This window comes from Monodelphis domestica, chromosome 4 (assembly GCF_027887165.1).
Source record: "Monodelphis domestica isolate mMonDom1 chromosome 4, mMonDom1.pri, whole genome shotgun sequence".
Taxonomy (NCBI): Eukaryota; Metazoa; Chordata; class Mammalia; order Didelphimorphia; family Didelphidae; genus Monodelphis; species Monodelphis domestica.
In genome coordinates, this window is record NC_077230.1 from 102,515,710 (window position 1) to 102,576,657 (window position 60,948).

The 60,948-nt window shown below is 38.9% G+C and overlaps 1 protein-coding gene across 1 annotated transcript; it reads right to left on the reverse strand.

Moving 5' to 3' along the window:
- Positions 1 to 15,356: 15,356 nt before the first annotated feature.
- Positions 15,357 to 60,615, reverse strand: RBP1 (retinol binding protein 1). The gene is made up of 4 exons (XM_001365637.5): positions 60,163 to 60,615; positions 59,343 to 59,521; positions 16,279 to 16,380; positions 15,357 to 15,631 (listed from the first exon to the last, which is right to left on the reverse strand). Exons 1-4 carry the CDS (start codon positions 60,233 to 60,235, stop codon positions 15,578 to 15,580), a joined length of 408 nt encoding a protein of 135 aa, XP_001365674.1. The 5' UTR covers positions 60,236 to 60,615; the 3' UTR covers positions 15,357 to 15,577.
- Between the last annotated feature and the right edge of the window lie 333 nt (positions 60,616 to 60,948).

The window sequence follows — 60,948 nt, forward strand, 5'->3', positions numbered from 1 at the left end:
ACATTTTCCACAGGTCCTTCAGAAAGTAATTGCTCCAGGAAACAGTGGGCAGAAATTCTTTTGATGGATTATTTAGATGAGTTAAAGGAATTCGCTACTTGCTCTACAATTTCTGTTTTAGGACTGGTTGTAAATGTATAAATAAGCATTCTTTCTCTCATCAAAAAGAAAGATATTGTTTGGATATAGGAGCACCCAAGTTCAAGATTCTTAATCCCAAAGCCTAGTTATAGAATGTGACACTAAGCTATAATGGAGAGATCTGAATTCAAATGTGACTTCAGATATTAACTAACTGAGTGTTTCTGAGCAAGTCACTTAACCCTGCTTGCCTCAGTTTCCTCATCTTTAAAATGATCTGGAGAAGAAAATGGCTTTGCCAAGAATACCCCAAGAGGGAACATAAAGGGTCAGACATGACCCAAAACAACTAAACAACAAAATACATTTATTCTAGAGCTGGAAAAAGATTTCAGAAGCCAACCAGTCCCACCCTCTCATTTTACAGATAAGGAAACTAAGGCCCCCCAAAGTTAAGTGACTTGCCCAAGACCACACGGGTAGGTACTAACCTTAAGAGATAAGATTTGATAGATCCAGGTTTGTTTCCACTACAGCAGGTTGCCTCTGTACATATCAATGCAGATATATATTTAGACCCCTTCCACCCATCTTTCAGCCAATCAATATAGCAGTGTTAATTGAGAGTCAAGAGACCTTGAATTGTTTTCTTTACTCTCTCACCAATTAGCTGTGTAACTTGAGGGAATCTCTTTGGGTCTTAGTTGCTTCATTTATAAATGAAATGTTTGGACCACATGAATTTTAAGATCCTTGCCATTGCTGAGATTCTATGGCTTTACATCCTTAGAGGGGAAAAGCCACTTCCAACACTATGGAGCCATTTTTGTCTTCCAGTAAGAAATCCTAGAATTTGGTTCACTGGTGACCCCAGCTGGTTTCTAGTACCTGCCACCTCTTACTGGGCTAGGTACCTTCTTAGCTTGTAGAGGAAGTCAGAGACTCTTTCCCTCCCCTTATTCTCCAATAAAAGCTTACAACTCTAAGACTTTTGAAGATTTTACCACTGTGGGGGATAGCTAGCTTACATAGTAGATAGAGTACCAGGCCTGGAGTCATGAAAATCACAGTTCAAATCCAGTCTTAAACACTTCCTAGCTAAGTGATTCTGGACAAGACATTTAATTAACTTCACCCTCTATACCTCAGTTTCCCCATATGTAAAATGACCTGGAGGATGAAATGGCAAACCCTCCAGTATCTCTGCAAGAAAATTCCTTTTACAAGGAATCAGAAAGAGTTACACAGCTGAAAACAATTAAACAACAACAACAAAACCACTAAGTTTTGCCAAGAGGGTTCATATGGGACCTAAAATAATGAATCAAAGGGGAAAGTTACAATGGCACAAAGGTAAATGGTACAAATGAGTAAATCCTGGTCCTTTATGTCTACACTAGTACAAGGAAGTTGGCCTTGGTCCTAGTTCCTCCAAATTGACTGATGCCTTCTTCTTTTAGAGCTACCCCCCCCCCCAAATTCTTGTCTTCTCCTAGCTACCCTGCTTCTTCTAGGATGGTAAAGATTATAGCTTTTGAACTAGAAGGGAATTTAGATTTCATCTATTCCAGCTCAGTGGCTTCATGAGGGAAGAATCTAAGTCCCACAGAGAAATGAAATGACTTGCCCCAAATCAAATTATTTAATATTAATATAATAAAATAATAATTAAAAATAAAATTTAAAAAATTGAACTAGGGTCTTGTGATTCTGATGTCATTGCTCTGATAAAGGCACAGATCAGCACTTGTACACAATTTATAGTCTTAGTTGTCTGGTGGATTCTGAGAGTTTAAATGAGTTGACCATGACTATAGTGATAGAGGCAAGATTTGAATACAATGCTTCCTGGCTCCAAGGCCAGCTCACTCGTCACAATACCATGCCACCTTCTAGAGATTAAATTAGCTCTCAAATTCTAGCCAGTGGATTTAGACTGGCAAAAGCATATGTATCTCAATCCTTCTCAAGCCCAATTTCTCATCCTTTCCATTAGCCTACAGTGGAAGGAATCCTGATTTAAGATAAAGGAATCCTGCCTCTGTCATTTGCTTCTGCAACCTTGGGCACATCACCTCCCCTCTCTGGGCTTTAGTTTCATTAGTTCTTTAAATTGATGGAGTTTAACTAGATAACCTCTGAGGTTCCTTCCAGTTCTCAAGATATGATCCTAAAATATTGAATTTTAGCCTTAAAAGTTGATTATCCTATTTGATTTGGAGCAATTCCTTTGATGTTATCCCATGGCTAACACTGACCACATTTGTAGATGATTTCTCTATTCCATGCCCTAAAATGAAGTCCAGTTCTCTTGATGCTGAGTCTTTGCTACTCTGATTCTCTGAGAAACCTAGCTTCTCCACACTTTCTAATCCAATTTCCCTTACAGATTAAGCTTCTACATCCTATTGGAAATCTATATCTCTACACTGTAAATCCCTTTCAGGACCTCCCTTACTCCCAGCTCATTCATGTGGAAAAGAAAATAGTCACATCCTGGGACTAGTAAAAATTGTGGACATCTTTTCCTGATTTTTTCTTTTGTTCTATTTACTTTGAAGCCTCTGGGAGATGAGTCATGACTCATCTGAGACCCCCCTCCCTTTATCTTTCTGTCTGTCTGTCTGTCTGTCTGTCTCTCTCTCTCTCTGTCTCAATTTCTTGCGTACACACACATATTACTTAATCAATAAATAATTTCAACCAATTCTCATCTACCAACAATCAGAGCAGTCATGGCCCTACATGACTCATTATAATAACAGAGTCTCTGAAATATTATTTTATTTAGCACTTTATTAATATGCCCATTGAACTCCAAAGCCAGAACGAACTGGAGAGGAAATTATAGAATTTTAGTCAGAAGCTAAAAGAAAAGATAGAAGACATTTGGTGAATAAAGGGTTATGAGTCATCAAGCTCTGAAAAAAAAAACAATTTATTCTTTTTTTCTTCCCCTAATGTCTGAGTGAATGTGCTGCATTTACAAGAATTATGCAAAGTTTAATTGCAGTGCAAGTCCCCTCAACCGTTTTCTGCTTAAATTTGTACCTGAGAGGAATAATAGTGGTGTCCTGATGACTTGAAATTTGGGTTACAGAGTTCTGAAGACTGGTCCTTGATGCTCATCATATTATATTTCCTAGGCTAGAGATTTTGGAGATTTCATTTATAAGAGTCATACTGAGTGAAAGGGAATGGGTCAGCAATACATCCTATTGTTGGGAACATTTGCCAAGAAAAAGAAATATTGTGGGGATTTGGGGTTATGAAATATTTTGTCCCTTAATTTCCTCAAGTCCTCTGGCAAAAATGGAACAAGATGTATTTGGTAACTACCAAGATCTAGATTCAAATCCCAATTGTGACACTCTTAGGTGACCCTGAGAAATTTATTTCTTTGGACCTTAGTTTCCTAATCTGTAAAATTAAGCTCCCTTTAATCACCAAATCTATGATCCTATGATGCTCTGATCTCATAAATGTATTACATCTTGCCTGGTTGTTTGCTTTATTTCCAGACACACAGGAGGCTTAAGAGGACATGTCTAGACCCATTGCTATAAGTTAAATTCAGTTTATTTTCTGTTAGTAACTGCTGTTTAACCAGTTCTACATCCACCTCCCACAAAATTATAGCAAGCGTAAGATTCTCCACTTACTCTGGCACAGAAGGAGAAAGGAAGGAGGGGATTGTGTGCGTGCATATATGGGTGTACAGATACACATATGTGCATGCATATACATGTTTCACATAGTAATTATGTAATGGATATATTATATAGACAGATTATGCAGATTAAATGAGATAATATTTATAGTTATACTTGTGTGTGTGTGTCACAAAGGGTCTAATCTGTCTTCCCTATAACTGAATCCAAGACATTAGCAATGAAAGAAATACTTGTTCTCACACATAATTGAAGGGGAAAAGGGAAAGTCCTAAATGTTATAGAACCAAATTCCATGGAAGAATCAATCCAAATAGTTAAGTCCTCTGACCTTTAGAGTTTGGAAATATAGTTTCTAAACTATCTTCCAGAATAAAACCAGTTTCTTCAAAATGAAGACAGAGGGCATCAAACATTTCTTCTAAATGTAATTAAGATATTGTTTCTGGATTTAAAAGGCAACTTCCCTTTTTAGTTGTTCTCAGTTAATCTTCTGTTGCTATCCCAAGATTGTCCTCAAAACGTGAAAATCCAACTGGATGTCATAATTTTACTAAGGGCAGGGTAGGATGAGGGAGATGTCCTAATAGAAAGAAGTGCTAGTTTATGACTCTTAGGGTCTACTTTTATCTCTATTCCTATGTGACCTTGAATTAGTCTCTCATTCAGTCTTTCCAGTTACATCTGACTCACTGTGACCCAGTTTAGGGTTTTCCTGGCAAAGGCATTGGAGTGGTTCATCACTTCCTTTATCAGCTCATTTTACATATGAGGAAACTGAGGCAGACAGGGGTAAATGATTTACCCAAATTCACACAGTTAGTAAGTTTCTGAGACTGAATTTGAATTTCTGAAGGTAAGTCTTCCTGATTCCAGGCTCTGCATTCTGTCTACTGCACCACTTCCCCTTCTTAAGTCTAGACAATCTATAAAACAATAAATCAAGCCCAGATTTATAGCATTTACCTATTTATGAGTCATGTAAGCTCAAATTGAAAATTGAACAGTCAATACTAGTGAGTCAGCTCTAATTATCCCTGAGTTCTTCTTTCCTTTTCTCTGTCAAATTCTTCAACCTTTTGCCCTCCTTGCAAAAATTTGGATTCTACTTTGCCACTTCATTTTCTTTTTCATCTTTGTTTTCACATAAAAACTCTTCTTCCATTTCCTTGATAACTGAGAGAGTAGGAAAGCCTTCCTTGAGCCCTTAACCTTCTCTTGTAGGAAGAAGACTAGCCTAGGCTTTGAGAATAATTAGCAGTTACTTGGCTCATACACAGAGCAGCCCATATTTTTCATATTTTTTGGAAGTGAGATTGTCAATCATTTGTCAGTTTTCTAGCAGATCTAGGGGAAATTTGCCCCTTTACTTATCTTACTTGCCTCTTACCTTGTATCATCAACTGATTTTCTTCTTTATTTTATATATAAACAAATATATATGTATAATGATATATAAATTATATATATTTGTAAGATTAAATATTAATATCCCATTACTTCAAGTATCATATTTTTTAAAGAATTTATTAATAATAACTTGAAGAAAAAGGAAAATGATAGCCTTAGCAAAGAGTTGCCCAGATTCCCAACCTTGAAAGAGTTCCAGCTTGGGACCTCAGCCTGCTCTTCTATTTTCCCTTAGAACTACCACGTGGGTGAGTGTAAAAGGCTGACTGCCTTTCCTGGCTATTTTGGAGGTACTGGCCTCCAGAGAGGCCCCTTGTCTTGGAGGAGGCCTTGTGGCTAGAACCTTTGTTTAATTTACTTCTGGGCCCCCTTTGCTGGAGCCTCTGAAGACCTGCCTGATTCAGACCCAGCCAGATTATACATCTACTCTTTCATTTCCTTACTTTCGTTTTCCCCCTATTTTATAAATAAATTACTATAAAGTTATTCTGACTTGAGTAATAATTTCTGGTGATCACATTTTATATATTTGGTCTAAACTTTTAATTTTTAACCCTTATATATCATATATGTGTGTGTGTGTGTGTGTATAAATATGTAATCATATTATTTGTTTTTTAAAACAAGTTCCTCCTCATTTCTTCTGCTTACATTCTATTCCAATTTTCCTTCTCTGGGATTTTGCTTCAACTCGTGTCCTTCCCTTGCTACTTCCTCTGATTCCTTCTTTTTGATTCCTATTCCTCAATCTCTTTGTCCTTCAACAGAAATCTTAAACTCTCAGTTTGAGTCCTCCTTCAATTCTCCTTAACTAGAGTTCCACTCTTGCTTCTCCTTAGAATTGTGTTTTTATTGTTGTTCAGTCATTTCAGTTTTGTCTGACTCTTCATGTCTTCCATTGGAGTTTTCTTGGCAAAGATCCTGGAGTGGTTTGCCATTTCCTTATCCAGCTCATTTTACAAGTGAAGAAACTGAGGAAAACAAGGGTAAGTGACCTGCCCAGGGTCATACAGCTAGTAAGTGTATGAGGCTGGAAATCACGAGAGATATAAATATTTTGTCCAAGGTCAAAAAGTGACTTGCTTATCCAGGACTCGAACCCATATTCTCTGAGTCTAAATCCAATATACTTTCTACTATATTCCCTTGATTCCCATGATTGAGCCATAAATGGGTGTTAAAAGATTTTATTCCTTTTCCTATGAGGAGTTTATACCTTGTGGAGACATTCAAAATAGATTTCTGAAACAGTAACCATAATTTAGAGTTGGAGGCTTTAGAGATCATTTACTCTACTATCATTTATAGCTAAGAAAATTGAGGTGTGGAGAAGTTATACAACTTTACCAAGAACTTAGAATTTACTATTATCACAACTACTTAAAAGCAATGACTTTCTTTTTAAATTCTTGCAAATAGTAAAGCTTTTTCGAGTGACGTTCATGTTACTATCCTGTTCCAAAGGCTATAAAAATTTCTCAAAGAAAATGACACTGGAGATTTCTTGATTAGAATTCTAATTCAAGGTTACAAAGTGACTGGGCCTTTATTTGAACTCCTGTCTTCTGGCTCCATATCTGACATTCTTTGAATTGAAATGCAAGTCCTTCCAAGTTTTTCCTTCTTGAAATCATTTTCTGGCTTTCACAATACCTAAATTTTCCTCCTTTCACCATTCCTTCTCTTCCTCCTCCTCTTCCTCTTCCTCTTCCTCTTCCACCTTTGCTTTGTACTTCAGTCCAAATTCTTCGTCTGTCCCTTTTCCCATACAGCCAGAGTAGATAGAGTATTTTAAAATATAAGAATAAATTGGCTTCAGTTTAGAACAGTGGATGGGAATAAGATCAGAGGAGGAATTTAATGAGGAAGTATTCTTAAAACTACACCTTCACCTGGAGAGACCTCACCCTTTTGGTCTCCACCCTAAGAACTTCCCACCTAAATGCCTTCCAACCTACTTTTACCCCAAAGCGTCTTATGCTCAGAAACAATGATCAATTGTCTTCCTGAAACAGGATTTTGATTTTTGTTGATGACTGTTTCAGAAAGCTATTTTGAGTGACTCCACAGGTTATGAACTTTTCCTGGAAGAAGGAATTGAGCCTTCTTGGAATCATTTATTGCTCAATCATGGGAGTCAGGGGAATAGAGTGGGAAGGGTATTGGAGTTAGAGTTTGAGAGTGTGGATTTACAATAAACAAGCTATTTTTTGAGTTTGGACTAGTTAGTCAACTTTTCTGGGCCTCAGTTTTTTCATCTGTAAAAATAATGAACATGAGCTGCATAACTTTTAAGCTTCTCTCTAGCTCTAAATCTATGATTCTATATAGTGCACTGCTTTGTTATATCTCTTGAATTATTATCTAACTTTCCACGTGTTTACACCAAACTGTTTTCCATTCCTATTAAATCCAACTATTCTCTACAATTAGGCCATGACTCTTTCATCTCTGGTAAGAATGTCCTGTTAATTGTTTTCTTAATAAATCTGTGATTTCATTATTTTGAGAACTCCTATCCTACCAATGGCTTGAGAACCAAGAAATTAACTCAAGGGATACAAGTTTAGAAAAGGAAAAGGATAGTTGGACCCTAGGGACTGAGGAGCATAGAATGATATATTTCAGACTGCAATGTATCTTAAAAATTATCTGGATTAATGCCACCCCTACTCTTATCACCTCAGTTTTAGCCATCAAGGAAGCTAAAGTCTATATTGGTAAAGTTATTTGTTCAAAATCACACGGGTAGCAAGTAACAAAGCTGATATCTGAATCTGTGTCCTCTCTCTCCAAATCCAATGCTTTCTTTCCCCCACCATCCTACATTGTCTGTAGCAGTGTACTTTAACTGGAAAGGCTTTTGGAGATGGTTGGCTTAGGGAGAGAGGTTATAGAAGCTTAAGTTAAATGGTCCTGGGGCCAAATAGCTTTCTGGAAGGAAAGGGTCCATGTGGTTAAATAATACAGACATGAATCTCATAAATTAAGGTAGAACTAATCTTGTATTTGGCTAGTGAATTTATCTCATACAAGCCAGTTAGGACAGGGAGAATTGGGAAAATTAAGAAAAAGAGTGAGAGAAAATGTTTCAAAGTCTGGAACTAATGAAATCACCAATAGAGAAATGAAGCCTTCCAGAGATCAGTGTAATAAAATTAAAACCTATGGGAGGGAGAAGGGAGGGACTTCTAAATCATAGAGATAGAAGAAATCAAAAAGGACACTTTGTCCAACTTCATTATTTTATATATGAGGAAATTGAGACTTGCAGAAGTTAATCTTTAGAGCTCAGCTAAAAAAATTAATAATCTTTTTCATCTATAGAGTCAGAGGTCTTTGGTGCAACATTTCCACAGAGTTTTGATTGGGGAGGGGAGGGTGTTATCTATTAGTGGTACAATTTTATGCAAGTATTTCCATCTCTCTAGACTTCAGTTCTTTCTCCTGATGGAGAGACTTGGACTAGATGGTATGTAGGGTCCCTTCCAGTTCAAAGTCCTATGACCCTATGGTAGAAGAAGTGACTTCAAGTTCTTTGCCAGACCAGAAATCCACAGCAACTTGTAAGGCCATCAGAATAAGATGCCTCCCATCATCTGTGGTTCCCAATACCCAGAATTAAAGTCAAGGAAGTAGGTCTAAGAGGGGCTGCAAAGGAAAACAACCTGAATAACTGACAACTACATTAGATAAAAACTTAGAGATCAATCTATATATAATTCAACCCAGATAAGATTGTGGATTGAACTTGAACCCAAAGACAAGATGAGGCAGGCCTGTAGGAACTGAGGAATATCAAGGCCTAGATCCTTGTACATTAATACATAAAAGTAGGAAGTAGAAGTAGAAGTACTTTACATAAGTTGAAAATTTTCCTCATAATAAATTATTATAACATCCTTGTTTCTTCATAATATTTAGGAAAGAAATCCTCTAAAAAATATTCAGAGAGTGTATTCTATTTTTCAAGAAATGAGACAAGGAACTTCTGGGCTAAGATGGCCACAGAGTAGAAGCAAGGATCTTCTTCTCACCACCAACTGATATAAAGTGCCTCAAAAGGACAAAAATCAAAATCAGATGAGTGAAGGGACTCTACCAGAGGGCGCAGCCTTGAAGGTAGGCAGGGTTTGGGCATTTCCACGCTATAAGGGGGTAATATTACTCCTTCCAAAGTACAAGCTGATCACCCCTCCCCTACTCCACAGAGTCAGAGTGAATACAGGGCAATCTCCAGCTTCTCAGGAGGGCTGGCTGAGGACACCACAGACTTACCCCTGAGAGCAGTGAGACTTGAGACCCCAATCTTCTAGACTTGGGAAGAGGCTAAGGAACATGGAGCTTGGGTGCAGAGATAGAGCAGAGAGGCTGCCCACAGCAGATGCAACAGAGACTGAAAAATAGACTCAGAGCAAAAATTGCTCTCTTGCTCTAATAGAGAGATCTGCCTACCCTCCTCACTCAGACTTGTGGCTGGAAAGGTAACAAAAAAGTAACACAGCAATGGCCACCAACACCCAAGAACTACAATAGAAAGAAAGAAAGGAAAGAAAGAGAAAAAGACTCTGACCCAGGATAACTTCTAAGGTAAAAAACAGCAGATTACAGAGGAGACAGCAGGATATCAAAAGATTATAGCTAAAAACCAGTCTTTAAAAACTAGAATCTCAGAAGACAGCAAGAATTAATAAAGCAAAGTCAAAAGAATGGCAAAATAGAAGGAAATATGAAATATGAAAATAGGTCCAGAAGAGACAATTTGAGAATCACAAGAAATGGGATAAGGAAGAAAGGGAAAAGCTTGCCTCTCTTCTTCCAAAGATTAAGTTAATGTGGTAGAGAAGCCAGGTTTAGAAAGAAGTGCTGTCAGAAAGAAGCCAGAAGAAGACCCAAAAAGTCAAGGATTTGGATTTGCTGGTACAAAAATACTATGATCACAGAGTTCAGTAGGTCTATGATGCCTCTCTCAGAAAATCCTGGATACTTTTTTATCCTTTTTTCCAACTTTCTTAGTAAGCCTTTGGCAAGACAGATCATAAGATCCTAAATTGAGGTAGAAGGAAACTTCCTGGTCATTTAGCTCAATGCCCTCATTTTACAGTTGAGAAAACTTAAGCAGAGAGCAATTTGCCCAAAGTCATAAGGCAGTAAGTGGCACTCACAATTTGAACACAGGTCCCTTAAACTTCAAATCCAGAACTCAGATATCATAATTCACTTTTGAATACTGCTTTATAAAGCATTTTACCCAGAATGACCTTGTGAGATAAGTATTTTAAGGGGTGGTTGTTACCCTCATAGTTAATTTTGCTATCTATGGTAAAGTGAGCTTCTCTACTTCATTGCCCTAGCCATCTGTGCCCACTTCTCCTTGAATGCTACATGGCTTAGGTTGCCATATTTCTTCCCATGAGTTTTGGGTCCCTGTACTCTCTTATGGTAAAGGTTCTTTTGGAGGTACTTCCTCTGTCAGAAACAAACAGAACAAAAACCTTTTCCTGACCCAACTTAAACCCATTGATAGAGCTCTCCTGACTTAGTTTATATTCTCTGCTCACTGGCAAAGCTGAGATGAGATACACCTTGGGGCCAATGAATATCCAACATAATTCCCTGGCTTTGTTGCCTATTATATTGGATTCAAGAAGAGTAATGAAGATTCATGTATCCAGGGGAGTAATTTCTTAATATTCAGACTTGTGATAGAAAAAAAAAAAGCAGAATTATATGGTATGTCAGAGTTGGAAGGAACCTTAGAGATTATCTGATTGATTAGTTCTCAAAGTATGGTACAGGAAGCTCTGAGGTGTCCTTGAGACTCTTCCAGGGAGTCCATGAGGTCATACCTATTTTCATAATACTGTCAACATTTAAATTTCAAATACTGCAAATTTAGCTAGGTATTACATAAACAAAAGATATTCAGGGTTTATTCCTCACTATTATTATTCCTCAACAACTTTTTAAGAGTTTGAAAAGGTCCTTCTATTCCACTCCTATTTTATTTTATTATCATGCAAACCACGCTTCCATTGTTGTAAGAACACACTCATACATTACCAAAACCACAAATAACACCATTGTGAAAGATAGTATGCTTTGTTTTGCATCCATCAGACTCCAACAGTTTTTTCTTTGGAGGTGGTTAGCATTCCCCATCATAAGTCTTTCAGGATTGTTCCAGATCATTACATTGCTGAGAGTAGCCAAGTTTTCTCAGTTGATCACACAATATTGCTATTAGATTATACAATGTTCTCCTGGTTCTGCTTATTTCCCTCGGTATCAATTCATGCAGATCTTTCCAGCTTTTTCCAAAATCCTCTTGCTTATCATTTCTTATAGTACAGTAGTATTCCACCACTAATATGTACCACAGTTTGTTCAGCCATTCCCCAAGTGATGAACATCCCTTCAATTTCCAATTCTTTATCACTACAAAAAGAGCTGCTATAAATATTTTTGTACCAGAAGGAAAAGACCTCTTTTTATTATCTCTTTGGGATGTAGACTTAGTACTCATCCCTATTTTATAGAAAACTGAGGCCCTATGCCTTATCTCTAACTATTGTGCCTTTGTCCATGCTGTCCTCTGTGACTAAAAATCACTCCTTAAGCATCTCCACCTATGTATATCTTTCTTTTCCTTGAAGATGTTTCCTTCAACTTAAGTGCCTTAAACTTAGGTGCCCACCTGCCCATGAAGTCTACCTTAATCTCTCCAGATGAAAGATTTCTCTCCTCAACTTTTCCTAGAACATCTTGGATTTCTCCCAGAATCCAGAACTGAAAGGACCTGAAAATCCATTCAGTTTAATCCTTTTTCTTTTACAGATGAGGAAATTAAGTCTCAGAAAGCTAGTAAGTGAAAGATATAGTTCCTCCGATCCCATTTACAATGTTCTTCCTGACCACACTTTACTTTGTAGTATATTTATTTGTTCTCACTTTAACTCCACTCACTCTAAGCTCCTTAAGGGTAGATACTAGGTTGTTTTTCATCTTTGCGTTTAGTACCTGCACATAATTGAAACTTAATAAAGTATCCAAAATTGTTGGATTAAATATTTGGAAATAATAGCTCATTCCTCTTCCCTATACTAGCTCTGCCCTTCTCCATGGCCCCACTAAGGAGAGAAACTTTCTGAGGGTAAGAGTCACATTTAACTCATTAGATCCTATACTTCTTTTGTTTCCTAAGGTCTTGAATTATATTAGTGAAATAAGGAGCGTTTTTTAGAAGGGTCACAGACTACATTGTTTAAGAGGCTTCTTCCAGTAGTAGTGAATGAGGTGAGACAATTCATTCCATATCATCCAGAAGGGAAGCGGTGCCTTATAATTATGAAAATTCCAGAAATAGAGGTTAGGGTTGCAAAGTAAGAGGACTACCCATAGAACCTATGCTACTGTGGCATAGATGTGAAAAACATCAACTCAGAAGTTGTGGCCATTTGAATTTCTTCCAGTTAATCAATGTGAATTGTGATAGCTATCATGGAACTTCTTCCTTAGTCCCATAACTACTATGCTTTCCATTTCCATGACCTCTAGATCATTAATTCTGTAATTGATCAACTTCATCCTTGTCACCTTGAACCTTTCCTTTCTGTTCCTGTTCTTCCTTTCATGGTTGTCTTCTGCTTCCTTCTCCTTTGGGTACCACAATGCACTTACAACTTCTTTCTTCTCCCAATCACCCCTCTTACCTTCCACCATCAAAACCTGATCTTGGAGAAGGATCATAAGTCTAAACTTCTAGGTCTAGAGATCTCAGAGATGATCTAGTCTATCCTTAAGCCTCCTTCTTGCCCCTACCAATCCCCACCCCCATTTTATAGTTGAGGAAATCAAACCTGGGGAGGTTAAGTGCTTTGCCCAAGTTCTCCCAGAGACCAAGCATCTGATACAATATTTGAACCCAGGTCCTCTGCCTCTCGAATGAGTGTTTATTTCACTGTTTGATGCTTCCTAAGATTTGCTATCACTCACGGATGTATTTAAGTCACTCTAGTACCTCTCCCATTGGGATTTAACAATTTAAGCAGAATTCAGGGCTGTGAGTACTCATTAAAATAATTTCAGGCATCAGGGCAAGGAAGCATTGTTTTTGATTTCAGGTTTTTTGGAGGAAGAAAAAGGAAACATTCTTGGTGTTGTTGAAAGTAAACCACACAGAAACAACTTTGAGGTTTTGCCTTACACCCCTCAAATTGTCAAACATGATGAACAGAAACAGCCAATGTTGAAGGAAATTGTGGAAGTCAGGCACTAATACACCGTTGGTGGAGCTGTAAATTGGTTCAGTGGTTCTGAAAAACAATTTGGAATCAGGCAATAAAAATCACTGAAGTGTTTATACTTTTTGATGCAGGCATATATCCCAAAAAGATAATGACAGAAAACTCTCATATATAACAAAAGTATTCATAGTAGCATCCACTGGAACAAGATGGGTGCCCTCAGTTTGAGGAATGATTAAGTAAATTGTGGCAAATGAATTCATTGGAATATAACTATAGCTTAAGAGAAGAGAGTACATAGGAAATTCAAAGAAACATGGAAAGAATGTCAAAAGCTGAGCCCAAAGAACAGTGTATGTGACTGCAATAACAACTGAAAACAACTCAAAGAGATAGTTGAATTCTGATTAATTGCAATAAACTATCTTGATTTGATAAAATAGAGGATAAGACATTCCTACTTTTAGTAGAGGTATGAAATGTTGCCTGTATTATGTGAGTATATGAGAGAATTAGATGATTTATTAGTTAGTTCTGCTTATCTGTCTTCCTTTGTGATAAGAGAAGGGATAGTGTGGGGTGAGTACATGGAGAAATGACTATAATGTAATATACAACAAAAAGCAGCAATAAAAATGGGGGAGGGGGGATCATGTAGGTAGCTGCTTATTTTTACTTTGCACCAAGCTAATCTTGCTTGAAATTTGTTTAGAATTTTCTTAAGAAACAATTGGGGTACAGGAGGTGTTCAGGGAGGACCAGAACCTCTAATGAGGGCTTGCTGAGCATTTCCAGGGCTCCTCTTCCACCTTGGGCTCCAAGAAGCTTTAGCATGTGCAGAGGCCATGTCCTAAAAAAAACATCTCCATAGAAGGACTAAACCAGACTGACAGATCTCAAGTCCATCAGTGAGTTAGAAAAACGTCCACCCCAGGCATGTGAAGACTTCCCTCACCACCAGGGGTAGATTAGAACGATTTGTTCCAATGATCACGAAGGTGACAGAAGCAGGTAGTGTGGAGCACATAGAGTTTGGTCAGACGTCAAAGAAGTCAAGATCATCCAATGCATCCTGGGTCATCACCAGTCTTGTCACTGGATTTTTATGACTCTGGATGAGAGAATGAGGCTTAAAATTTTGTGCAGTTCTGCATTGTTTGAATCCAATCTATATGCAAGCCAAAAGACATCACTCAGTGATGCCCTCTTGATCCTCTTCCAATGTGAAGGACAAAAGCCAACCAAACAATGATAAATGTCCTCTTCATACATACAATGTAAGGCAAGGTCTTATCACCTACTTCTGGATTATTGCAATAAGAACCTGCTGGTGGTCTTCCTCTCCCAGGACTCTCCCCATTCCAGTTCATCTGCCCTACCAGCAATCACAAGTCTGACCCGGTCACCCCCTCTTCAATGAATTCCAGTGGTCTCCTGTTACCTCTAGGAACAAATATGAAATCCTGAGATTTTAAAGCTTTTCATGACCCTGTCCCTTCCTTCCTTTCTAAGTTATTGATACTTTGAGTCCCTCTATGTCCACTATGATCTAGCAACATTAGCCATAATGCTGTTTTTTGAATGTGACACTCTATCTCCCAACTCTGCCTTAGCATGTATGTCCCATGTCAGGAATGCTGTCCCTCCTCACCTGTGCTTCTGGGCTTTCTTGGCTTCTTTCAAGACTCCACTCAAATCTTCCTTCTGCTGGGGGCCTTTCACAAGTCCCTTCACTGATGAAATTTTATAGTTTCTTCTGCATATATCTTACATATAGGTAGTGGTTTTCATATTGTAACACCCATTAAATTGTGAGCTTTTCATTTGCAGGGTTTTGCCCTTGTATTCTTACAACTTAGCTCAGTATGGCATTTAATAGGCAATCAATAAAATGATTATTGACTGACATCCATAGAAAAGCAAAGAAAAAGATGTATATACAATAGGGTTCATTTTTTCATATAAATGTCTGACAGTGATCATGTTTATTTGTAATGATTTCTTTTTTAATAAAGAAAATATGAAAAAGCAAAGGATGGATTTGGATGACATGTGCACTGGGATGGGAGGCTCTCTAATTGGTCAGGCATTATTTCTGGCCCTCTAACAGCAGGAAGTGATGGGGGTCAGACAGACATTTCAACTCTGCCCTTCTTCTTGATGTCAAGTTCACTGTACCTTCTTGAAGACTTGCTTGCATATGACACCTTGCACCCTCATTTCCTGGAAAGCAAATGTGATACATAAATATCATTATTATTATCATTCCCATTTTACACATGTGGAAACGAAGGCTCGAAAAAACAAAGTAATCTTCTCACAGTCTCATGGTTAGGAAGCCATTAAACAGAGACTTCTAACTCCAACTCTTTCCCTTATACGAGATTTTCTTTCAAAAAAAGAATTCAGAGCTTTGTGGATCTTGTGTTGTATGCCCATTTAGGTGGTCCCCAAAAGATCAGGAGAAAGAAATCTTTTTCTCCACGTGATGCAGTGTCACCTCTTTGCCCTCTGAAGCTCAAGTTTCTGCTAAATTTTAGTTTGCATTACTAGATAATTACTAATATGGCAGCTAGGGAACCATATCACCTGACCTCTGACACTGATCACACTCGGATTAACTAAAATTCCATCCCAGAACAAAACTTAATTTTCCAGAATACATTTAAGTGGAACATAATGAAATTGAAAACAGAGTTAATGCAATTTATTTGCAGTCTGCCTGAGTTCATACTTTAGAGGCAAAATGAATGCCCTGGCAATGCTTGGGTTCTCACCATTCAGTCCAGAACACATACCACATCACAACTGCTACTGTGGGATCAAACAAAACAAAAGGAAGATACTTAATCTGAGGGTCAGGAACATACCAGATGCAGCTCATCACCTTCAATCCATTGGGTCCAACCTCGGCCTTCCTTCTCACCTTTCTGTACACATTGGAGTTTGTCACCTTCCCAGCTCACCTTGGTCTGCCAAACAAGCACAGTGCGTGAGTGGGAGGTGACCGGAGAAGGGAGCAGTAGTGGGGCTCAAGTGCCCCTTTTATCTACTGTGCGAAAGTCAGTTTCATTAAAGGGAATCTCTAGCAAGAACACACACTGGCTATTCTAATCACCCCTCCTAATTAAAAAGTCTAAATCATTAAAAAATAAAATCTGTTATAAAGCACTCCAGAAATTGCATTTTAAAAGAACATTTCCTTTTAGAAAACAAAGCGCTGATGCTAGAGGTTGACCACCTGATGGCATGCAAAAGCTTGGGAAATGGGAGTCCAATTGGAATGAAAGAAGAATTTCAGAACTTTAGCATTAGCATTAGCAGCATGGTGGTGGTTGAATAAATAGGCAATTAGTGTTAAGTCTATTTGTGTTTATCCTCCATGGTTAACAAGGGTCATATGTCTCAGAAGTAGCCAGTGTCCATCTTTAATTCCTTTATTGGTTTGTTTGTTTAACATTCCTGTAGTACCTACCCTAGGTGAGATAACATATTGGGCACCAAAGAGGATGAGATTTCAAAGACAAGTAAGGTTGCTTCCAGTCAAAAAACAGAGATAATACACATGCATGAATGCTTTTAAGGAAACAGCACATTTCATAACTGGCATAAGGGAAAGCGCCAAAGGAAGTCAGAGAAAACAAAGATTACTTCCAGGTCAAAGAATGGGAAAGACTGCATGAAGGAGGTGGCATTGGAACTGAGTCTCAAAGGATAGATGGGATTTCAATAAGTGAATGAGAGAGGAATGAGTATTCCAGCAAGAAAGAACAATACAAGTCAAGGAGAAGTAGCAACAAAGTAGAAAGCACAATCATGGAATGGTGAGAAATCCAATTTGATTAGAGAAGGTATAAAGGAAGTGAGGGACAACTAGGTGGCTCAGTTGATAGAGTGTGGAGACTAGAATCAGGAAGACTCATCTTCATGAGTTCAAATCTGGCCTCAGATACTTACTAAGGAGGTTGCCCTGGACAAGTCACTTAACTCTGTTTTGCCTCAGTTTCCTTATCTGTAAAATGAATTGGAAAAGGAAATGGCAAACCATTCCAGTACCTTTGCTAGGAATACCTCGAACAGCAGATGGAAAAGTCTGGAACTCCTAATGGTTCATCAGAGGGTTCTTGGCTAGGCCCAGGGGTCCTTTGGCTACAACAGTCGATGTGACTTACTGTATTTCCAGAGAATGACAATGGGATCAGTACTTGGTCCTATGTTATTTATCATTTGTATCATTAGCTTGGATAGAAGCATAAGATGGCATGCTCAACAAATTCACAGATAACACGAAGTTAGGAGGGATAGCGAATATGCTGAAAGATAGATCAATCAATTAACATTTATTAAGCATGGGCTATGTGCCAGGCATTGTGCTAAGTCCTGAAGACACAAAAAGAGGCAAAAGAAACTTTTAAGGAACTTGCAATCTAATGGATCAGTGACAGTATCTAAACTGATGTTGACAGATTAGAGCACTGGGCTAAATCTAATCTAATTAGATGAAATTTCAAAGGGATAGATATAAAACCTTATATTTAAGTCCCAGAGATCAACTTTGCAAGGATAGGATAAGAGGGGGCATACTTAGACAGCACACTGGGAAAGATCTGAGAGTTTTAGTGGACTATAAGCTGAATTTACTGGTGTGATGTGCCAGTCAACAAAACTAATGCATTAAGAAAGGAATTCCTATCTCAGTAACAGGAGGTGATAGTCCATACATACTCTGTTCTGGTCAGACTACTTCCAAAGAACTGTACTCAGTTCTAAGGATGGAAGTTTAGGAAGGAAGGTCATTGCTAAATGAAGAGCATATAGAGGATACAACTGGAATGGATAAGGGCCTTGAGTCCATATCTGAAGATCTGATGGAGAAGTTAAGAATGTTTGGTCTGGAGATATAAAGATGTAAAGGAGATATGATAGCCTTCTTCAACCATCTGAAGGGCTTTCATATGGAGGACTGGACTAGTTCTATCTGGCTTAGGAAAAGAAGAATAGAAGCAATTCCTAGAAGTTTCCAAGAAATAAATGTAGGTTTGATTTCAGGAAAAACTAACTAAGAAAGAGAGACAGACAGACAGACAGAGACAGAGAGAGACAGAGAGACAAAGATAGAGAAGAGAGACAGAGCGAGAAAGGAAGAAAAGAAAGAAAAGAAAAGAAAAGGAAGGGAAGGGAAGGGAAGGAAAAGAAAGAAAAAGAAATGGACTGTTGTAGAAAAAGGTGGATTCCTCTTTAAGTAGTGGTAGGATGGCTGGTTGTCAACTGCAGTATAGAATAAAATCCTTTTGGGTATATATTGGACTAAATGGTTGGAGAAGTCCTTTCCAATTCTGAAATACTATAATTGGTATTTTCAGACATGACCAATGTGAGAATTTTATTTTGCTTAACTATGCATATTTAATGCAAAGGTATTCCTTTGCTTTAATCTGATTGGATAGGATGGAGATAGGGATAAGAATAAGATTCTTCCCCTCCTCCGAAAGAAAATCAGGGTTTATTAAAGCAGTTTTAAAAGCACAGACCAGAACAAAAGTTTAAAAGTAATCATAGACAAGCAAGACAGCTTTGAATTTATTATATACTTAAAAGGGAAAGCAAGCTGTACATAATAGATTTCTAGTTCATGATAATCCTCTTTTTGTGTTCTGTTGTCTATATGGGAATACTAATCTTATGTTGTATTTAAGTTCAAAACAAGAAAATATTAAAAAAAATTAATTCTGTTTTTCTGTTTCCTAGTTTCCAACTCTGGTCAAAACTGTGAAGGAAGTCAAAATACTACTCTGTTTCTTCTAGTTAATCAGCAGTTAATTAAAAGGGAAGCTAAACTGCACAGTGGATAGAATACTGGTCCTAGAGTCAGAAAGCCGCATCTTTCTGAGTTCAAAACTGACTTCAGACACTTAGCTGTGTGACTCTGGGCATCACTTAAAATGACTTAACTCAGTTTCCTCATCTGTAAAATGAGCTGAAGAAGAAAATGGCAAAGCACTCTTTACCCTTGCCAAGAAAACCCCAGTGGGGTCACCATGAAGAGTCAGACATGACACAAGAAACATTTGAACATCAACAATTTATGGGAGCTCATGGAAACCAAACTCCTTAGGATATCTACTGACAAATAGTGACTGATGTGCCATATCAGTCAAACTACCAAATAATTAATTTCTAGAACTAGAAAAAATGAAAACAAAATTCATCTGGGAGAACAAAAGGTCAAGAATATTAAGAGAATTAATGACAAATGGTGACTAAGAGGCCCTAGTGGGGGTAAACAGAAAAGAATATTTATGATCTAAAACACTGAAGCATTCAGCCATTCGTGAGGTTTTAAAAATCTTACAGCAAAAATGAAACCAGTCATATTCCCCAAATCAATCAGGTTTCCATTCTCTGACTTTGAAAATAATCTACTGAGAGCCCACTATTCTCAGGTTGAGAAGTTCTAAGGTGAACCTTTTTGAGGTGAAGCTTTACTGTGCCTGGGTCTAGGTCCCCAAGAAGGCAGCTAGATGGTGCAGTGGGTGAACCTGGAGGCAGGAAAATCTGAGTTCAAATGACCACAGACACTTACCAGTTGGCAGGTCACTTTACCCTGTTTGCCTCAGTTTCCTCATCTGTAAAATGAGCTGGAGAAGGAAATGGCAAACTACTCCAGTATCTTTGTCAAGAAATCTCCAAGTGGAGTCACAAAGAGACACAATTGAAAAATGACTGAACAAAAACAAGGACTCCACACTACCTTCCTAGGTAGATCTATTCTAGATCCATTCTATACCTTCTCTACTCAGATCATCACCTTTATCTCCTCCCAACCAGACAATTGGACTCTTCTTGGGACCCCCAGCTCAGAGAAGGGAACTTCCCTTTATCTTGCCAGAGGCTCAGGGCTCCATATCACTTTTCAGACTGCTTTCGATTCATATCATGCCACTTTTTCCCCCTCATCCCTCCCCCTTCATAGCTACCCTTTATGTGTTGTTTCCCTTCTAGAATGTAAACTTCCTGTTAGTATGTAAGCATACTTGTTGCCTGTCTTGCTTGTCTGTACTCATATCAGGGGATATAGGCAATAAGAAAGCAACAAGGCAGCACAATGGTTAGAGCATTGGACCTAGAGTCAGGAAGACCTGGGTTTGAATTCAGTTCAGATATCTGCAGCTATGAAACCTTGGGGAAGTCAATAGACTTCCAAGTGACAATCTCGTTCTCAATTTTCTCAACTGTAAAATGGGGATAATAATTATACCTACTTCCTAGGGTTATTGCAAGGATTAAATGAGATAAGTTTTTAAAGCACTTAGCACAGTGCCTGGCACATGGTAATGCAAGTTATTATTAAGTGATTAATAAATCCTTTATCTAGTCCTCAATACCAATCAGATTACTAAATTCATCAATATTCTAGCTTTTTGAAAGTTATTAAGAGATAGCCATGCTCGCTCTTTGTGGTGGCCAAAAACTGGAAAATGAGGGGATGCCCTTCAATTGGAGAATGGCTGAAAAAATTGTGGTATATGTTGGTGATGGAATACTATTGTGCTAAAAGGAATAATAAAGTGGAGGAATTCCATGGAGACTGGAACAACCTCCAGGAAGTGATGCAGAGCAAAAGGAGCAGAACCAGGAAAACATTGTACACAGAGACTGATACATTGTGGTACAATCGAAGGTGATGGACTTCTCCATTAGTATCAATGCAATTTCCCTGAACAATCTGCAGGGATCTAAAAAAAATACTACCCACAAGCAGAAGATAAACTGTGGGAGTAAAAACACTGATGAAAAGCAACTGCTTGACTACAGGGTTGGAGGAGATAAGACCGAGGAGAGACTCTAAATGAACACTATAATGCAAATTCCAACAACAGGGAAATGGGTTCGAGTCAAGAACACATGTGATAACCAGTGGAATTATGCGTCGGCTATGGGAGAAGGAAAGGGGGGGGGAGGGGAGGAAGAGAAAATGATCTTTGTTTCCAGTGAATAATGTATGAAAACGACCAAATAAAATAATGTTTAAAAAAAAATACTCAAATGGAAAAAAAAAGATAGCCATGCTGTAAAGAAGCAGATTAGTTAGATAATTAGACCCAGATAGAACTTGGTGTTATCAAATAAAATTTACAAAAGAGTTAATCCACCAAGATTACAATAATGTGCATAAGGAAATCTTATATAAGGAGCCATGGTAATTGGGCATGTGTGGAGCTTTAAAAATGGCCTTAATTCTGATGACTTTTGTACCCTCAATCCAAGCAAGTTAGAGGGTCACAGGCAGAGGTTTAAGGGTCCTAAAAAGCCATGGTGTTCAGCTCTCCCATTTTACAGAGGCAGAAACTGAAGCAGAGAAGTTATCTGACTTTCCCAGGCTCACAGAGGTAGTAGGTATGGGAAGTGGGATCTGATCCCAGGTTTTTCTGATGCCAAGTTCAGTGTCCTATTTTCTACCCCAGGATGCTTCAAGGAAATCTGGATTTATCTGAGCCAAAGGGAGGAGAAGACCAGACAAACAGGAAGATATTTTGAGATGGCTATGAAGATTCCTAGATGCCCCAAACTGGAAGAAACCCAGACCCTTCCATTTTTCAAAAGTTGAGGTGTTCCTACAGTCCCTCTCTATTCTGTACTCCTGACTCTCCTGACTTTATCTCCCATGCTCCATGCCCAGGTACCTTCATCCTCTCCTTCCCCAGTTTCCTTTTATTTCTTGTTTAAATAGAATGTAAACTTTATGAGGGCAGGCACTGATTTGCTTTCCACTTGCATTTGTGTTTCTAGTCCTTAGCACAGTACCTGGCATAAAGTAATTGCTTAATAAATGCTTGTTGAGCAATACAAGGATCCAAGACAACTCTAAGAGATTCATGATGAAAAATGTTATCCACCTCCAGAAAAGGAACTGAGTTTGAATGAAGATCAAAGCATATCACTTTTTCACTTTATTTCCCTCATGAGTTTTTTTTTCCCTGTATGTGCAATATGCATCTTCTTTCACAACATGAAAAATAAGGAAGTATGTATTGCATGATAGCACATGCTGTCTCAGAGAGGGAGGGAGGGAGAAAATTTGATTGCAAAATGTCAGAAAACAAACATTAAAAATTGTTTCTACATATCACTGGGGAAAATACAATAAAATATTACTGGCAGAAAAATGCAAATGCTTGTTGATTTGACTAGCTAGCAGATACATCTGCACTTAGAAGTGTTGGGAGTCAGGAGAGAGAAGATCCTGGACTCCAGAGATTACTGAATTGTTGCCCATTCCTGTGAGCTGGGGTTGAAAATCAGATCATAGAGGTGAGAATGGGCAGCCAAGTCTCCGCCAGGCTCTAGAGAGGAAGTTGATTATAGAGAGGTGGTGGAAAAGGAGTAGCCAACATCTTTCTTTAAGAGTAGTAAGTTTGATGAGGGAAGGAGTCTCAAAGGAGAAAATGCCTTTCTTTCACCACAGCCATCCTTCCTCTCCTATCACAAAGAAAATTCTATCTTTGCAGGAGTGAGTCACACACAACTAAAAGGAAGGCTCCTTGTTCTACACTGACTAAAACTGCTATAGTTCAAAATTAATTCAAACTAATAAGCAAATACCCTTGAGAAGGTCTGAAGGGAGACACTATCAGTCATTCACATACTAACGTGACAGATTATGTGGACCAAGTTTCCTAAACCTAGCAGGGGCTATAGAGCAGGGCCAAGGGATAACTTTGGACCTTGGATCCTACAAAAGAGAATAGGGTGAGATGAGGAGGGGGAGGGGAGGCTGAAGCCAGGAGCAGCCCCAGGTCAGGAATTCCTCAATAGTCACTAAGCAGAATGTGACAGGCAGAGTGGAGGAAAACAGGAAATTGGATTCTAATCACTGTCCCTGTCAATGAAGAACTTGATGATGTTTCAAAAAATCATATCACTTGATCAACAGTGAAAGACTTCGCTACTCTCAGCAATACAATGATCCAGGACAATTCTGAAGGACTTATGACAAAGAATGCTCTCCACCTCCCGAGAAAGAACGGTTGGGGTCAGAATGTAGAACAAAGCATGCCACTTTTTACTTAAATTTATTTGTGTTTTTATTTGGGGGGGTTCGTTTTGTGAGTATTCTCTTAAATAATGACCACTATGGAAGTATGTTTTGCATGATACTATATGTATAATTCAGATCAAATTCTTTATCATTTCTGGGAAGAGGGAGAAAAGGGTGGCAAGGAGACAATTTGGATCTTATCACTTCAAAAAATTTCTGTGGAAAGTTGTTATTACATATAATTAGAAAAATAAATTATATTTATTAAAAAAAAAAAAGTCATGTCACTTCTCTGAGTCTCCAGGATCTCATCTGTAAAATAAAAGGTTGAATTTGACATTCTCTAAGGCATTTTTCAACTCTGATATGTGATTCTTCTATCCCCTCATTCTCTGCTCTCCAATCTCCTCCATAACGAGTTTCTTCCTCCTCCTTCCCACTTGCCTGCCTTGAGTCTCTAGTGAATGCTTAGTGAAGACCTATGGACTGAATGGAGTTCATAGAATTTCTAGGTGCGAAAAATTAAGATAGAATTATGATATTTTATCTGAAATTATTTTAGCCCCTTTCCTCCTTTCCCCCAACCAAAAAAAATTTGATTTTAGGGCTGAAACTCAAATTGTCTCTTATCAAGGTTATGTAGGGTCCTCCCTTCTTTTATCTAGATATAAAAACTGGCAGGGCAAAGATCAGCTCCTTGTATCATCTTCATATGAGAACTGTCTTAGATAATGAGATCACTTGACTCTAGCCACTATGCTGGGAAATGCCATGTTGGGAAAAGTGAAGTGTCTTGACATCCAGAAGACCTGCCTCTTGTCCTGATTGAGGTCTGAGATCTCTAATCAGAGAGGCCTTGGAAAGGGACATCCTGAAGACCATAAATTGACAGAAAGGGCAAGAAGTCGGACCCTTTCCAGGAACCATGGACTCAGGAGAATGAGAGGTCTGGCTCTGGGTTTGCTCTTCTGCATGGAGCAGGTAGCAACTGGACATGCTAGCAGTCTGGGCAGCCTCCAGGCTTTAGTTCCCTCAGCTAGGCAGTCAAGAGGCTCATGCTTCTCTCCCTTTCTTTTTCTCTGTCTGAACTGCTTTCTGCTATTTAATAAATAATAATTGTAAAATTAAGATATGGTCTCCAGAGATTTTTGATCACTACATACGAAAGGGATTCTTAATCTTTTTGTGTGTCATGGATCCCCTGGGTAGTCTAACAAAGCCTCAGAATAATGTTCTTAGTGCATAAAACAAAATACATAGAAGATTATAAAGTGTAATGATCAGTGCAAGAGAGAAAATTGGAATCATGTAAGAGGGGCTTGAGTGGCAGAAATGTCAGTTGGAGAGCAAAGCATCATGGAAGAGAACAGACCTGAGAAAGAGCATATGGAATTCTTGGTTTTTTTGGAGCTGAGACCTTGACCAAGCAGGATGTGTTTTCCTAGCTGAGGATCTCACTAAGAGTCAGAAGGAGACTTATTCTGTTTCAACATCCAAGTTTCTTCTGCAGATCTATCATCTGTCTGACATCTCTAACAACATCCCTACTGAGGAGCAGATCCCTAAAACCTCAAAGGGGGGTGGTGGACTCACTAAAGTGGGAGTTCGGCTCTCTTTCCCCTCCAGCCCTCTTGCACCTGCTTTATAGTTTCCTTAGGATATATATATATATATATATATATATTTTTTTTTTAATAATTTAGTTGGGGATCAGGTTGGAGAAACCCAGGCCAGCTAAAAAAAGTTACCTGGGCCAAGGACCCTATTAAGAAATAATTAGGGATACCGAGTCCCACTTTCCATCTCCCAACTTGCCTTTTGCTTCATCATTAAACATCTAAACTGCAGTCAGATTTTGTCAAGCACCTTGATTTGAACTTGAGAAGGTATCTGAATCAAGATTCAAGAGAGAGCTATCAAGACCCTCCCCAACAGAGGCAAAGACTCTACCAAGACTTGTCTTTGGATCCTCTCTGTGTCGGGAATCTGGGGTTACTCCTGGGTTTATTTTATAGGGGAGACCTTTCTTCATCTTTCTCATCAGGGAACCCTGAATTACCTGTGCAGCAGCTATCATCAGCCTCACTCAGGAGAGGTGAAAGGAGAATAGGAGCCAACCCATCTACATTTCTACTCTTCTCCACATTGAGTTCCTTCTCTATATACCCCTTGTGAAGTCCACCTCTGTGAGCCTGGGCAAGTCAGATAACTTCAGGGCCCAGGGCAAAATCTCATACTTGGCATCCTCTTTTGTCTTCTTCCATGTTATTCACTAGATACAAAGCTAAAAAGAGGTTGCTGTGATTGTATTCACTGAGCTGCAGGCCAACTCTTTGGAATAAATCAGGGCCATTATGAAGAGATACTTATCAGAGATTTGAAAACATATATCTATGAAAAAGAAATACTGAAGGTAGCTGTCCTCTAGAAGGCTGAGTAAGGCTCAAACTTGCTGGCACTGGTGGGAAGGGAGGCACCCAGTGTCAGCCCAGACTCCAGGCTTCACACAGCTGGTGACCATAGGAAGGACAGAAATAAGAGTCCTGACCTTGGTTTATCATTATGAAAGGAGGGAAGAAAAGAAGAAAGAAGGGGAAGGAGGGACAGGACCTGCCCAAGGGAAGCAGAAGCCAAACCTCAGCCTCTCCTCTGGGTCTGAACAAATTTCTCCAAACTTTCATTCCTTCTATCACATCTGCCATGTCTGTCCCTCCTCACAAAATGTGTCTCATTGTGGAAATTCCCTCTTCATCTCCACCTCTTAGAGTTCTTAGTTTCCATCAAAGTTCAACTTAAGTGTTAAGGTCTATGAAAATTCTTCCTTTCTCCCTTATTTCTTCCTTCCTTCTCTCCTCTTTCCCCTTTATTACTTCTTTCTTCCCTCTCTACCTTCTCTCTTTTCTCCCCTCTCACTTCCCTCCTTTTTTCCTTCCTTCTCCATCTTTCCTCTCTCCTTCCTTCTTTTTCTTTCTGTCCCTCCTTCTCTCCTTCCTCACTTTTTTCTTATCCTCCTCCTTTCTACCCCTTCTTTGTTCCTTCATTCTCTCCTCTTATTTTCTTCCCTTCTTCCTTTCTTCCTTTTCCCCACTGATCTTTCCTTCCTTCCTTCTCTGACTTTTTCCTCCTTCCTTCCTTCCTTCCTTCCTTCCTTCCTTCCTTCCTTCCTTCCTTCCTTCCTTCCTTCCTTCCTTCCTTCCTTCCTTCCTTCCTTCCTTCCTTCCTTCCTTCCTTCCTTCCTTCCTTCCCCAAGTCATTTTCATTCTCTGAGTCTTAGTTTTCCCATTTGTAAAATGATAGGTTTGGTCTTAATCTCTAGTCCTATTCAATTCTGACACTTTATGATAAACATGAATCTGTTCAGTATTCTATCAATCTAGTATTCCCTTCATTATCTTAAAAAAATTTTTTTAAATGACATCCATGTTTTAGATCTTTGGATCAAAGACTGCCCTCTACTGACTGGATTAAGGCCTGCAGAAATACTGACCATCGAATGCGCAGATTTTTTGACTGGCTGGAGAAGACTAAGGAGAATTCTGCTTTGGTCTATGAATTATCTAGTTTGACTTCCCATTATATTTCTAAATCATGGAAGAATTCTTTGGGGTTCATCTATGCATCTTGCAAATGTGCAGCATCGATTAAAAGGAGAACTAGGCTAAAAAAGTGTTAGTTGTTCCATGTCAAATTCTTCCACCACTTAAAAAAGCTAATTAAAAAAACAAAACAAGACCTCTTAAATGCTATGTCTTCTACGAAGCCTTCCTGGATGCTCTCATTAGTAATGCCCTTTCCATTTGGACTTCATCTAGCATTTTGTTTTGTATTTATCAAGTAATATTCCACATTATTGTTTTCTGGGTTTGTTTTTTTTCTCTTTAGACCGGACTAAGTTCCATGAGGGCAGAGGCTATCTCTTAGCAAATTTTGTATTTTCTCCAGTGCCTAGTCCAGTGGTTTGTAAGTCATCAGCATGAAATAGAAATTGAACCAATATTTGTTGAGTTGAATTGAGCCGACAAAAGGATTCATAGAACTGACAGTGGGTAAGCTGAACCACTTTGTTAGGAGGATGACACATTGAATTTGGAAAGGGCAAAGAATGATTAATGACTATAAGACATTAGAACAATTAGCTAATTCATGCATTGATCTTCCACTTATACATTTATTCTAAGAACCAATCTTTACATTTTTATCTTTCCATGATCAGTATTATCAACACATGTATATTTATTGAACTATATGAGTCTTGCTCATGGGAATACAAATCTTTTCATTTGTCAATGGCCAAAATCAAGTTTTTAGTTTTGGGGAATCAAATTATAAGCAGTATGAGTTTGCTAATGGCTTACCCTTATTTCAACCATGATATGTATACACATACATTTTCCTAGATTATTAGACCAAGAAAGGGTATTAGAGCTCATCTCATCTTCCTTTCATCTTATAGATGATGAAACTTGGGCAGGGAGAGGGTAAGTGATTTCCAAGGATTCATATCTTTGGATATTTGGATACACATTATCCAAATATCCAAAATTATATCATAGATTAATTTGGATAGATCCAATATTGGATATTAGATACATTAAATATCTAGGGGCTAGGGGCAACTAGGTGGTACAGTGGATAGACTGCCAAGTCTGAAGTCAGGAAAATCTGAGTTCAAATCCTGTCTCAGACACTTAGTAGCTGGGTGAAACTGGGTAAGTCACTTGATCCTTTTTTGCCTCAGTTTCCTCATCCATAAAATGAGGTACAGAAGGAAATAGCAAACCACTCTAGCATCTTTGCCAAGAAAACCCCAGATGGAGTCCTAAAGAGTTGGTCTTAACTGAAAAACAACCAAACAAGAGTAACAATAAAATAACTACCTAGTTACAGAGTTTAGGCTCTATCCCAAGACTATTCTTCCTACTCATACATGTAGAAACAAGTGAATAATGGGAGTTGAAGGAAACCTGAGAAGTCACTTAGTTTTCATCCACTCAACTGCTTTCAATCAGGAACTTACCTACCACTAATTATGTTCATCTTGGGCAAATTGCTTCACTTCTCTGGATCTCAGTTTATTCAGCTATAAAATGAGAGGTGTGGGCTCAAGAATCTCTAAGATCCTGGGCCCCACAAGATTATGAGGAAAGAACTGTAATGTGATATAATTAATGCACTTAAAAATAATTATTATAAACACAGGTAATGTGAAGGATCCAGCTCTGGGAGGAGAAATCAAAAATATAAATAATCTGCAGTATTCTGAGCCAGGGAGGTGAGAGGGGAACATAAATGAGATCAAGGTCAGGTGATCAATGTCCACTGACTTCAAAGTATATCGGTCAGCTCAGCTCAGAGTGGAGCCAGAAATGGGCCACCAGAACATCAGGCTGGAAGTGAGGGGGTGTCTATGGCAGCGACCACTTTAGAGGGCCAGGCTCAGGGATAGGTTCTATTGGGACTAAACTCATAGTCTCCATGTCACATCCCCTAATATCAGTGTAGAACAATGAGCAGAATAATTTCACCACAAAGGGCAGCTAATAATTACCAACATAATTCAACGAGGGGAATTTTCTTTAAGTGGACCAACCAGGAGTAAATAGAGAGGATGGGTAGCCTATAGAATTAAGATCAAAGATCTTCTCAGGGGAAGGAGGAAGGCTTCTCACATCCAGGATGGGGATAGTTTGGAAGATCAGATGATGAGTATGCCTTATCTAGGGGCCACAGAAATAGGGGGAAAGGGTTTTTAAAAAATAATTTACTAAATTATTTTTACTAATGCTTTTTGTTGCTGTTTTTAAAAAAGCTACATGCAAGTCTAGGGCCAAGTATTCTAGAGTGAGGGAACATTTTTTTAAATTCATTTATTTAATTAATTAAGAATATTTTTCTATGGTTATATGATTCATATTCTTTTCCTCCTCTCCTCTCATCCTCCTCCCGTAGCCAACAAGAAATCCCACTGGGTTTTACATGTATCATTGATTAAGGCCTATTTCCATATTATTAATATTTGCAAAAGATTGTTTAGAGTCCACATCCCCAATTATAGCCCCATTGAACCATGTGATCAAAGAAATGTTTTTCTTCTGTGGGGAACATTTCTTCTTCTGTTTTTTAAACCTTCCATCTTAGAATCAATACTCTGCATTGGTTCCAAATATAAAAATAGTAAGGGCTAGGCAATGGGGATTAAGTGACTTGCCCAGGGTCACACAGCTAGGAAGTATCTGAGGCCAGATTTGAACCTTAGGCTTGGTTTTCAATCCACCGAGCTACTTAGCAACCTCCAGGAACATTTCTGAACTGTGCATGCCTGAAGTGAGTGAAAACAAGTTGAATGATCAAATATGTAGGAAGAAAGTTTCTGCTTAAAGCCCTGGCTCCTCAACTACAGAGCTAAAAGTCAGGTAAAGAAGGAAACAAATATTATAAGTGCCTTCTAAATGCCAAGCAATGGACTAAACTTTTTACAAATATTATCTCACTTGATTGTCACAACAACCCTGGGAAGGGGGATGTGTTATTTTTGTTTCCACTTTACAGATGAGGAAACCGAGGTAGACAAAGGATAAGTGATTTGCCCAAGGTCACAAAGTTAGCCAGACTTGAACTCATGCCTCCTTGACTTCAGATTTAGCTTTCTGTCCTCTGCACCACCTAATTGCCTCCCACAAGCAGATTTTAGAAGGCTAAGAAAAGTCAACCAATTTCAAAACCAATTTTGAAACTTGTCCAGGCTAGAATGACACTAAAACCAAGAACAAAACCATACAGGCTAATAGAAATGCAACAAGTTCCTCAGAAAGAGATTCCGGATTCCCCATAGTTGGTCTATAGATTACCCATAAGAACCTTGTAGCTCCTAAAATTCACCCTGTGATGCTTTGTCATAAATCCCTTTTAAAATGCTAAGGAGAGTGGTATGCTGACCTTGAAGAGGTGCTAACAGGAAATGGGGGTGGTGGAGGGTGTAAGAGGGCAAGGATGACAGAGAGTGTATTACATATTGCCTGGTAAATATGCTTTTTGGTCATTTTTCTCAAATTATATTTTAATTATAAGGAAGGAAGATATATATTAGAAAGTGCCTGATATATGCATATATATTTGAAACAGCAACCATATATGTTAGTAAGAATAATTTTTAAAAAAGAAAACAACTGAAAAGTAGACTGGTGGAAGCTAAAGAATCTTAGATGGGGAGCAAGAAAAGATTAGGGGGTTCTTCTCTCGAACACAAATGGGTAGAATAAGTAAAGAGGGGTCCCAGTTCTGCAGTCCCTGGTCAAGGTCACCCTCTGGACCTGGAGTCAGGAAGACCTGAATTCAAATCATTTACTAGCTTTGTGTCCATGGACAAGTAATTTAAGCCTATTTACCTTGGTTTCCTGATTGTAAAACAAACTGAAGAACATGGCAAACCAGCCCAGGGTCTTTGCCAAGAAAATTCTAAAAGGGATGATGAAAAGTCGATTTTATTCAGTCAACAACTGGATCAACTGAACAACAAAAATATAGTATACACAGAAACTTGGAGAGAGCATTTAGATTGCCTGACAGATAGTCCCAGGCTGGGGCTGTGAGGATGAAGTCACTGAAGAAGGATAAGGTTAGTTACTAAAAGTCCTTGAAGGGAGACAAATTTGTGCAATCAGACAAAGAGTTCTCCCATTTTCCTTCCTTCTCCCTTTTGGTGACCTCCACTCCTATTATTCAATCGATGACCCTGAGCGAGTAGAACCCCCACACTGTGATACTCTACCCCATTGGAATCTCCACCTCCTCTTTTCCACTTTTCCTCTCCTCTTCCTCCTCCTTCTCCTGCTCCCCATTCCCTCCACTTGCCACTAATTACCTCTTATTCCATTCTTTGAGGATGTTGTTCTCTGTTAACAGGTGTAGAACACATATACAAACATATACCACAAGAATAAAATAGTTATGTGACTTGAATGTCCAAGATGACACCATAAGAATACATCAAGAAGTCAGCAAAATGAGGTACCTTTCACAGCAATGACTAGGAAGAGAAGTTGTGTCTAAACAACAGAAATGGGGATCACAATCCCTAACAGTACTCCAGAAGTCTTTTGGAGACATGTTTCACTCCATATTCAGCATGGTTAATTGAATTAACCCTTAGAAGATTGTTTTTCTTGTGCAAGATAATGTGCTAGGGTTTAGAGACAGAAGAATAAAAGAGAAATAGTCCCGGCCCCCTCAAGGAGTTTACATACCACATGAAGTCAGGAATACAACAGGTATAAAGCTATGAAAATAAAAGGTACTTGGAAGAAGGGGTCAGAAGGACTTCCAAGAAGGTGATGTGGGAACTAAGTCTTAAAGATGAGAATTCTGTATCTACCCTTTGATCCAGCCATAGCACTGCTGGGTTTGTACCCCAAAGAGATAATGGACAAAAAGACTTGTACAAAAATATTCATAGCTGCGCTCTTTGTGGTGGCCCAAAACTGGAAAACGAGGGGATGCCCATCAATTGGGGAATGGCTGAACAAATTGTGGTATATGTTGGTGATGGAATACTATTGTGCTAAAAGGAATAATAAAGTGGAGGAGTTCCATGGAGACTGGAACAACCTCCAGGAAGTGATGCAGAGAGAGAGGAGCAGAACCAGGAGAACATTGTACACAGAGACTAATACTCTGTGGTATAATCGAACATAATGGACTTCTCCATTAGTGGCGGTGTAATGTCCCTGAACAATTTGCAGGGATCTAGGAGAAAAAAAAAAACACCATTCATAAGTAGAGGATAAACTGTGGGAGTAGAAACACCGAGGAAAAGCAACTGCCTGAATACAGCGGTTGAGGGGACATGACAGAGGAGAGACTCTAAATGAACACTCTAATGTAAATATTATCAACATAGCAATGGGTTCAAATCAAGAAAACATGTAATGCCCAGTGGATTTACGCGTCGACTTTGGGTGGGGGGGGGGGGGAGGAAAAGAAAATGATCTATGTCTTTAATGAATAATGCTTGGAAATGATCAAATAAAATATTTTTTTAAAAAAAGATGAGAATTCTGAGATGTAGAGAAAGAGAAGAAGGGGTTCTAGGTATGATGGAAAATATGCCACTGCATGGAGGCAGGTGAGAGAAGGATGAGTTAGAGGAGCAGTTGGTAGCTCAGTTTAGCTAAAATACAGAATATGTGAAGGGGCATGTATAAAATGAAATAAGACTGCAAAGACAGATTGCTGCCACATTTTTGAGGACCCTGAATGTCCAGGAATGAATCTGTGTTTTGTTCTAGAGTCAATAAGGAACTATTGAAATCTTTTGAGTAGAGGAGTGATGAGATAAGACATATAGTGAGATCTTTATGGTAGTTGTGTAGATGATGGTTAGAGAGGAAAGACTGGAGACAAGAAGGGTAATTAGGAGCCACTTGCAATACTCCAGGTGAAAAGTAGAGGGCCTGAACTAGAGTTGTGGCAAAGGAAGTAGAGAGAAGGGAGTTATTATATGTCATAGGAATAGTAACATGGTCTAAAGAGAAGACAGAGGAGCCAGTTGGATGGTTCAGTGGGTTGAGAGTCAGGCTCAGAGATGGGAGGTCCTAGTTCAAGTGTGGCCTCAGACACTTAGCTGTGTGACCCTGGGCAAGTCACTTAACCCCCATTGCCTAGCCCTTACTGCTCTTCTGCCTTGCAACCAATACATGGTATTGATTCTAAGACAGATGGTATGGGTTTAAAAAAAAATAAAAAGAAAGAGAAGACAGATCCCAAGCATCAAGAGAACCTTCAGAATCCTGAGGCTGAGAGGTGATATAACCTTCTTAAGGTCACAAATGTAGTGAGTTGCAAAGTTGAAATCTGAACCTAAGTGCCCTCTCTAAATTTCCTGTGCTATTTCCATACCATGTGGCATTTCAGTGAACTAAGGAGATTTTGCTCATATACAATATTTCAGAAATATTTATTGAGTTGAATAGGTTGTACTTCGGACTAGTGGGGATTGATAGTTAAAATAAAATAAAATGCGCCCATAGTTTTACTAGCATATTTTCCTTTAGGAATATGAGGTGTCTTCTGAGCTCTCTCCTCTTCTCCTTCCTTCCTCTCTCCTTCCCTTCCTCTTTTTATCCCTTTCTTCCTTCCTTCTTTCCTTCCTCCCTTCCTCCCTCCCCTTACTTTCTCCCTTTCTCCTTTTCTGCTTTCTGCCTTTCTACCCTCATCTCCTTCCTTATTCCTTCTTTCCTTCCTTCCTTCCTTCCTTCCTTCCTTCCTTCCTTTCTTTCTTTCTTCCTTTCTTCCTTCCTCTTTCTTTTTTCCTTTTTCTTTCTTTCTTTCTTCCTTTTCCTTCCTTCCTTCCTTCCTTCCTTCCTTCCTTCCTTCCTTCCTTCCTTCCTTCCTTCCTTCCTTCCTTCCTTCCTTCCTCCCTTCCTCCCCCCCTTTCTTTCTCCCTCCTCTCTCCCTTTCTGCCTTCTGTCTTTCTCCCCCACTTCCCCCCTTTCTTTCTTCCTTTCTTTTTCTAATTGAATTTGATTATCAAAGCTAAGGAAAAAAAAAACACATATAGCCAATGACCTTTCTTTTATTAGGGCTCAGAGATTCAGGAAGGGACCCTGCCAAGCCTTGAGACAGAGATCACTGAGACTTTGCTTTTCATAAGAAACTTAATTAGTCTTTGTTTAACTAGAAGATTTGTTTAGTGGTTCCCTACAGATAGCTACTATTAATCTCAGAATGTAATTTAGTTCAGCTGGCTTGCCACCTACAGGCCTTGTACCATGTTTGATTTTAGTTGAGGCAGAACATTTTTTAAGTCTTTTATTCTCTTGGGAGAGAAGGCCATGCTTAAAGGAACATCACATTTCATCTTGAACCAGAAAGAGGGGACTACTTGTGTTCAAATAAGAGCAACTATTACTCTGAGATTCAGGAAGAGAACTTCCCAACAACAGCAGTAATATTCTTCCCTCCCTCTCTCTTACTGCCAAGATGCATCATACAGTCTCCAAGTGATCCTTCAGATCCCGGGGACATTGAGCACATTTAGCATACAAATTGTCACCTCTGAACCATACAGGAAACCAAGAAAGGAATAGCGTTGAGGAATCTTAGAGTTCTTTAATGATAGAGATTAACTTTCTGGCATCCTAGAACAAGAAGGATCTTTAAGAGGTCATTAGGTCCAATCCCCTATCTTCACTATCTCTAAACCAGCATGGCTGATCATTCTTTTAAAGAGATAGAGATGACAAATTTTCTCTTAATCGTTCATTTCAAACCAGGCTAGAGATGATGTCAAGAGGTTGTGAAATGAAGCAGGGATAAGAGGGAGTTCTGATGAATGGCTCCCCCCCCCAATAATGGATATAGGATTTCCCTGTATGAAGTGAAGACATCAGCTGAATGGTGGGGAGAAGCAATGTTTTGAAAGACCTGAAGAGAGGAGGTTTAGAATGGTTGTTGTAGTAAATAGGATAAAAGAGACTAGGGAAATAAAAGGGTGTCTGATTAGATAACAAATCTGGAGTGAATCCAGTCAGCATAGTTGTGTGATTTCTACTATATGTGTGTGTGAGTGTATATACATACATATGTTCATATAAGTATACAAAAGTACACACATACTACTCTCTTTCATTCCATATGAGGAGGAAGAGGAGGAGCAGAGAAAACAGATGGAAGAAGTGGTTCACCAATCAAAATTGGGGCTTGGAAAGTGAGTAGTATGAGGACAAGGGGGCAAGGGATTCAAGAGTCCAGCAGTCTGGAAAGTTTAACTGGTTCGCTAAGGGTGCTTGCTTGGGAAGAGAATAGAGGATGGCCAGATCTGGGGTGATGGTCTGGCAAAATCCTGAGGATAGAGGGATTTTTGGTCAAAGAGAAGATTAACCTGTTTATGAGGATTAAGGCATGGAGAGAATGATAAGAAGTTGTGATTGGATGGAGGAAATTCAGAGTTCTTTTTTTTTTTTAATAAAAACCCTTACCTTCCATGTTGGAGTCAATACGGTATATTGGCTCCAAGGCAGAAGAGTGGTAAGGGCTACGCAATGGGGGTCAAGTGACCTGCCCAGGGTCACCCATTTGGGACATCTTTGATGCCTATGTGGCCTCAATGATCTCAGTAGTCTCTCCATTTCTACATACTGCAAGCCTTCTCACCCTGTATGATTTCTGTCCATTTCCCCTAGACATTCTCAAAGTCTAGAGAACTCTGTGTGTTCTTTTCATTTTTTGGATAGCGGTGACGAATTTAATGGTCCAACATTTGTCTTTGACAATGTTATGCTGGAATTTTATTTATAGTGGGTCCTATTCCATAGCTATGAATTTCAGTTAGTTTCTTCACTTTAAAAGAAAAAGTATTTCATTTTTTCTCCTTCAAACCATGATCAACAACTTCCATTTCTACCAATGCTGATAGCTTTATATGATGGGAACACTAAAGGAGGTCTGTGTCTGTATGCAATGGATCTTTGCACCATTGATTTGTTATTTATGTATCACTACTGGATAATAATCAGTCACACAGTAACCTTCTCCCCTCCTCCTGAGTGGAATCCTAAAAAGGACCTGAGAGGTCCTTGCTCTTGGTAGGAAAAACATAAAAGAAAACAGGGTCTTGATATTCATTCAATGACTGCCTGGAATGAAGGATGTCCCCAAGATTAGTTAATTGTAGGTTCTTCATCCTTGTCCTCTACAGATTTTTTTTTGTTTTATTTTATTGTCTAATTCTAGGCCCTAGAAACCCAAATGCAAGGTTGTCCAGATAGTATTGAGAAATGAGGAAGCTGTGGGGAAAAGGAAGCTGGTCAACCCTTATCAAAACTATGAAGTCTAAAAAGGTTTGTTTTGGGTCCCTCCCTGTCCTTTTCTCCAGAATCTATTCCCTTTTATTTCCACTTTTGTGTGCTTTCATCCACTTTACATCATCTGTGGAGAGGACAGTTTTAGATTTTTCAAAGGAGTTGGAAGGGGATAAACACCCTGAAAGATAAACTTTCTAATATTAATCTTTCAGATGTATAATGAGTATCACATCACTTGTTTTCTCAGTGGGTGGGGAAGGTTGGAATGAGGTAGAGAATTTGGAACTCAAAATTTTAAATGAATGTTAAATTTTTTAAAAATCAAAAAATAACAATAGTCCAGGCATCATCGTATATCAACAGAGGAAATAGTTTTGGTCAAGGAGACCTTCCTATAGTCCTACCTACCATATATATGGCCCCAACTCCTTTGCCAATAGGTACTGCCAACACTGCAGGTGACTGAGAATAGTGCAAATAGCCGCTTAGCAATAAAGAAGATGGAAGCTGGTACCTCCAATAAAAGCTAACAACTTGAGTTCTGCATTGGAAACCCAGGACCCAGGAGCATCAGTGTTAAAGAGCCAAGAACAAGGTGACAATCTGAGTCTACGATTCCTAGAGGTTGAGTTGGAACACCTCTTCTTTCTCCTCTTCTTGCCCTCTCCCAGCCAATAAATTGCTACAAGCCCAGGCCACAGGGTGATCCATCTCTCTGTGGTTCCCCAGGTAACTCAGAAGAAAAGAAAAAGGAGAAAAAGCGAAGTTTATCTAACTTTTCTGTTAAAAGAAGCTTACATATACCCATACACTTTTGCTTCCCTAGCACCTTTTCTAGGAAGAAAGGCAATGACAGCCCAGAGAAGACAGATTTGCTTTGGTCCGATGAATGACATATCACCTTAAAAGCCATCATGCTACTCTCTTGCTCATTTAAAAGCAGCAGGAACCCAGTGACACAGAAAATCTGGCCTTCTGAAACCCAAATGCAGGAAGTCTATCTCTGGGGTACAACAGCCTGAGAAGTGACAGACAATTCCCTCAAACTGTAATTTCTCAGGCTGCCTTTAGCTTCAATTCTGTGAAATGACTAGGCCTATAAATTCTGCCCTGGCACACAAATTTCAAATATTCTGATTTCTAATATTTCAAAAAGATCCATAATTTCACTGGTGTTAGAACTCTTTCCATCAAGGCGGTCACAATCCCTCTATGCCTTAGGAAATGATTTTCATAAATTTTTAGTACAAAGGAAAAAAACTGGTGGCAAATTATAAGGGTTTGTTGTATCCAAAAAAAGCACTTGATGGTCAACATCTGGTGATATACCTTAGCTAAGGTGCACCTCAGATGATAGTCGCCCTCTAAGTACACACTATATGATAATGATGACCTTGGGAAAATCACTTTACCTTTCTAGACCTCAGTTTTCTCATCTGTAAAATTAGCTGGTTGGATCAGGTGATCTCTAAGGTCTGTTCCAGATCTGAACTTGATCCTACAACCTCTTCATTTTACTCGACATTCTCAGACAACTGACAAGTTTCACCAGGTCTGTACCTGAAGCAATTCCCTCTTGGTAGGACTTGGAAGAACTTGGCCCAGACTTAGGGAACCCAGGGACATTTCCATGAGGCAAGGAAAAAGACCTCGATTGAGTAAGCATACACACACATACTTACATGCACACTTCTTATATATAATACATTATATGCACACATTTCAAAGACCACTACAGTCTCCACTCAGGAAGTAAAATAATCTGCATTTATTAAAATTCTGCATTAATCTTTGGCAGAAAAATATTGTGATGCACAAATTTTAGCTCACCTACCTAACAGGGAGTGGCAGTATTGGAAGGAGTAGCAGTAGTGATAGTAGATGACTGATAATCTCTCCATTGAGCTTTCCTAGAGAGACCGGTTTGAAGAGATTGACACCAAAATGCACCTTCCTTAATTAGGTCCAATAGAGAACACCTTGGGATACAAGGATACAGAGGCACTACCAAAACAACCTACCAGAAATCTCTCCCTTTCTCCCATCTCTTCTAAGTATTCCTCATACCATTTACTGCAATATGTATTTGTGCATGTCTTATTCCATTTTCCCTTCACAGCCACTACATGGTGAGGTTTTTTTGGGGTGGAAGTTATGACCATTAATTGATATTTATTAAATTGAATGGATCAAGATCAAAGGAAGAGAGAACACTCGCAGCTTCTTCTTCCCCTTCCCCTTTCTTTTTTCCTTTCTTTCTTCTTCTTTCTTCTTTTTTCTTTCTTTCTTCTTTTTTCTTTCTTCTTCTTCTTTTCTTTCTTCTTCTTCTTTTCTTTCTTTCTTCTTCTTTTCTTTCTTTCTTTCTTCTTCTTTTTTTCTTTCTTTCTTCTTCTTCTTCTTTTCTTTCTTCTTGTTCTTCTTTTCTTTCTTTCTTCTTTCTTCTTTTTTTCTTTCTTTCTTCTTCTTTTCTTTCTTCTTGTTCTTCTTTTCTTTCTTTCTTCTTCTTTCTTTTTTTCTTTCTTTCTTCTTCTTCTTTTCTTTCTTCTTGTTCTTCTTTTCTTTCTTTCTTCTTCTTCCTTCTTCTTTTTTTCTTTCTTTCTTCTTCCTTCTTCTTTTTTTCTTTCTTTCTTCTTCTTTTCTTTCTTCTTTCTTCTTCTTCTTCTTCTTTTTTTCTTTCTTTCTTCTTCTTTTCTTTCTTCTTTCTTCTTCTTCTTCTTCTTTTTTTCTTTCTTTCTTCTTCTTTTCTTTCTTCTTTCTTCTTCTTCTTCTTCTTCTTCTTCTTCTTCTTCTTCTTCTTCTTCTTCTTCTTCTTCTTCTTCTTCTTCTCCTCCTTCTCCTTCTCCTTTTCCTTCACCTTCTCCTTCTCCTCCTCCTCCTCCTCCTCACCACCTTCACCAGCACTACTACTACTACTACAGCAGCCAAATGGTTTATGAAATTTAAATGATAGAGGTTGATACTCTTGGCTGAAGGCTTTGATCTCAGTCAAAATTCAAATACCCCAAAGAGGGTTCCTACTTTAAGAGATAAATGATATCATATTTGTAAAGTTCTCAGCATAGCATCTGGCACTTAGTAGGTTCTTAATTGCTTGCTCTCTTTCCTCACCTCCTTTAAGCAGTTCTCCATCACTTAGCTTCTCCTGGTCTCAGCTTATTCATCTGTGAAATGAGAATAATAATAGCACCTGCCTAAAATCAGGTAATATTTGTAAAGAAAATGGTAAGCCGTAAAATATTATATAAATTCTACTATTATTTTTAGGTAGTTATTGATGATGATGATTCATAATCATAGTAGAAATGTTAATGGATCTCATAGCACAAGTAAGTTCCTAAAGGAGCTTGGTCACATGTTCTTTGCAGGAGAGAGAATCATCAGCAAGCTTGACAGCTATGGGCCAAGTTCCAACCATTCAAAGTCAATGACCATTCTTCTTTCCCAGGAGTCAACTCCAGTCTAGTTGGTTCACTTGATGTGGTCTATGAAAGACAAGAGACACATTCTCCCCCTAGAATAAGGCTTTGCTACTCCCCCAGTGGTCAGTGGGCCTCTTGCCAGTCAAGCATTTTGTGACAGAAAATCCAAACCTGAGCGCTAAGGGTGAGCTGCTACTGTGAAGGGTCAAATCTGCAGCATTTGAAATCAATTCTTTCTGAAATCTGTGTTCAAAGGGTGAAGAAAAAGATGGGAGAGATCAATGCACAGAGATCAATGATTAAGAATGGAGGAAAACACCCTGCAAGAGTGATAGTAGAACACAGTAGGTCACACCTGAACTGGAGTGTGAGGGGGTGGCGGGGCAGCCAAAAAGAGGGGGATGAAGCAAGTTTTGGAAAACTGTACCCTAAATGGACTGTTTCCTCGAAAAAGTTTTCTTCCACTGAAGTCTTAGTGTTGTGAGGCTTTTTTCCCTTTTGCCAAGTGAATAAAAACAATAAATAGTTTTCTCTAGAGAAGCTGAGCTGGCTCAGTGCTTCAGAGGGGGAAAAAACTTCAAGGCTCAATGCTGTTCACCTCTGCTGCCAGACAGGGATTCCATCCAGAAGCCATTATTACTTCCTGCATACAATAAATGGCATCCTCTGGGTATGCTAGGGGACTGGCTATATCATACAATTAAGGATGTTCTTAAGTGCCCATTAAAATGTTAAACAGATGGATTGGTCTGAGCACTGGACCTGAGACTGGTGAATACATTACAAGCATGCTTAGTTGAGGCAGGATGGTTAAAAGCAATGGGAATATATGTTCTAAAACAGATGGATGACACCAAACACATATTTAAATTTGGAACTATGCCCCCGAAGTGATTAGATTGTATTAGCAATACTATAAGTAGGCTTCTCCCCCAAGAGTCAAAGAAACTTGAAAAAAAAAACAGCTATACCTGCTTTTTGCAGTGGCAAAGACTTGGAAACGAAGGGCATCAAATGGGGAGATGTTTGAAAAAGTTATAGTATGTGGATGAAATGTAATAATATTATGCTTATAAAAAATGATGAAAGTTTCAGAGAAATCTGGGAAGAGTTGTATTAACTGATACAAATTATAGTGAACAGAAACAGAAAAATTTACATAGTAACAATAACATTGTAAAGATAATTATTTTTATTTTCTTTAATTTTTTTAAAAACCCTTTCCTTCCATCTTAGAATTAATACTATGTATTGGTTCCAAGGCAGACGAACAATAAAGGCTGGAAAATGGAGGTGAAGTGACTTGCCCCAGACTCACACAGTTAGGAAGTATCTGCAGGCAGATTTGAACCCAGGACCTCCTTTCTCTAGGCCTGGTTCTGAATCCAAAGACAATGACTTTAAAGGATATCAGAACTCTGATCAATGTAGTGACCAACCCTGATTCCAGAGAAATAACAACGATGAAGCCTGCTATCCACTTCCTGACGGGGAGTAAATGTACTGATGAAGCAGAATTAGACATACATTTTCAGACATGGTTAACTGGGAATTCATTTTGTTTGTCTGCACATTTGTTACAAAGATTTTGTTTTCTTCCCCCCAACCCCACCCCAAAGGGTTGGGGAAAGTGAGAGGGAGGAAATAAATGCTTTTCAATTAAAATTTTGTTTAAATTTTAAATGAATTCTAAGCTGAGGTGGTTGTTGATGTTTGCAAAAGCATCTGACAAATAAGACTCAGTCTACCCAGCCAATAAGGACCAGGAAACCTATCACAAACCAGAGATTTGCCTCACCTGGTAGAGATGCTCAGGTGTGTTCCTGCCTAGAGATGGTGGTAGCAGTGAAGAGAAAAAGCATTTTATAGCACCAAATGGGTGCCAGACACTGTGCTAAGCACCTTATAATGTGAGGTGGATGAGGAAGGTGGTGTTATTTTTCCCATTTTGAGGTTCAAGAAACTGAGGTAAACAAGAGGTCAAGACACTTGCCTAAGGGTTATGCAACTAGTAAGGGTCTGAGGCTGGATTGAAACTCAGATCTTGGTGACTCCAGATCTAACCCTAGCCACTATGGCATCTAGTGGTAGTGGGATATTTAGTCAGTAATGCATCAGTGCATGGCTGATATGGATTGAATACAGAGGTTCAGCAGATCCTGGAGGCCAGAAATGCATGCTGATGAGTGTCAGGGACTTCAGTGTTACTAACAGTGAGGGGGGAATAGGGTAAGAGGGCTAGAAGGCAGGCTGTTGGGGGAAGGCTGGGATATAGTAGAAAGCGTGAGGGATCAGATCAGATGCCTTCTCAAGTTCTTTCCAGCTAATGGAATTCTATCATTCTAAGAACTCCTGGAGTGACCACTGAACCCTTTAGCTCCTTGTTTCTTCCCGCTCCCTGGTGAGGTAAAGATTCATTAACTTTCTTAAGCCATCATTAACTGAACTGCCTCTTCTCTGACACTAAATGAGAACAGCACAGCTGCCCAATCTGAATTGTGACTCCAGCATGAAAAACAGCAGCTCACTTTAGGGATGCTACTTGAGAGTTTATCTTTGATAGCCCCAAATTTATGGAGCACTTTGAGATTTACAGAATGCTTTCAGAAGCATCTTCTTTACAACAAGCCTGAGAAATAAGTAAAGCATCTAATAGCATTAACCTCATCTTAGAGATGAGGAAACTGAGGCTCAGGGAGGTTGAAACGACTTCTTGAGACACTGGATCTCAGAACTAGTCAGACAGGGCTGGGTCTGGAACCCAAATAGCCTCAGCTTCCTCACTTTATTCAGTGGGGAAAAGAATACCTGTACTTTCTACCTCAGAGTCAAAAGGAATAAAATGTTCTGTAAACAATGAAATCACCACATTAGTCTGAACTATAAGTCTCATCATCTTTTTTACTTTGCCACATGGGCTGCCTAGATAGTTCTTTCCCTTCATTTGCAAATCCAAATATCTCACACTCAAACCACATCTCCTTATCTTGTTTTTTAATTTTATTTTTTATTTTTTTGCTTTTTAGAAACTTTGACTTTCTATCTTGGAATCAATGCTGCATATTGGTTCCAAGGCAGAAGAGTAGTAAGGGCTAGGCAATGGAAGTTAAGTGACTTGCCCAGGGCCACACAGCTAAGAAGTAAGTACCTGAGGCCTGATTTGAACCCAGGATCTCCCATCTCTAGTCCTGGCTCTTAATCCCCTGAGCCACCAAGCTGATCCTCTTCTCCCTACCTTATTAAATACAAAAGCTTTTAAGGTCTAAAAGCTCTTTCTTTGACCCAATGATCCTGTGATTATCTCTGAGCAATGATAGCTCCAAGAATTCTCATTTTACCACTGGCTTTGCCAAGAGTAGTGAGAGACTATATCATTGGAAATATAAGACAGCTTTACCACAAGAAGGGAGGCCTCTCACACGACAGGAACTTATTTCTGCTTCCCTGGAAGCAAGAATATGTACTCATTTTCATTTTCCAGTCAATGGAAAATCATGATTGACACAGTAGGGAGACCTTGGGTAAATGTTCTTTCTATCAGTGACTTTGACAAAATTGCTCTCTTAAATCAGTCTCTGAAAGAAGTTTCAGTGAGGAGCAGTTCTGTTTCAAGTATGAGAAGAACGCTATGCAAATAATGGAGATGAGAGATGGAATGCCACGTGTGAGGATTAGAAAGACCAATTTGGTTGTATTAAAAAGTACATGAAGCATAGTTTTTGGTTAGGACCAGGTTATGGAGGACTTTAAATGTAAAACAGCCATTAGCCAACATCCTAAATAAAAAGATCCTCACCACCTAGACTACTTCAGTAACCTCCTAATTGTTCCCTTCTCTTGAGTCTCTCCCATCTCCAATCCATCCTTCGCTAAATGCCAAAGGGATAGCCCTAAAGGCCAGTGACTCCTTTGCTCATCCTACTCTTCTAGAATTTTTCTTCTACATTTAGATATGAATTCTTGTCTTTTACCTTTAAAGCCCTTCACAACCTGATCCTTATCCACCTTTCTAGGGTTATTATAATTACTTCCCCTTATGAATTCTTCAGTACAACTAAACTGATTCTCTTTCTGTTCCTCACATATGACATTTCATCTCTTAGGTTTTCCCTCTTATACTTGGAATTTACTCACTCCTTACTATCATATCTTATATTCCTAGTTTCTTTGGAGCTCAGTTCTAGTACCACATCCTAAATGTAGTCTTTCCTGAGTCATCCTGGGTACTACTGCCTAGCGAAAAAGTTACCTTGTATTTATTTTATGTATGTCTCCTCCTACTGATTGTATGCTCCTTAAGGGCAGGGTCCTTCATTATTGTCTTTATTTCCAAAGGCTGGAACATCATGCTAATTAATCCAATTCAGTAGTTTCAGCCATGTCTGACTCTTCATGACCCTATTTTGGGGTTTTGTTGGTAGAGCTACTAGAGTGGTTTGTCCATTCTTTGTCCAACTCATTTTACAGATAAGGAACTGAGGCCAACAGGTCAAATGATTTGGCCAGGGTCACGCAGCTGTTAAGTGTCTGAGGCTAAATTTGAACTCAGAACTCAGGTCTTCCTGACTTCAGGCCTAACACTCAATCCACTGAACTACCTAGTCACCCTAATATGAATTAATAAATGCATGGTAATTGATATTCACCCCACTCCCACTGAACAAAAGCTACTCTTAGAAAAAGATCTGATAAATTCATTTACAATGAATTACTAACAAGTGTGATGCTTCATCTTTTCCAGAGATATTTGCTTTTTTTTAAGCTACTTAAGCCATTAAATGGTAGAATTTTCAAATAAATGGACTGTTCTTGAAAGAGGTAAGAGGGCTTTTCCTGAGTCCCAACCCTGGAGATGAGCCCTGCTTCCAGTTCTAGATTTGCTTGAAAGATGAAAGGTTAACTTAAGCAGCAGAAACTTCAGCTAGATCACTGAAACCCTCTTCAATAAAAGGCCAGCCCAAGTATATAAATCTCTCTCTGAGGTACTCTGAATTTAACCTCTGGAGTCCATAAAGGGCATGGTCCCTGCCTTCTAAATTATTACAACAGTGCCCAATACAGTAGTAGCATGCCACAAGGGACTCAGTTGTAGAGAGATGCTCAATGAATTTCTTAAATATTTTAAGGTGTGAGTGAACCTTCATCTACTAACTCTAAGCCTATAATTCAAGACTGGAGGGAAAAAATAGCAATTCCCCACAGTTCCCAAATCTGAAGATTTTACTCAACTTTTCATCTGCCCTGCCCTTGACAAAATCAAGGGGTTCTCTGATCCTGGATTGCTCCCATTTTGACATAATAGGAAATGCTTGATTTTTTTGACACTAAACAATAACGTTATGTGTCTTCACAAAATCTCTGTCTTAAGTCATCCAGGAGCCTGGATAACAATAATTACAACAATCCTCTGAGGCAGGTATCCCTGTTTTACCAATTAGGATCCCAAGATTCAGGATAGTTAAGTGACTTCCTTGGGGTCACAAAGGAAAACAAGGTATTTCTATTCATTTATAAGATCTCACAGGCAGATTCTCGTAGAGTTTTTCTGCTTCATGGCTCAACAACAAGAATCCATTGCATCAAGTTTATCAGAAGTGAAAACTACTAAATCTTAACCATGTTTCAGGTCTAGCTCAAGTCGCCTCCATAAAATTGTGCCAGATAATTTCAACCCAGTGTTCCCTACATTTCTTGCTGGCTAAATCACTCCTTTTGACACCTGATCACACGCCACCTTGTATTACAGTTTTAGTTTTCATTCTCACTGAGAAAGATTTCATTCTACCTGGTAGGGAAGATGTCAGTATACTAGGTGCCAATTCCTGTCTTGGGCTGAAGAGTGACTCATCTCTGTTGCCCTATCACCCTCATCTGTGGTTCTTGACCTTTTTAGGAATAAAGATACTTTTGTAAAATTAAAAAAAAATTCTCAGATCCTCATTATTCATTACAGTTAGTATACACTGAGAAAATGGGAAATGTTCTAGCTATTGTGATGTCATTATTTTAAAAAATTAATTTCCAATTTTTTTCTTTTTTTTTAAACCTTTACTTTCCATCTTAGGATCAATACTATGTACTGGTTCCAAGACAGAAGAGTGGCGAGAGCTAGAAAATGGGGGTTAAGTGACTTGCACAGCAAGGAAGAATCTGAGGCCAGATTTGAACCTAGGACCTCCTATCTTTACCTGGCTCTCAATCCACTGAGCTACCTGGCTGTCTCATTTCCATTTTATTTCAATAGCACTTACATACATTTGAAAAAAGGAATCTACTGTACATATTTTGTTGGTGCTAAAGGTCAAAATAGGCAGCTAAATTGTGCAGTGAATAGAAGAAGGCTCATGTTCCTGAGTTCAAATTCAACTTCAGATACTTACTAGTTATGTGAACCCAAGCAAGCCACTTAGCCCTGTTTGCCCCAGTTTCCTCATCTGTAAAATGAGCTGGAGAAGGAAGCACAAACCACTCCAGTATCTCTGACCAATCAGACACTACTGAAAACAACTGAACTACAACAAAGGATCAAAAGTTGGATTTAGGGACCCCTTGCAATGACTCTCCCCTCCAACACACATCCTTTGGGGAATGAGAATTTCCAGGTTGGGAAATAACTCTTCTAGATTTCTCCTGTGTTGTCCCAGAGTTGACCTTTCCCTGAGGGACCAGAATCCCAGTCATCTCCCTCTTTCCTGAAAAAGTCTTCCTTCTGAATTTCATTTTACTCTGAGAAGTTTCCTTTTTTCTTTTCTATAAAGAGAGTTAGTAATAAATAGAACCCTGGACCTGGAGTCAAGAAGATCTAAATTCAAATCCAGTCTCAGATACTCAGTGGCTGTGTGACTGGGCAAATCATTTAATGTCTGTTTGCCTCAGTTTTCTCAGTTAAAAAATGGAGATAATAAGAGCACCTATATCCCAGGGTTATTGCAAAAATCAAGTGAAATTATATTTTTAAAGCCTAGAAAATAGTAAGTGCTACATAAATGTGTATTTCCTTCCACGTAAGATAATGTTTGACACTTAATAATGCTTATTTCTTTCCTTTTCTGTGTTTTAGTTTAGATGCACAAGATAAGAAAAATGGAAAGGGCAGAGATTTTCCATTTTTCAGGCAGGCTTAACTAGGTCATTTAATAAATCATCCTATTTCCTTATTGTTGTTGTTGATAGAGGTTTCAGTGGCAGCTTTTTTTTTTTAACACATCAAATGATGTTCTTACCTCTTTGTTCACTCTTTTTTTGTAATTCACTCACTTCACTAATGACGAAATGTTAAATGTGGTACATTGCACAGAATACTAGCCTGGGTGGGAGTTAAGTCATCTAGTTCTAGTTTCATTTCTGTCATTCACTAACTGTGTGACTTTGGATAAGTCATTTCTCTTCTCTCAGACCCCTTCTGTTTCTACCATTCTATTAGTTTATGCTTCATCTCTACTTCACACACAGTCTACACTACCATCAGCTTTCTGTCAAACATTTCACATGCATGTGATATAATAAAGGAATCACAGGCTTCATAGCCAAGAGAAAAAAAATTTTAATCTTTACCATCTATATTAGTATCCATATTTAGTATCAGCTGTAAGACAGAAGAGTGATAAGGGTTAGGCAATTGGAATCAAATGACTTGCCCACATCACATGGTTAGGAAATATCTGAGGTCAGATTTGAACTCAGGTCCTCCCAACTCCAGGTCTGGTGCTCTATCCACTGTGGTATCTAGCTTGCCCCCAAGAGTTGACCACTAACTAGCCATAAAAACTCAGGGAAAGCACAGAAACCAAACTAGGACTCTGTCTTCTCATCTGAAAAATGGGGATGTCAACAACTGTCTCCATTTCCTTTTCAGGGATGGTTGTTGTGAGGCTGAAATGAGGGCAGGAGTAAAAATATTTTTCAAAACTTGAAGTGCTCAAGTATTTATTTAACCTTGAAGGTACAATCATGGAAAAAAAAAACCCACTGTCTTTGGAATGAGGCACTTGAATTTGAAACCCAGATCTGATACTTAATGACTATCAATAAGATCATGTGAAATAACATGTAAAATGCTATGAAAATATTAGAGGGCTATATAGAAATGCTATATATAGAATCTTATTATTATCAGATTTCCTTCTGGCACCAGTAAAGCACCATTCTCATCTGAGCTTCCTGTACCTTATCTGTAAAATGGGTATACTGCAGTACTTACCTCACAGGGCTGCTGGAAGGATCAAATAAGATCAGGTATAGAAAGTGTTTTGCTAACCTCAAAGCTCGTCCTTTTTCCCTCCTCCACCATGGCCTTTATTGAGTAGGTGGTTACAATTGAGTGTACCTAAGACTCTGACCTAACAAGTGATGAAACTTTGGTTTACGGGATGGGTTGGCTATAAAAGCAGAAGTGCAGATGGAGAGGATCCAGTATATGTCAAACAACCCTTAGGATCACCCCAATACCACCTATCCTCTGACCCTTCCACCTCTATGTTTTATGATCTTATGCTCACTGGACATCGTCTCATCCAACTCATTTATTTTTAGTGATAAAGAAAATGAGTTCCTGAGAGGTGAGGTGACTTGCCCTAAATCACGCAGAACTGGTAACAATCTTGGATTAGAATTCAGATCCCAGGAATTCCAATCTCCTTCCCCAAATCTAAATCCTGCTTAAGGAAAGCATGGTCTAAGGGTCTATTTACTTTCTCACCGTGAATTGTATTTGGATCACTTTAATCACTGTTGATGTACTTTTTGAAAATGTTATTGAACCAACATCATAGAGTCATCCTGTATTAAAGAATTACCCATGTAGGCGTCTGCATCAGAAGGTGTTAATTCTGTAATTAGGTGGGGTTTTTAAGGCAACACAACAGGAAAACTTAAATAAATAATTGCGTCGAGTCAGTAGTCCAAACAGGATTTCAAATCAAGTGAAATACTCTAGAGGAGTCAGTGTGAGGACAGGCAGGGTCACATGGATGAAGTATTGGCTGAAAATGTAATGCTGTCTGCTGGAGGAAAAACTCAAAACAAGGAGCTATATGTGTGGATTGATAAATCTAAGTCAATATTATTATTGGAATGAAAAATGTATGTGGGTATTGCCACAAGACACAACCCCTTGTTTTCATTTCTGCAATTTCTGGCTTGGGTTCATTCTCCTCCCACCAAAAAAAAAAAAAGCACTTGGCAATGAGAGAGAGAGAAAAAAAAACATGGGAAGCTTCTGGAAGAGAAATGATTAATAAAATACCAAAAGAATTTCTTCCTACCTCCAAAAAAAAACCCTCCAACTATTCTATTTGTTAGCAGTTAAATGGAAAGAGAATCCTGAAATTAGATGGTAATTTAAAACAATGCTGCATCTTAATTTTTTAAATTGCAAATCAGGAGAAGGAGATATTTGTGGCCAGAACATATTCCTGCATCTATTTAGCCCAAACTTGGCCTTTCTCTATTTCCATGGAAATGAAGGTCATATCAACTCTCAGACCATTCAATATCTGATTGGAGAAAAATCCAAACAGGAAAAGGAGTGATTTTCAGAAAGCAGCAAATTTTTTTTCCCTTCCCTGGTGGACTTTGAACATGTTCAGTCCTCCTGCTTTACAAAAAGTCACCAAGAAGGGCCAAGTTTCACTGTTCTAGAATTACCATTTATGCTTTCATTTAAAAAAGAATGAATGCTAATGAGAATATTTAATGTAATACTAGCAAAGAGTTTATAACAACATATTAAGAATATTATGGGGGGCAGCTGGGTAGCTCAGTGGATTGAGAGCCAGTCCTAGAGACGGGAGGTCCTAGGTTCAAATCTGGCCTCAGCCACTTCCCAGCTGTGTGACCCTGGGCAAGTCACTTGACCCCCATTGCCTAGCCCTTACCACTCTTCTGCCTTGGAGCCAATACACAGTATTGACTCCAAGACGGAAGGTAAGGGTTTAAAAAAAATATATTATGCACTTTACCCAGGTTGTATTTATACCAGGGTTCATTTAATGTGAGGAAAATTACAACCTTATAGACCAGATGAGTAATAAAGAAAAGAACAGGATTATATCAACAAATGTCAATCCCCCTTTTATGATAAAAGCACCAGGAAACAAAGGAATAAACAGACTCTTCCTTAACATGATAATCTAAAGACCAAGAGCTAGCAGTAATTGCAAAGGAGAAACACTAAAGACCTTTCTGATAATATGAGGAGAAAAGCAAGACTATCAATTATCATCACTAATATTTGATATAGTTTAAGAAATGCCTGACTATAGCAATAAGGCAAGGAAACAAAAATAAGGAATAAGCACAAAGAGGATCATTTTGGCAGATAACAAGATGCTTATGATTGCCACCATGCTTCAGCCATCTTTTCTTCTGTCTCTGTGTTCTCCCTTTCCCATTAGTGAGTTCTTCCCAGAACTTCAGTGTTGAGGAACAGCTCAGAACAGTCATACTTTACACTCTAGACTTTGACATAATGCATCTGAGTGGGTACCTTTTCTTCCCCCTCAGTATGTGGCAAAGACTGTTTGGAAAACTGGAAAACACACTAAGAGAATTTAGGTATTGTATGATTTAAATTAATATCCAACACTCCAAGAATTATATTCCATAAAGTTTGTTAATAATCACTTGAAGTAGAAGGAATAAAAGGGAAATAGTAAAAATAAACTAATTTATCTAACAAAATTAAAACCACGTGAGCAAGTTCTCCTGCCTCACACCTTACCTCCCTTCCACAGTGTGCTATCACCCAAAGAAAGAGTGAGAGGTGGGGCTACACTGAATTTATATCCTCCTTACAATAGCATGTAATTTAAGAAGAAACATGGGATGCTGGGAATTGGAGTTCTAGGGAACAGAAATTAATTACACAGCATGTACCAACTTCTTTACACTGTATACTAAAATGGCCTCCTAAAAGATACATGACCTAGCCATAAAAAGAGGAGCAGGGAAGGAGACAATTTTCACAACTATGTTTAGAAGAGCTTTTGACCAACATAGGAATTCAGAGGTTCACAGGAATAAAAACAGACTGTTTTAATTATAATAAACCCAAAAGGCTTTTGTACAAATAATACCAATTAAGTAAAAATTAGATAGAAATTTTAATTGGGAAGAAATCCTTGGAGCAAAATTTTCTGACAAAGATCTGATATTCAAGATATGTAAGGAAGTTGAACAAATGTGAGACCAAAAGCTATTTCCCAATAGATAAATGATGGAAGTATTTGAACAGCATCCTGAAAAGACTCTCACAAAAAGAAATGCAAGTTATTAACAATAATATGAAAAACTGTTCCAAATCATTAACAATAAGAAATTAAAGTTAAAACAACTCCAAGGTTCTACTTCATGCTTATCAGATTGGTAAAGACAGCCAAAAAGTAATTACAATTATTGGAAGTACCGATGGAAAACAAATACCATTTGCTGCTAGTGGAACTATGAAGCCATTCAACCATTCTAGAAAGCAATTTGGAATAATACTTAAAACATCATGAAACTGACCCTGTGATAGCAGTACTATCCTTATACTCCAAAGAGACTGAAAACAGAAGGAAAAGACCCAAATGTATAAAATATAGTTATAGTAGCATTTTTTGTTATAGCAACAACTGTTTAAAAAATAAAGTAGGTACTTATCATTTGGGAAACAGCTAAACAAATTATGGCTTATTAATACGTTGGAATATTATTGTACAATGAAAAGGAATGAATTCAGAGGAATGTAGGAAGGTTTTATATGAACTGATGGAGGAGTGAAGTGAGCAGATTCAGGAGAATTCTTTTTCCTTTGGGTAAAAGTGTAAACAGCAACTCTGAATGACTTAAGAACTCTGATCAGTGTGACAAGTAATCATGACTCTTGAACACTCATCATGAAACATTCAACCCAATTCTTGCATCATGACATATTTTCAGATACAAGCAAAAGAAAAAGATTTTGTTTTACTTGACTATACTTACTTGTTACAAGGGAGGGCTTTCATTTAGAGAAGGGAGACTCCTCATGAAGGAGAGTTATAAAGATGCAAAGAAACAAAGACAATAGACAATGAAACCTTTTTAAATGACAGGTAAGAGCAGAAATAAGTTTTGAATGAGCCTCAGACAAGGCATTCATAGTACTACTGAATTAAATTTGACCCCCACTGTAAAAACCAACTATATAGATGTCAGTTTCATATGTAATCCCCTTTTTTTTCCCTTTATTTGTGTATGGCCATATTTATATTTGTTAATAATTAAGTTCACAACAATAAATAACTAGATAAATGTGTGTATGTGTGTGTGTGTGCACGCGCATGTGTGTAAAATGAAGCAAAGACTCCTACAACCCAAAGAAGTTAGTTTAGCCTCAGCTACCCCAGATCTCTTGATCCTATGAGAAGGATGTTTGCCTGCATCATCCCTGGACAAGGACTCTTGTCTGTCCTTGGACAAGCAAGTCAATGATTACTTTTGTACACCATTCCAATAACAAAGTAGCCTTCTTTTGAACCCCATCTCTTTCCTATTTATTTCTGATGTAGTAAACTGAAAGAAAGGAAGAGGAAAACAGAAGAGGGTAATGATATTGGAGAAATACAGGGCTCCCATTCATTACACCCAATTCCCTATTGCCATATCAAGTCCCAAGCTCCCTTTACCTTGACATTCAATGCCTTTTGAAATCTCAACCTACCCTATGCCAGTAATCTCCAAACTAAGCCCTACAATTAAACTGCAAATCAGGAGAAAATATTTGTGGCCAGAAAATTTTCCTGTGTCTAGCCCCAAATTTGGCCTTTATTTCCATGGAAATGAATCGTTCCATTCTTCTGCCCATATATGCTCATTCTTCTGAATGTGCTATATGTTCTAGCTATTCTGCAGCCCTCAGACCAGGCCTGGAAACAGAAGTTCTGCTATTTAAATTTGGCCTTAGGGGCTTCCCTGCCATGTAACCCTGGGCAAGTAACTTAACCCCAAATGCCTAGCCTTTATCTCTCTTCAGCCTTGGAACTGCTACTTAGTATCAATTCTAAGATAAAAGGTAGGGATTTAAGATAAAACAGAGACAAAAAAAAAAATAAAAACTAACTCTGCTTGGAGAGAGGAGATAGTTGTCAGTGATTTTACTCTTCAGGCTCCTGGCTCCTCAGTGTTCCTGATCTTTACAACTAAGGTCCTCCTTCACCAACAGGCACAGAGTTTCCTAACTTTTTCCATGTTGGGATATAACTGAAATAGAGGACAAAGGAGAGGAGTCCTCATATAGCTACTGGGCTACCTCTACCTTGAGAGAGACAGAGAGAGAGAGAGGGAAGGAGGGAGAGAGAGACAGAGAGAGAGAGAAAGAGAAAGAGAGAGACAGAGAGAGTCAGAGACAGAGAGACAGAGACAGAGAGAGACAGAGACAGAGAGAGACAGAGGGAGGGAGGGAGGGAGGGAGAGACAGACAGAGACAGAGAATGACACAGAGAGAGAGACAGAGAAAGACAGAGAGAGAAAGAGAGAGAGAGAGAGACAGAGGGAGAGGGAAAGGAAGAGAGAGAGAGAGAGAGAGAGAGAGAGAGAGAGAGAGAGAGAGAGAGAGAGAGAGAACTTTCCAATACTTCTGACACGTTTCTTCTGTCCTTTGACCAGAAAGCCCATAGTCACTATTAGTGCAGACATCCATTTAGTAGGACTATGATATAATCCTCGTATGCTTTAATAGATGGTCATAGAGGTTTCTGTGCCCCCCCCCCCCATAAATTGTCTCCTGCTGGCCAGCCTCTAGTGATATGCCTTCCTGAAGTTAGGTTAGTCTTCTGTTAACAGACATACAGTATCCAGTCCTCCACCTATACCTGGAGTCTTTCCAGGTTTCTAGGACCCATCAGCCTGTGAGTTCCATTTGGCCCTGTTTCAATGAATCAACAGTGCCTAGTATGTGCCAGGCACAGTGCCAGGTGCCAGGGACACAAATACAAGGAATGAAACAATCCTTTCTCACCAGGAGCGTACAAGCTTACATTCTAATAGGAGAGACAGGTACATATGTCAGGATGTGCAGAATAAATCTGAAGAGTATAAATGCAAATAAATACAAAGTAATTGAAGAGAAGATTGCCTGAGAGGGAGGGATCAGGAAAAGCTTCATGTAGAAAGTGGTTTTTGAGTTCTACAGGAAATGAGAGAGTCTATGAAGCATCATTATTGTTGTTCGTTAGTTTCAGCTATGTCTGACTCTTTGCGACCCCATTTGGGATTTTCTTGTCAGAGACACTGGAGTGGTTTGTCATTTCCTTCTCTAGCTCATAAGGAAACTGAGGCAAACAGGGTAAAGTGACTTGCCCAGGGTCACACAGCTAATAAGTGTCTAAGTCTGTAGTAGAACTAATGCTCCTGATTCCAGGCCTGGCATTCTATACAGTATTCCACCTAGCTGTCCTGCTGAGGCATCAGGGTGCAGTGTGGGGGTTCAATTCAATATGCACACTTAAGTATAGATTCTTATGAAGGCAATGGTCCCATCTACTAAGTCAATACCCTTGTGTCCTCTTCTTTCAAAAACCACAGAAGGTGTCAATTCCTCATGAAAGTTTAAGTATAATAATCCCGGGATGTTAGAATCTAGACTTTTAAGAGGAATTTAGTGTCACAGTTTTAGGTTCAGAAGGCACTTTACTACGGGGGTGTCAAACTCAAATAGAAAGAGGGTTTTTCTAAACTGTACATAAAGATCCTTGAGGGCTGCAATATTGACCTAGAAAACCACATATTAGCATTATCCATGTTTTATTATATTTTTATTTATTTTGTTAAATATTTACCAGTTACATTTTAATCTGGTTCTCCAGAGTGTTATAAGCTTCTTGGTATGTGTTTGACACCTCTGCCTTAGAGATTTAGTCCGAAAAGGAAGTCAAATGTGACCATTTTAAAGCATAGATTTCCATGAATGAATACCCAATAATAGGCCATCTTCTCCTCCTTAATTTTATGTACTACAATGAGGAAGCCTGGGACATTAAGTGAATTAATGCAAGGCTGGAAAAGTGATTTATATCATCACACAGAGAAATAGCTTTCCTCTTCTCTGGTTCTAAGGGAGTTCACAATCAGTAATTAAGGATGTATAAGTGGATAGAGTGCCTTGTCTAGAGTTCAAATCTAGTCTCAGACTATAAATATTAGTCCTCTAAGTTCCCCTTAGTCCCCAAAGGTTCTGACTTGGGCTTTTTCAGGTCCTCTCCTGTCAGATACACAAGAACAGGGCAAATCAAGAACAGAGCTAAAATATACATGAGGCAATCCCAACTCATTCAGGGAAGTTGGCAGTCCATACTTCCCCTGAGTCTCAACTCTAAGAAGCTTCACCTCCTAATCCATATTCATCTTGGTGCAAACTCCTCCTTCCAACAGCTTTCAGGATCATCTCATTTGAAGACTGGATTTAAGCTCTCAATCTATTCATCTTCACCCTCTTCCCTTTGCATCCTTTGCAATTTTCACCTGGACCAAAAGCCTTAGGCAAGGAGCAATTGGGTTGAATTCTTCCTATTTTTCAATTTTTGGGCAAACCAGAGATCCTTAAGGGAATAATGAATTTAATATCAAAAATTTCTACCAGCTTCCTTTAAGTTGCTTTTATTAGTTATCGGGATCTAGGTAGATGAAGATCTGGGATGACAGTCATAAGCTACCCTTCTCATGACAAGTCAATGTTTTTTAAAATTGAATTAAAATGTTGCAAATCATTCTTTGTAATATAATGATCTGTCCTCAGGTTTTCGTGTGGCACTTTGTTTTGCTCCCTATTTTGTATCATACTTAATCCAGGTCCATGTAGAAAATAAGTTCCTTGAAGGTCAAGGCTGTGTTCTGTCATTTTTAGATTGAAATGCCCAATACCTAGCATTGTGCCTTATGCATTATAGACACATAGCAAATTAATGGGGGGGGGGGGGAGGATGGGAGCAGTCCTTGGGTAATTGTCCCCTTTTTCATTTATGTTAAGCCACCTGTGGTCCAAAAGTGTTCTAGAGGAATTTATAAATCTGAATGAGGTTAAAAAAATAAAACAATGAAAAAGAAGCACGCTAGTGTAACAAGATTCACCATTACAGAAGTATCGTAAAGTTCTATCTTCCCCCTTCCTCTCCATTCCCACTGTCTCTCCACCTCTCCAGTCAAACTCGCATCTCTACCTCACAGAAGGACAAAATTAGAAGGATCTTCAAGAAGTCACCTGTCTGGACCAATCCATACTGGCACTTGCTGCTACAACATCCCTTAGTCAATGACCATGCAGTCTTTGTTTGAAAACCTCTAGTGAATATGACCTTCTGGTGGCATCACAAAAAGTTCCTCTTTTGGACAGCTCCAGTGGCTAGGGAGCTTTTCTTTACATAATATTGCAATTTTCTTCTGTTACTGCTTGTTCTGCCCTTTGGAACAAAGAAGAAAAAAATGGAATCTTTCTTCCATAAGATGGTCTATTGGATACATATAGCATTCTGCACAAAATATGGGCTTAGAAAGTGTTTGTTGAACTGAAGACAGCTATCACGTCCCCACTAAGACTTTTCTCCTCTAAACTAAATAAATATCCTTAGTTTCTTCAAGTAATATTTCTATCAGATAATTTCAAGGCTCCTCAGAGTCTTGGTTGCTCTCCTCTGGATGCTCTTTCAGCTTAATACCCTTCCTAAAATGGGGTGAATACTTTAAGACCCACAACAGTCACAAGGAGCAAAACCTGCATCTAAACACTATACCTTTTCCATATAAAGTCTGCCTTGGCTTTTTTTAGCTGCCATGCTGTCCTAATGACTAATAATTATTTTTTTATTCACTAAAATTTCCTCCCACTCTCTCTCCCTCTCTAAATCACATTACATCCCATCATCAGATTAAAAATGCTAAAACCCTCTTTGCAATAAGGAAGAATTCTTTCCTCTACTAAGCTTTCCAAGAAAGCCAGAACCAGTCTAACCTTATCTCTGCTACATTCCAATGTGGCTTCCCACCTATTTGCTGATCACAATACAGTAACTGTGCTTGGACAGCCCTCATACCCCTTCTCTAAATCTTTCATGGCCCAGATCAGATACTACATTCTTCAGGAAGCCTAGTTTCAACTGTGCTAGCCCTAAGGGATTATTCTCTCCTCTGAATTCCTATAATGTATGATTTAGTCATTAATTACTTAAATATGTCTGGCATTATTTTCTACTTATTTTGAATGTATAAAATATCCCTAATCAGTTTAACAGAATCATCTTCACTATCCTTTTACCTACTATACAGTAGAGACCTAATAAAATATTCAATAGAATTTACTCAAAGCACTACCATATCTTTCTGACTTCTCTTACTCCCTTCAAGTCTAACCTAAAATCCCAGCATTTATAGAATGCCTTTCCTAATCCCTCTTAATTCTAATGCCTTCCCTCTGTCCATTATTTCCAATGTTTCCTGTAGGTAGCTAGTTTCATATATTCATTTACATGTCATCTCATACTAGACTATAAACTCCCTGAGAGTACGAATCCCTTACGTGTCTTTGTATTCCCAGCATTTAGCACAGTATCTGACACAAAGTAGATAGATACTTAATAAATGTTTTTTGACTGATTAGATAACATTGTTTCTTTTTTAGGACAAGTATTTTAATCTCATTTGGGGATAACATTGTTCTCATTGTGCCAAGTCCTGGAATACTAATAGAACTCATCTAGAAGATTCATATCTGCTCAGAAGAAATCTTCAAAGCACAGTAATCACCTAGGGAAAAGCCAGTGGACTGAGAATGTATGTATTGTCCAGATTGTTGCATTCAATCAGATGGGCAGCCCACTGACTTAGTCTGTCAGAACATATATCTTGGACAGACACTGCACATGAACAATGAGCTGGCCCAGAAGTGAAGGGATGGGAAATTGCATGGTGCTTATATTGGTCCCATGGGCTACTTGATAAGAAAGTCCCTCTTTTCAACACCAATATTCTCCTGGTGATACAGCATGGCTATGAATCTTGAGAACATCATGATCTCTTGAGGAATCAATTTCAAGTGACTTAATGGATGATGGAGAAATAACTATCCAATGGATGTTGGTAGGCTGGAACACATTAACATGCAAAAATAGATAAAAAGACATCTAGGACATAGACAACTAGTCAAAGACTAAGTGATGAAGAGCCTGAGTGTGTTGTACTGATATTCCTGAAATAGTGAGATGTAGAAGAAGGCTTCCAGAGCACACTGAGTAGATCTTTGTAGGATTCATGGAAGGGCATAGGCAAGAATAATACAGGTTAAGTCAGTAGAGAAATTGATGAGAGCAATTTTGCTAAAATCTTGGGAGAGAGGTAAGAATGAGAAAGAAATGAAGACAGTACTAGTCTACCTTCTAATTAATATGGCAGATATAAAGTTAGTGTAAAATAGTATAGTACTTATTCTTCCAAAATTAGAAGGATGAAGCTTCTCCTCGATCCTAACCCTCTGCTTCTCTCCCCTTTCCATTATTACTACTCTCACAGGAGGGTCAAAGAACATTGAAGTTGGGCTTATTCTCAACAACAATAATCTTCCATACTAATGCATCCCAGTTGAAGAGGCAGACTAAAATAAAGACCAGTTCAGCTGTATTGCAAGCTGGAGGGGACCTGAGAAATTCTCTAGTCCAATCCCTTCCATTTTTAAGGGAACTGAGGCTCAGGGATTAAATAAGAAGTAAATGACAGAGATAGAATTTGAACCTAATTTTGAATCTGGCACACATTTTAGGGCACCTCAAAGTTATTTAAAGAAAAATCTTCACAGTACTTGCATATTGATTTATATATGGCCAGAAGTGATCTTATACTTCCTGTTTATTCTAAAGGCAAAGAGTGAAAAGATGTTGGCCTTGGACTCATCCTCCCTCTGGCCTAAGAGCTGCCCAGGCTGGGATTCTTGAGTATCACAGACTGGTTTCCAGAAGCCTGGGAGTTAATGGGAAGAAAGTATTCTGACCTCTGAATGACCCAGGAATCAGCATCCAGCCTTGAACTTTGGATGTGACCTTCTGGTCTCTGGTACAGCCACTAATTGGTGTCCTAATGGTCACTGATTTCCCAGACAGCTGGGGGAAGGGGGAAGGCGAGAGTTTGCTTGGCACTGAAGTCTGGAATGTTTGGTGGCTTTTGTAGGTTTACAGGCAGGGGTGCCTGAGGTTAGTAATACATCACCAGCAATTCCAAGGAAACGCCCCCAGGCCTCCTTCCCTAGCTGGAGGGGATAAAGCAATAAGCCACAAAAGCAAAAGAGATCCTAAATATTGTTGGGATTGAGGTGAGAACCTTTACTCTTTTGTGTTTCATTTCCTAAAATATTTTTGATATCTTTTGTTTTTCTTTCACCTAAATTTCTGTTGTGGTTGACTTTAATACTGAAAGCAAATTCAAGTGGTTTTTTAAGAACAAAAAACCACCTCTGGCAACTGTTGCCATTGGTTCGATGGTAAAGGGGTAGATTTTAAAAGAAAATACCAGCAGGAGTTTAGGGATGGGAGAGGAGGAGGCCCTTTTCAAAGCAGAAAGAGAGCATCTCAGTAAACATTCCCTCCCACTTACTCCCCCACTCGAATCCGGGGCCCTGCAAACCCGAGCAGCAGAAAGCAGACAATTGGATTCTGGAACTCAGTAACTCTCATCCTCACCATGCATTTGCGATCGTCCACGCCGGACAGATCCTCCTCAAACTCCTGCCCTACGTCGAATTCCATGATGTAGTTCCTGAAAGTGCTCAGAGTGCGGATGATCATATGGTCGCCATTCTGGACGATCTCTTTGTCCGGTTTGAGTAAACTGGCAATTTTTCTCACAGCTACATTGACATCTGTTGGGGAGGGGGGGAATGGGAGAATGAGGAGGGGGCAGTTTTTAAAGGAAACTTCAAATCCGCTTTCCTGGAAGCCCAGAGATGGATTTCCATAAAGTGAAAGCGCATCGAGACTTCTTCATGGGCAATGCGTAGTCAAAGGTGTGTGTGTGTGTATATATGTATATATATTTCTTTTTAAACCATCCCCCAAACGGCTACTAAAGTGTAAAAACAAACAAAGAAAGAAAACAACCCACCGGGCTCACTTTTGCAAATGAAATTACCACTCTCTCTGGGCATGCATGCAGATATCTGTCACTAATTAACCCCAACAAAATTTAATTTCTCTTCAAATCTGCAGCACAAAAGACCTAACCCCAAGACCTTGCTGCAAATTCGGCTTCTGCAGTCTTTGCAAATTCCCGTTCCTGGGCTCCCTTGTGTTCCAATCCCGGGAGAAGTAAACTTTCCAAGTGCTACTCTATCAGCCAGAGCCGCGGACTTATAAGTTACTTTTTCAAAGAGGCTGTGTTCGATTCAACAAAGGATTGAGTTTCGGAACAATACAGAGTTGCGAGCTCGCCCCGACAATTCCGCACAGACTCACACTAAGTGGCGCTTTGATTATTAACAAAATAGCAGGCGAACTATCTTACCCAGGGCTTTCAGATACTCCTCGAAATTCTCATTGCTCAGCATTTTCCAGTAACCATTGAAATCGGCAGGCATTTCAGGTGTCAGCAAACTGCAGATGGCTCAGATCAGAAAGGGTCTGCTCCCCGCAGCTTGGTTTCTCTGGGATGTGGAAGGCGGGACGCGGCTCAGCCTTGCTTTTATCAGCTCTCCAAGGCCCTGCACTCGGGTTGCAAGTCCCTCTAATCCGATTACTGCTCAAGTGCTACCATAAAATCCCCCTAACAAAGCGGACTCCTTTGGCTTTCTAATGAGACGACAGCTTGATTTAAAGCTCCCACACAAAGCCTAGAAGATCAATCACTGGTTAGCCACCATCCTTTTTAATGGATTTGCTCCTCCCCCCTTAATAGGGGAAGGGGCGGGGATGGGGGGGGGTGCCTAGAGATTCCCGGCCCAGTTTGCCCAGGGGTGCTTTGGCAACCTAAGTGTGGTTGGTTTTGTTTATATTTGCCACTAAAGAATAAAAGGGGGAAAAAGAGGGGGGAGGAGAGACTGGGAAAGAAGCGGAAGGTGAAAGGGTCTTTTATTAGTTCTAGCTAGAAATATAGAGCCTCAATAAAAATTGGGGGGAGGGTTTCTGTTGAATCTTTCATAATTTCCAGAGCTTCTTAGACTCTTCTTAAATCATACTGCTAAAGCTGCCAGAAAATACCCACTCATTGATTGGTTGCGAGGAAAGGGGGAGGGGAGGTCTTTGTTTCTTCAGTTATTAGAGAAAGAGGCAACTCACAGCCTTTTGTGAGACT

Bases quoted from the DNA above. Each gene is read 5' to 3' on its own strand.
- RBP1 (XM_001365637.5), bottom strand. From the start codon at position 60,235: ATGCCTGCCGATTTCAATGGTTACTGGAAAATGCTGAGCAATGAGAAT. The intron at 16,381-59,342 runs GTGAGGATGAGA...CTTGTTTGGCAG, and splicing joins TGGACGATCGCAAATGCATG to ACCAAGGTGAGCTGGGAAGG. The intron at 15,632-16,278 runs GTATGTTCCTGA...TTTGCTTTCCAG, and splicing joins AAGGTGATGAGCTGCATCTG to GAAATGAGGGTGCAAGGTGT.